Source organism: Mytilus edulis, chromosome 6 (genome assembly GCF_963676685.1).
Source record: "Mytilus edulis chromosome 6, xbMytEdul2.2, whole genome shotgun sequence".
NCBI classification, from domain to species: Eukaryota; Metazoa; Mollusca; class Bivalvia; order Mytilida; family Mytilidae; genus Mytilus; species Mytilus edulis.
The window spans coordinates 69,931,558-70,003,646 of record NC_092349.1 but is presented as its reverse complement, the minus strand read 5'-3'; the positions used below and the strand labels follow the sequence as shown (position 1 = coordinate 70,003,646).

Genomic DNA, 72,089 nt, shown 5'->3' with positions numbered 1-72,089 from the left:
CCTGTTTTTCTTTATTCAAAGAGAAGCTGTATAAGCCGTTTTGGTTTATGGATAACATACTTTATGTCTTATTAAGGAACGAATGAAATCATAAATGAATTTATTTCTGTTATCTTATTCACGTTGCAATGTTGCATATAAATTATTGCATTCACGTGTATTTATTTATTTATCATGTTACACGGATTTCTAAAGCGAAAGTTGTTTTCTTTGCTAATCATACTACAGTATTTATTCATTTGAAGCTCAATTTTCAATGCCGATAACCCACCATCCCACCTTTACTATGTATATATCTTTCATTTATTTGCAAGTCTAAATTGAAAGCAGCTATTTTATGTTTTGTCTTTGTAGATGTTTTGTTATAAAAGCGACCAGTTTAGATGTCATATGTTGCATTGACCTTCTTTATATGTTTCACAAAATTTAATAAATTTAACTACAGAACTGGCAAGCTGATCCCATAACGCTATATAATATTTTTGTTCTTTAAACTAGCATTATTGCCGTAGTTAAAGGATTACATTCTTTACATGTATGTTCGGTCGAGAAACGAGGTTTCTTCCTGGGCAACAAACTAGAGTTGTAGTTTTACTGTCATTGATGCATCAACGAAATAAATATGCTATCATCAAAATATAAAACATGAACTATGCGCAGTACAATAACATTGATGTTATAGTTAATAACTCAAAAAATTTAAATACAAACCAAAACAATGTTCTTGGGCATAAGCATTGACAAGAAAAGAAAAGAGGGGCGAAAGATACCAGAGGGGCATTCAAACTCATAGATCGACAAGTAGACTGACACCGTGATGGCTAAAAAATAAAAAGACAAACAGACAAATAATAGCACACAACAAAGAAATCTCAAGATTAAGTAATACGAACCCAACCGAATCAGATGCTTCGGAAGGGTAAGCAGATCATGCTCCTCGTGTGACACTTAAATATAACATAACAACTCTTTGGCAAACAAGATATTCTAAAACGATCAAACAAAAATCAAAAGTAAAATCACAAAAATTCTGAACTCCGAGGAAAATTCAATCGGAAAGTCCCTAATCACATGGAAAAACATAGATATTTATAGACTTAGCAGCATGAGCAGTGATGGTCTACTGTGCTCCAGAACGGTAAGCAGATGTTGATTCATTATCGATAGCCGTTAATACAATTAAAATGAAATTTAAACATATACTAAATAGACACTTAACAGGGGGACGTTCTTGATAATCATAATTCTGTTCCATGCTTCCCTGATATTTCACCAACGATACTTAAATTACATAAGCGTAGTTTCGCAAGAACTTTAAATCCAGTATTGCTAGCTAATAATATTTATTTTACCTCTTTAGAAATTGGTTTCGTATAACACTTAGTAGACCAAGAAACATAATGTTAGATTTTAATAGAAAAAAAAGAAGAAGTGGAATGATTGCCAATGAAACAACTCATCACAAGAGATCAAATGACAGATAAATTAACATCTATAGTTCACCTTGCGACCAACAGTGATCAAAACCCATACCGTATAGCCACCAATAAAGGCTGCGAAATTCAAACAAAAACACTAACGGCTTAATGTATGTACAAAATAATGTAACACAGCAACAAACGACAACCATGGAATTACAGGCCCCTGACTTGGAACTGACACAGTCATACATACAGAAAGTGGCGGGGTTAAACATGTTAGCGGGATCGAAACTCTTCAATAACCTGGGACATTGCTTTAACAGTACAACATAAGAACGAATCGTAAAAATCAGTTGAAAAGGATACGTATGTTACTTCTATTTCCGATTCCGATACAGTGATGGCAGCCTTCGCACATTCGGAAATAGTACTTACGTCTTCTAGCGTTTATTCAATTGCAGCTTTTATTCCAAAATAAATCCGTCAGTATTTTCAAGTTGTGGTTTCAACAGATGGATATTTTATACCATCTGGATTAAATATGAATGGGTTGATAGCACAGGTACAATCAAGAGGTTTATAATGTATGTCACCAATATCTAGATTGTAACACGTATTAGTATTTATACATTTTATTTGCAATTGGTTTGGTATACGTTTTATAGATGTGAGTTACAGACTGATCTTTAAAGAAGAGAGATATTTGTTGAGTGAACTGGTTTATGATGAAGGATATTGTCCAAGTTGATGGCATCAGAAACTTTGTTGGCAACGGAATGATTTACTTTTATAAGTTTACTGTTTGCAAAAATATGAATCATTCGAAATACTAAGGATTTCCTTATTTTAGGCATAGATTATCTTAGCCGTATTTGGTACAACTTTTTAGAATTTTGGGTCCTCAATGCACTTGAACATTGTACTTGTTTGGCTTTACAACAATTTTGATCTGAGCGTTACTGATGAGTCTTGTGTAGACAAAACGCGCGTCTGTTGTATTAAATTATAAGCCTGGTACCTTTGATAACTATTGTTAATATCCCAGTTGATGCTGTAAGTTGGTATTGATTTAAATGGGAGTAAATGACAGTGGTTTTCAACAAAAGATGTACAGAGAAGGGAGTCTTAAAATGGTGTGGAATAAACCTTAATGCGAATGTTATGAATACCATATGGTTTTGTATAAATGATCCATCACAAAAAGAGACATTATGGAACAAAAAGACATTATTGAAACTAAGTGATGTATAATGACGATGACTACTGTTCATACATTAATATTCGTTGGATACTAATCTTCGTCGATATCATCGGTTTGAGTGAACCACGAATTTTTTTACATCACGAAATTGGAATTTTCTATAAGCTCATACAAAGACGTCATGAAAACAATGAAATCAAAAATCCACGAAAACAAGATTTTTCAACAATCCACGAAAATTGTTACCAACGAAAATAAATCAATCCACGGTATGACTACGTCGTGGTCAGGTAGTAGAGATGAAAGCTATCCTCATAATTATCGAGCGTCAAGAAGAATAAGGTGGAATACCTAACTTAATTCCTGTAGTTAGATAGAAGAAGATGTGATATGATTGCCAATGACACAACTCTCCATTCAAGTCGTAATTTGTAAAAGTAAACCATTGTAGGTCAAAGTCTAGTAAAAGTAAACCATTTAAGATCAAAGTATACTATCAAATGTATCATTGCAACCAGATATGGTGTGGTTATTCCACTTTCCTGAACCAGATGCCGTCCATTTGTTTACAGAGAGGTGTTGTTAAATTATTGTTGGTCCTGTGGTTATCTTATTGATGATGCAGTTTTGTATAGACAAGATTGAAAAATCAGATATAGACTTATTAAGCAATTCCAGATTTTATTTTTAATTTGCTGGTAAATTGAACATTTGTTATATAAAAATTACAAGTTTTATAGTTCTTGTGGTCTATTGAATATGGCTAGTTATAAATTATCCCGAATCTAGACAAGTATGAAATAATTAAACTATCAAAACGCTTCAACTGATTACTGACATGATCCGGAACATAAAATTCAGAGGCAGATGGTACCGAAGATTAAAGCAATTCATTTACGTTAATCGATGATAAGACAGACAAAGTAATTGCAAAAAAACTAACAACGACGAAATGCAACACTTACCCCACCCCAAACCGTCTTCGTCCTGCTTCTAGCTGTCATTCGATGCCAATTATTACGAAAAACCTATTAAAGTTGCAATACTGTTTCACAGTTCTATTTAACATTTACGTGTTTTCTTCTGTTATCCTTGAAATCCTAGACCATAGACCATATAATTATTTCCAGGAATTCAGAAGTCATAGTTTTTATAGTAAAAAAAATACATATTCCCTCGTTTTTTAATTCTTTATTACATTGGTTTTATATTGCCTTTATCAGTTTGATATAAACATGTTCGCAGAGGTTTGTTTTGATTTGAAAGTGATATATCAGAGTTATATATCATTAACGGAAATATGCTTTCCTCGACAAAATAATTGATTTCATAACAAGTTCATAGCGGTCACTTTTATATGTCATACATTTGAAAAACATAGTCAATAGCTATAGTCAGTTGTTGAATTATGTAAATAAAGAAAAAAAATCTGTTCAACCAAATTTGGTGGGTGTAATCAGCTAACTTGGTCGTAAATTTATACATTTTACTTTTGATGTATCCTTAAGATATAATTGATATAACCACTGCTCTTTGCAAATGGCCTTCGATAAAACAAAATTACAAAAACAGAAAGCGTTGCTTCTGTTTAACTTACTGTGGATTTAATATTAGTCGTTGAATACCAATTTTATTTGATTTCGTTGGTACAAGAAAACCACGATGATTTCAAATGATCAACGAATTAGAAATAGTCTATATGCTTTGTTTACAGAGATTGAAAAAAAAACACGAGATCAAATATCCACAAAACGCAAGTTTTTCTCAATCCACGAAATTTTTACTTACAAAAATAAAGAAATTTACAGTACACTCTTTTCTCTATATATCTATGTAAGTCTCTACCGGGGATAATGCAAGCGGTATCAAATAATTATATACAAGACAGATTGTCACTCAGGCAAGTTCCTGAGAGGAATCATTCCGTAGCGATTCCCCAAAGGAACATCGCGAATTAATCAAAAAAATTAAATCGTATACATCGTGTATGATAGATTCCTCTGAGACATCGTCAAATAAAAGTAATATATAAAGGTAATAATTAATATGTCTAAGGTATAACACATTCCACTAAATTATGCAGTTATCAAACAATACGAATTAATATGCAATACTAAGACATCACTGTATAAAATTATCATGAACGAATATATATATATATATATATAGATACAGGAAGATGTGGTGTGAGTGCCAATGAGACAACTCTCCATACAAATAACAATTTAAAAAGTAAACCATTATAGGTTAAAGTACGGCCTTCAACACGGAGCCTTGGCTCACACCGAACAACAAGCTATAAAGGGCCCAAAATTACTAGTGTAAAACCATTTAAACGGGAAAACCAACGGTCTAATCTATATAAACAAAACGAGAAACGAGAAACATGTATATATAACATAAACAAACGATAACTACTGTACATCAGATTCCTGACTTAGGACAGGTGCAAACATTTGCAGCGGGATTAAACGTTTTAATGGATCCAAACCTTCTCCCTTTTTCTGAAACAATAGCATAACATCACAACAAAGAAAAACATACGATAAAATATCAATTGGCAGACTTAACTCAATCAAAAAACGTATGTTTAAACAATGAACGAATAATTTTGATCTGCGATATCTGAATACAAATGCACAGTTAATTAAATATTAGAGACAAACATTCATGACCAAAAAGCTAGCAAACAAATTCAAACACAGGACATGACTGAGAAATATTTAACCAATCAATGTTCACTTTAGAAAAAAACCGTTTTTTTTTATAATCTTGAAGTTTATACAAATGTTGTAAGAATAAGTGAAAAATTGAAGATATTACAAATAATCAAAGCTGGTGTACAGACAAGATCCATATAAATAAAAAATAACAAAAAAGCATTATAAACAGTATCAATAGGTCGAATTAACAAGAAAATACGATTTGAGAGTACTCGCAGTTACTGACAGCTAGTTAAAAGCCAAAACCAATTAATAATAAAAAATCATGCATCAGAGACTAAAATCGACTAAAACACATCACAGGGATTTAGTATTTTAACGTCATTAATAGTCAAAGAAGACATGACTTGTGTAATGCCAAAAATAAATGTATCGACAGGTAGTAGTATAGGGAAGAGCGACTTCTATAGAAATAAAAGTTAACGTGTCTGTGTCTCTATACATCTCGCCTCAAAAGATAATGAAATTTGGTTATGTTTTAATTTGCTAATGACAATATCAATATTAGTGCCAATGTGAACTATATTCAGAGATCTTATTACAATATTGGTACGATAACCCTTACTTATAAGTTTGTTTAGAGGTTCGATGAGTTTACAAGGATCACATAGTGATTTCCTCGCTTTAAGTACAATATTACCATATATATATATATATATATGTTTATGACAGATTGCCTTAGAGGAATCTGTCAGATATGATTCCAGAGTACAACTATCCGTTATAGGAATCTGTTATGATATAGTATGAAACCTTCATAGGTTGCACTTTGTAAGTATAGCTGTTTCTCAAACCTCGCTTCTTTTAGAGGGATATATAATATTCGTAGATAATTAGTTTCGTTTAAGTACGTGTTCCCAGATATATATATATATCTCTAGATTAGCCTTCCGTGACAAGGTAACACTACGACTATTGAAGTTATATTTTAATATAGCGGATGTGGTTGAGTGGTCTAGAGCGCTGGACATGAGGCTAAGCGATTGGTGCTGTAGTGTATCAAAGGTGTGAGTTCGAATCCCGCTGAGGGACGAACAAAAAATTGTCAGTAGAAGTTGAAGAGCATTAAGGACCAAAATTCCTAAAAGTTATGCCAAATACAGCTAAGGTAATCTATGCCTGGGGTAGATTGCATTGTCGATATTTACAGAAATGCATCCTATATATATATATATCCAGAGATGCCTTGAATGAATCTTGATACAATGATGCCTTATAGAATTTGTCATATAGTATATATTGTATACTAAATTTACACAAAGATGCCTTCGTGGAATCTATCAGACACGATTCCTTGATATAATGAAGCTTTTGTGGAACTTGTAAGACATGAAGCCGTTATACAATGGTGCCTTAGAGGAATGTGTCAGACATGATTTTTGAGTACAATGGTCCCTTATAGGAATCTGGTATGTCATATAGTATGATAGTAAGATACCTTTTAAAATGCCATGGGGTGGGGTAGGGGTCTATAATACACTATTCCTTAATATTCGAATATGTCATATATATAGGCTTGTATGATAACTGTATACTGTAATGTCTTAGAGGATTCTGACATGTAGTGTAAGTACAATAAGTGCATTGGTGAAGTATGTCAAACCTTGGGCATGAAACCTTTATGTATTATGATGCCTTAGATGAAAATATCACAAAAGGAGAATGGAAACTATTTTGGTTTCGTATGTCTTTGCCCAAAACAAATTTACAAAATTAATTGCACTAGTATAGATATTTTACGAGACTTATAGTTTTATCTTACGTCTGATATATTTATCGTTACAAGTCCAAGTATACCGTTGAATAATTGCGTCGAATGTAGTTGGTTTCGAGTGTAGGGTAATTATCTTAAGATATAACTACATTGTAATTGAAAAATAGTTTTAGGTTTTAACATTTTAAGCCATGCAACTTTTCTGTAAATCAAGGAACATAACTAGGCTCGAGGGTACAAAATGTTCATTTAAAATTTTATCTATTACACTATCAGTTGCTTCTTTATGATATAATACAACAATCAACCAAAAAAATGTAATTGTTTTTGCCACAGATAACTATTAATTAATGTTTATATCTTTAAAAATGCTCCAGATTATCTCGCTTTGGTGCAAAAATGCCATTTTTTTAGATTAAAATTGAAATGTCTTTTTTAACTCATTGGCGACTTTTTTTCCCCTTTCATATAAGCTGTATCATACTAAACAATTACAAATTTAAGCGATATCTGTAATTTAGTTGGAATTTTTGGTATAACCTCTATTTCTCCTATTAGTTCAACAGAAAAAAAGTACCTAAACAAAAATGCATGCTTCTTTCGAAGGCTGATTGTTAGCTCAAATGAACGACTCCATTATTTTATTTTATTTTTCTATTAAGTATATAATAAAGTTCATTTATAGAAAGAAAAGAAAAACGAAATCCTATATAAAAAAAGAATGTATTTATACCCTCGAGTCCCCTTTATAATGAGAATCATAAATAATAAACACTTATGCTGGTACCAAGGCAACGGAGCTACCTGATACTATAAACACAAATACTAAATAAAAACAAAATAAGACGACTAAAATAATAGAGCCACACAAACCCTACCAAAAACCAGCTATGATGATAATCCTTGAAAGAAAATATACCATAAACATTATATCAAAACAATATGTCTGTTCGTGTTATTTTTACATTTCATATTTACTATTTATCATTTGGATTTTTCTATTTTTGTTAATTTTTTTTACTCGAAAATTAAAAAAAAAAATTGAAAAAAATATCAAAGGTAAAAACAAGGAAAATAAAACATGGGAAGGGTGAAATATGGACACAGAAGACCGAAAAACATTCGGTCTATGCATGCAACTGAAATTAAAGCAAAACACACCTCACTTAAATAAAAGGTTATACATTAAAACATTAGTTTTTTTCATCAAACAGATTTTATTGTATCGTCTGAAGACGACAAATATAACCGTGTGTTAGATTAAAAGACGAACGGATTTAACCAATATAAATAAAAGGCATTTGGCCTTATTGAACGTAATTGAAAAACCCTTGATCTGCATTTTTGGAAACTGACTTGTGTTGTGAAAGCAGGTACATAAAATTATCGAGATATGTAAAGCCAGACATTCATGCATCGGATGGGTATTTGTGGAAGTTGTGTCAATAAATTGTCTGGTCTATTTGCATCAGTCTGACTTGTCTTTGTTGTATGGTGTCAATATTAAGCATGATCCTTAGCCATGTTTACTTTGATAATCCTATTCCTATTACCAAAGGACCAGGTGTTCTCAAGAGAAATTTAGATCAGTGACATGTTTGAAAAAGATGTCTAGTAACTGTCTTTAGTACACACCAACGTAATATACGGCAATTTTTTTAAATGAAAAAAAAACTGTTTTATCTTCGACTTTTACCTGGTCGTGACATAATTGCACGGTGCAGTTTTAGTAAATTGTACATTTATTCCAGAAATAACTTGAAAAGTATAAAATTATGCCATATTTATCTCCACATTCCTTAAAATCCCTTATTTCTATTACTTTGGTAAAATTACCATGATTACTGTTGTTTCTGGTATTCTAAACAAGGCCGATATCCTGCAATCTAAATATTGAATGTCAGAAATATCATACAACGTCTATTCTCAAGGACCCAATGAATCTTGTTTCTGCAGCACACACTCGGTGATGTTACGTGGCTCATATAAAAAAAGAGTTGGTGTTTCTAGAAGGGTACTGATCAAGTCCTTTCTGGTACACTTATGTTTGACTAGCGAGGTAGTCAATTTTTCTTTTAAGTTCTGATGTCTACTATTTATAAAGGCAACAGTAGTATACCGCTGTTCGAAATTCATAAATCGATTACGAAAAAAAACCCACTAAAAGTGAGGGAAACACATCAAATGTAAGAGCAGAACTACGATACACTTGAAACACAATACTAAAATGTAGCACACACAGAAACGAACTATAATATAACAATGTCCATTTTTTTGACAGGACATTTTAAGAAAAAAATGTTTGGTTGAACCTGGTTTTATCAAATCTTTTAATAACCGAACGTGACTTATTCCCGATTGTGACTGTTTTGCTGAGTGTGAATTCGTATTGTTATAAAACGTGTAACGGTACTTTTCTATCCCAAATTCATGTATTTAGTTTTGATGTTATATTTGTAATTTTCATCGGATTTTGCCAAATGTCTTGACGTCTTTTCGATTATTATATGTGTTATGGTAAAGAAATTTAATCACCGCCTTCATTTATTAGATTTGATTTGGTTCAACGAATTTGTACAATGTTTTACGTTTGCAGTTTGATTCAGAATTAATCGGACATAGAATATAGTTTATTGTCTAATTGCTACCTCAGTTTGATATTAATAAGTATTGCAATTTTCATTGTTATTTAATGTAATATCAGTATTTAGTACAAATATAATCTTAAAACAATTCTTATTCTATCTTATTTTTGATAGATAGTTTTATTCATTCAAATGCGACGTCATTTTTCGTGTGCTGTTTTAGAAATTCAAATGTGACGTCATTTCTTTTTTTCTTTTTTACAATTTCAAATGTGACGTCACTTTTTGCGTTGAGGCCTTGACTAACTAGGGTTTGTCTTTTTTTGTGTTGGATTATATCGGTTTATGTAATGTATCCGGTTGTTTTCTGTAATTAGTTAATACTTCAGTTTTATCATGTATATCTTTTATATACTCATTTTATAAAATTTACTGTTTGCAAAAGTATAAATTATTCTAAATAATAAGAATGTTCTTATCCCAAACAGAAAACCCTAGGCGTTTTTGGCACAACTTTGTGCACTTGGTCCTCAGTGCTGTTCAACTTTGTACTTGTTTTGGCTTTCGAACTTTTGTATCTTGACGTCACTAATAAGTCTTGTGTGGACGAACAGCACTTCTGGCGTATTAAATTTTAAACCTGTTGCCTTTTGTTAGCTATTACTCGTGTGTTTTTTTGTCTGATATGTTCTCCTATTTGTTTGTTTTGTGGTCCTGTAATGTTGTATTGTCATTTTAATGTTATATTTAACATGGTCATTAAAGCCGGAGGTTTGGCATGCCACAAAACCAGGTTCAACCCACAATTTTTTCCTTTAAAAAATGTCCTGTACCAAGTCAGGAATATGGTCATTGTTAGATTATAGTTCGTTTCTATGTGTGTTATATTCTAACGTTGTGTTTCTATTGTGTCGTTTGTTTCCTCTTATATTTGAGTGTGAATTCACATTATTATAAGACGTGTCACGGTACTTTTCCATCCCAAAATCATGTATTTAGTTTTGATGTTATATTTGTTATTCTTATCGGATTTTGTCTAATGCTTAGTTCGTTTCTGTGTGTATTACATTTTAATGTTGTGTCGTTATTCTGCTCTTATATTTAATGCGTTTCCCTCGGTTTTGTGATCGATTTATTATAAAAAATTTGTAAAAGTGTAACAATTTGTAAATGGTTCGTTCCATTATGTAGGATATATAATGACATATCTAGCTTTCATATTTGATTCATATGTAGAATTATTTTGCTTTTCAAGTTGTTATATCTCAATTTCAGAGAGCCTCTCACATCTACAATTTAACAAATGTTTGTTCATGCAGTAATCGGCTCTAGTTCTACAACTCTATCTACACATCTCGCATTTCTCTATCTCATTTGTGTTGTTATGCTCTGTATCACAGTTTGAAATTTTGGAGAATACTATCCACTTTTTTATTGTTATTTTCTCGTATATTTATATTTTCACCATTTACCGTGTTTCATTGATGTATCTTTATAACTGTGCTAGGTATATGTTTATCAAAAGTACCAGGGTTATAATCCAATACGCCAGACGCGCGTTTCGTCTACATAAGACTCGACAGTGACGCTCATACATAAAATTAGGGTTGAATACATGACAATTTTTAATATAGAATATATTTTCAGATAAAGGTCAATTGTATAACTGTCAGTTTATCTATAATTTTATATGTTTTTAAATGGTATTACCAGATTTATCAAGAGATATTTCTTTTTCTAATGTCGTAAACGCTGTTTGAAGATTGAATATAAAATATTTCACATGCGTTGGGAAGAAGTTTACATTTACAGCATTTAACTCAGCAGTAAATCAAACACCTGTGCAGTTGAATTAAAAAGGATTCCATTTTGTAGTGTTTCTTTTTTCAATAAATATTTCTCAATATTCAAACTAACGGTTTGTATTGTTTTTTTTATATATTTTTTACTGACTGACCGTTTCTAGATTCTACACGATTAAGAGCCATTGCAAGTGGTTTTATTCCCACCATTGAAGTTTAAAGAGTAGTTTATAAAGATTAACAATGATTAAAGACAGATTTTAAGTATAAAACGATGCAGGTGTCGGATACAGTAACTAGTACGTAGTGAATGTTCCCACAGTTCGTTATATACCTTACCCCAACAATCATGCTGAATATGCACGACTATCTTCTACAACTAGACTTTTTAATGATAGGTGTTAGGGTGAATCCTGTTCTAGTATAAATGAAATGAATAACTATCTCGGTATGTTATTTTATTTGATTTAGAAGCATTGTCGTTGAGCAGATGACTGATATCTACTGCGAAATTCAAGAAGAAAGTATCAATTGATTTGATGATTTGACTGAGTTGACTGTTGATATCATACGTTTCGGCTAATAATCAATAATCAATTATGTTTTTTTTTAAAGATTACAATTTTTCAAGCCACCACACTTGAAAACTTTATTAATAAATTTGAATTATCTCTCTTCAACCAATATTTCAAAGAAATTGCAGCCAGTATTTAAGAACCTGCTAATTTATTTTGTGATTATGTTTTAAAAGATTCAATCATAGAAGACTAACCTCTCCACTGCCAATGACAACCCTCCTTTCCTGCTTGACTTTTCGCAACACGTAAGTTTTAAAACATGGCCTTACTGTAGTATTTAAAATATTTTGGTACTTAAAGGTTTCTTTTCTGTTGCATTCTAACTTATAATAAAAGGTTTGACGTCTATGCTATCAGACATATAATACACATTGTACTATGTACCTCTGTTGGTATTTGTTTTAAAGTATTATTATTAGGAATGTCAACTCGCTAAAGATTTAATAATCGAGTACTCGTTGGATTTATCGAGCGATACTGGAGTAATCGCTCAGTAAAACATTTGCAAAATGGAAACACAAATGTATACCCATTGTATGTATGGTTGATCGTTGTCTTCGACCCTCAATGATGACCTAGGACTAGATCATAGGAAATTTTATACCATAGTTAATATCTCAATTACTTCATACTAATTATGTATACTGGCAATAATCTAATCAAGTAATGAATTTATATCTTTAGAAAATTGATTACTCAAACAATAGTATTTAGGATCTGTAAAAAGAAACACATTTAATTATCAACAAAGGGGTGATGATTATAATTTACTTATGCCTTTAATCATTTCCTGATGGTTGATATAGGGTTCAACGAATTTTTTCATTTCTAGGACGAGGCGATTTCTCTACTTTGTTAGGTAACTAAGTGTATTTGCTAACAGTCCTGATGATGAAAATATATGCTCTAACAGTACAGAAGTGGGGTATGACTAAGATTTGCCCAAAGTGTAAGACTATGAAAAGTGCTCTTGTTTATAATTTAGGAAAAGAGCTTTTGTTCATAATTTATCCTTCCTCTGTTTGGAGGTTTTTTAAATGACAGTTTAACGCTAACATTCGAATCGTACTTTAACTTTTGTCAATTTTTGATAATTGTGTGGTTTCCCGGAAGGTGCTCTCAATAAAAATATTATTTCTTTAAACTTAAAAAAGCAAAATCATTCTAAATATAACACGACACCAATAAGTCGAGTATCATTTTTGTAATCGATAATCGGTGCTACCGAGCGATACTCGAGTACTCGTTGACATCCCTTATTATTTTTGATTACCATTGTCAGCTTTTGATGCCAAAATTAGCTAAAAAAAATAATGAATAAATAAAAGGCATTTGGCTTTATTGAATGTTGTTGAAAAAGCCTTGATCTCCATATTTGGAAAGTGAATTGTGTTGTTAATGCAAATACATAAAATTTTGGAGTAATGTACATGTAGAGACATAAATTCGTGCATAGACTGGGTATTTGTGTAAGTTATGTCCATAAATTTTCTTGTCTATTTGAATCAGTCTGACTTCCCTTTGTTGACTGTTGAAAATATTCAGCACGATTCTTTACTTCGACAATCCTACTTCTATTTCCATTAGAAGAGGTGTTGTCTATAGAAATGTAGGCGAGTGACATATTTGAATAAGATGTCTGGTTATTGGCTATTTCCATAAGATCAGATGTTTTCAATAGAAATTAATTTATAAAGCGAGTGACATATTTGAAAAAGACGTCTAGGTATTATATTGAGTACACCAACCCGACATACAGCTATTATTTTAAGTGATAGAATACTGATTTAGCTTTGACTTTTACGTGGTCGCGACAATATTTTGTTTTATTTAAATACCGTACAACCTCGGACGTCTAGTCTGAAGGACACAATGAATTATGTATCTGCAGTACAGTCTAGGACAAACTAAGGGTGGGTGATTCTTCAAGGGTCCTGATCAAGTACTTTGTGGTACACGTAGGTTTGACTAGCGACGTAGTCAATATTTCTTGAAAGTTCCGATGTCTACTTTTTTGGGAAATAGTCACCTACATTTCGCATTGCAAAATAAAGTTTAATAATGTACATGATGTAAACGCAAAACTTTGTTTACATTTCCAAATTAAAATGATATTTTTTTACACATACTAGTGGTGCTTGCTAGTCAGAAATAAGTTTTAAACAGAATAGCTCCGATCGTACGATATTGAGAGCAGATGCACAGTAAAGATATATTTTTTGCTTTGTATATCCCTTTTGCTTTTGCTTTGATTTACAAATTGTATCTTGTTAAAATTATTCTTTGTGTAACTGTCACTTATAGAGGGGGCAAGTAGCCTCCTTTTTTATAAATCCCGAGAAAACAGTCGAACTATTCACAGTCGTCCTATCTAAATACTGAAATGTATAAGAAGGTTTTTGTATCTCTTTATATCAAGAACACCGGTGTTTCTAAACATCTCTCCTTTTTGTAAGACTGTATCTAGAAAAAAAAAATCTTTTTTTTGAAATTTTCTAATTTAACTTTAATAAAGGTGTATGATCATTGGCTATGTTAAAAAAAAACTCCTTGACGTCTTCTAGTGACGAACGAGCTAGTATATAAGCATCATCTTTATATCTTAAAAAGAAGAAATCTCATATTTATACCTGTATATTTCATCAATTTCATTACACTTTCGGGATATTTTTATGTTTCTTTTTTTGATTTTGTTTTTTGTCCATCGATTTACGAGTTTTGAACAGTGGTATACTACTGTTGCCTTTATTTAATATACATACTGGCGCAGTCAAAAGAGACAAAAAAGTAATCCGGATTTTCCTTCTTATTTATAACTGGCTGTGACATTCAAAAAGATAATACTAAACAGATAGACGGTGCAAATTTAAAAAAAACTAACCACTGCAATAATTGATGCATTAGCAGTGGTTGCTCCACTTCATAAATCAGAAAGTGAAATCTACGAAAACCATAATTAACATTTATGATTCATTAAAAATGTCAAGCAATCGAGGCAAAGAAAATGTCCATTTTGAATGAAAAGTCATAGGAAGACCGAGAGACCGAATAAACGCTTCACTACTATACAAAAAGATTACAACTAAGAACAATGAAAGATAGCTTGTGCTAAACATGCATAATTAAGATAAAGTAATAGACAAAAACTGATTGAGGCGAGAACTATGGATAGCAAACTTTACAATCAACTTATTAAAAATCGAATAGAAAAAAGTAAACATCATAAAAATAACGAATTCCCAGGAAAATTCAGAACGGAAAGTCCCTAATCAAATGACAAAATCAAATGATAAAACACATCAAACGAATGGACAACAACTGTCATATTCCTGAGTTGTTAAGTTGGTACAGGCATTTTCAAATGTAGAAAATGGTGGATTGAACCTGGCTTTATATCGGTAAACCTCTCACTTGTATAACAGTCGCATCAAACAGACTCATCGACAAGCTTCAAGAAGACAATACCTGTATTGAAGGTGAAAGAATCATTTTAGAAGGCTGGATGTCACATTTCGCTAACCAAGCTAAACAATCAGAACCCATAAACTTTGATCTAAGTCAATAATAGAAGTCTTTTTTTTCAAAAATGTCTCTCGTCGAATTTCTATTGAAAACACATAGGTTTGTGTGGTGTTTTAACTTTCTGAGGTAGAGCAACATCTGCTAATGCACCAATTACTGCTGTAATGAGTTGCCTTTCTGCATCGTCTATCTATTTCAGGTTATCTGTTTGAATGTTAATGTCAGTCAGTCGATCAGATATAGCTTGTTTGTATTTTGGTGCAATTCATCTTATGACGAGAATGTTCATTGCTGGAAGATATTTTTGTCTGTATTTTGAGTTGAAATGAAAACCTTCATATTTGTGCCAACGGGATAGTGATCCGAGATGGTTTTTTTTTAATGTTTAGCCTTCTCATGTTTGGTTCTAACATATCTACTTTTTCGCAATTAATTGTGGTTTGACTGATAATTTCATGTTGCTTTGTTATGATTCCTTAAACAAAATGATTGAATGATTGTGAATTACTAAGTTAAACACGGAATATTATGTAAATAACAGTCAATTGAAGGGGGTACCTAAATCCTCAGGGAGATAAAAACCAGCTAAACCTTTTAATCACGTTGTATTGTTAAGGAAATATTAAGCTTCTCAATGATCAAAATTAGTGTTTGTCAAACTGCTATATCACCAATGATTTTTTTTCTGAAAAAGTGGTTGGTTTAAATTTTTTGTCAAAGGTTCAAAGTAAACATTTTGTCAAAATTTTATAAACATATCAACGAGACAAATAAATATTAGTCACGGTGTTGAGTACCACCTTAAATAGCTGTTAGTTCATTCTCTCTAATTCTATATTTTCTTTGAACGGTATTACAAGATTTATCTACAAGAACCTCATGTTAGAAGATTGAATATAAAATATTTCATATGCATTGGAGAAAAAGCTTAACTGTTATAGTATCTAACTCGGTGGTAATTCCCTCCACATGTGCAGTAGAATTAAATTGGTTTCTTTTTTTCCAGAGTTTAATTTTTCAATAGAGATATCTCAATATTCAGACTATTTGGTTTGTACATGTGATTTAAATTTTCAATACTGACTGACTGTTTCTGTGGATTCTACACGATTAAGAGCCATTTCAAAAGCTTTTGAATTAAGCAATAGATCAAACACGTGCACGTCGTAAATATTCCAACCGTTGAAAGATTATTTTATAAAGATTAACAGTGATTAAATACAGGTAGCTTGTAAGTAGAAAATGATGCAGGTGTGGTGTCGGATATAGTGAGTACGTGTGAATATTCCCATTGTTGACTATGTACCTCGCCCGAACAGTCAGTCTGAATATTCACATCCATCTTCTGCAACAATACTCCTCCAAGCTCTGTGTAAGAATGAGGTCAAGCTGTGTTGTACAAGAATCTATAAAATATTTTGGGATGCTATGAAGAACAAAGACGCTAAATTCATTCAAGTGTGGACATCACAATATAGCAACTAATTACATAATAATTAATTATGTAATAATTATGTCATAATGAAATTATCACAATTTGAAAGATTAATATTTATTCTTTCTTTTGGTACCTCATTTATAAAATATAAAGGAGGATGTAATGAATTACATCAGTTTAAAATTGTCTGATTGGGAGTGAAAAAATCTTTGTATTGTGCTACCTTAAAACCAACTACCTACTGCTAATACTGTATGTACCGATTGGTATTTAACTATAGATACAACAACTAGTAGTTTATGAGTTGTAAAAATACTGTTAAAAATAATAAATCTTAAACGGAAGGATTACAATAGTAAAGATGAAAATAAAATAAAACGGACTTAAATATGACGGTTTGCACGGGGTTCATCCTTTTGGTATTCTTTCATTGTTTAAATTCTTTTTCTCTATTATTCATAGCTAAGCATCAATGTCATTATTTTTTCATTTTTCATTTTATTTCATATTCTTTATCCCCCCTTTATTCCGTTATTTTTGGCCAGTAATTCTCTATTACTATCCATACCCCAATACATATGTATTCCAAGTATTTTATCTTTAAATCATGTATTACAGCTTTATAAATTGATCTCATCCTGAATTCCACGGAAAGTTTGCTATGCCGTTGAAGTCAGTTCAGTTTGAACATTCAAACTGTTAACTGTTTTGCATGCAAGACACTGTCTACAAGTTGTATATAAAACATTTATTCGTTTCCGTATTCTCTTAGTTCTAAATACATGCATTACAGGATTCATGGTCGAATTTAATCCAGAAAACAACATTGAGATAGTGCGAGTATCTCGGGAACTCCACACTGTTGAGTCCACACCTTCACAAATGAGTACTATTGTAAATGGCCAATCACAAACAAGAACGATTCCGGCAGTCTTTAGCGCTGGCACGTCTTATACCTGCTCTTACCGAATATTTTTTTTATATCATGTATATTTATAAACAAAAATAAACATTATAAGCATGCACAGTAGTACTCCTAACTGAATTATAAACCAGATCAAGCTGATTATAAATAATATTTTATCTATATTACTTCAAAATAAATTGTCAATCGAACATTTCGTTAAATCACGGTTAGGCGACCAAAGTGTGAATTCAATAACAGTAATTAATATTTCGACACACCAAATTGATAAAATAATAGTCAAATATTTTCTATACGAATTTGTCCTCTACATTTTTTCATATAGAACTAGTACATGTTGGAAACAAATTCCGAAGATATGAAGAATCGACACAGTAAAGGATATGCTGTATGCAACAAATCTGAACCAGCATTCATAATATGAGAAATGTTGGTTGCAGTTCCAATAAGTTTCAACAAGAGGAACCATCGTTATTCCTACCATCATATCTGTTACGGATAAACTCATAAAATTGATAATGGAAATGGGGAATGTGCCAAAGAGACAACAACCCGACCATAGAAAAAAACAACAGCAGAAGGTCACCAACAGGTCTTCAATGTAGCGAGAAATTCCCGCACCCGGAGGCGTCCTTCAGCTGGCCCCTAAACAAATATATACTAGTTCAGTGATAATGAACGCCATACTAATTTCCAAATTGTACACAAGAAACTAAAATTAAAATGATACAAGACTAACAAAGGCCAGAGGCTCCTGACTTGGGACAGGCGCAAAAATGCGGCGGGGTTAAACATGTTTGTGAGATCTCAACCCGCCCCCTATACCTCTAGCCAATGTATAAAAGTAAACGCATAACACTACACACATTAAAATTCAGTTCGAGAGAAGTCCGAGTCTGATGTCAGAAGATGTAACCACAGAAAATAAACAAAATGACAATAATACATAAATAACAACAGACTGCTAGCAGTTAACTGACATGCCAGCGCCAGACTTCAATTAAACTGACTGAAAGATTATGATTTCATCATAACATCAAGCACAATCCCTCCCGTTAGGGTTTAGTATAATACCATCATAACATATATGAGAAGAACATAACCCGTGTCATGCCAACAACTGGTTTTTTAATAAATGTGTTTAGTTCCGATGCAAAGATCCTATAAGTGAATCAATATCAACGCCAAAATATGCAATCTTTAATGACCTGACAACAGTATTGTAACTATTTCCCTTCTTAATAGTATGTTCATATATTTTTTCTTTTGCCCTTCTCTACACATTTTAAAATGTAACAATAAAAATTGAGAATAAATTGAAGTTGATTATAATAGTACAAAGACTTACTGCAGCAATAATCACCGGAAGTCTAAAATATTCCTTAACAATTCAACTAATATTTTTATCTTAAGATTAATTTTACACTTAATTTTTTTGGTGAAAAGGGATACAGTATTTTTGTGATTTTACTTTTTGATATTCTTCAAATCCTCACAAATATCAGAAATTCAATGAGAGAGGACTTATACAAAATCTACGAAAATAATTCGATTTATACTATTTGTTAGGTGTTTATGGACTTCCCCATGTTTGAATTTTACTTGCAGATCGGTATTTTTGTTAACACTTTTTTACGACGAATTGAACTACACTATTCAACAACCTATAAACTAAATAATTTTATAAAAGAAAATTATTTAGATTTAGATGATTGAAACACAGCCAGTCTAAGAAGTAAAATCACAAAAATACTGAATTCCGAGGAAAATTCAAAACGAAAAGTCCCTAATCAAATGGCAAAACAAATCAAACGAATGGACAACAACTGTCATATTCCTGACTTGGAACAGACATTTTCTAAACTATCTGTATTTGTTTACCTTTCTTTATTCCATAAATCTTTAAAAAAAAACCAACATTAACATCAAACAATGTTTCTTTGTTACCCTTAATTGAAAACTTTAATTTTGGGTTCTTAAATCGTTCATTTAACTGATTTTGAAACTAGTTCTTGCTCGTCTTTTGATATATCATTTTTTTTTTCGATCATTCTTTTTTTTTAATTGTTGACTTCCAAAACAACAGTTCGCCGACATGTTTTCCGTATGCAGAAAATGCCGCGTGACCTTTCTGGTAAAAATCCCGAGATCGCAATATGCAAAAGCGAAACGGAAACCCAACCTGGCAGTGAGAGTCAACAAACGTAAACTTCGCTCTGTCATCGAAATAGACTATATCTTATTGTAAATATTATACAGGTGCTTACCTCAATATTCATGTCTTTTGTTGATTGTTTACAAAGGTGAAAAGCGGGCTACTTCGGCTTCAAAACACGACATTTAACTAGCTGCCATATTTTGACATCGACATTGACCGAGTTTACAAAGAAATTGACGATTATTCGTATGACGATTTATAACTATCCCTATCGCCACGAAAAATGTTCAAGTAAATTAATAAGTATTTTATTGCATATAGATTCAAGGCTGGTATCTTATATTATCGCTATTTTGTGCATTTTTCCTTTTTTTGTGATAATTTTCATATCATGCTTCTCGCTTGAGATGGAAAAATTATCGCTAGAAACTAGAGGCCATGTGGCGTTGCTAACGAAATTGACATGAAATTGACAACGTCGTCATAGGTAAAATAGCGATAAACAGATTATCATTGGTCATCTCAACTCGATTTTTTTTCTCACTTTCGCTGTACCAGCTCAAGCGAGAAAATCAATCTCGTTGAGATTACCAACGATAATCTATAAGTATACATTACGGCTTCTTTAAAAGGCTGTTTTCAGAACATTGTTCATCAATTGAAGTTTTATATGAGGGTTTTTTTAAATCAAAATTGAATATGAGTATTTTTTTTTAAATCAAAGTTTTATATGAGTATTTTTTTTTTAAATCAAAGTTCCGCAATAAATGTTATTGTTTTACAGTAAACTTATCACTCTTTGGTAATTTTATAAGAATTGCGAATTTGTAGATATTGCATGAAAGGTCCCTTTATTTGTATTTGATTATGAATAAGTGTCGTCACTTTTTATATGTTTTCTATACATTTTGAAATATATTGAAATTACAAGAACCAGAAATAGGCATTTTATGTAAATTTTACAAAATATTTGAACGTTCATTCCGCACCTTTGTTCACTTGAAATCACACCCGATAAATGATTTAAGTTGACTCGGCAAAACAGAAAAGACAGATGAAAACCTTTAAATGGTATGTTATAAATCTTATGAGTTTAGACTGCCCCTTTAATATATTTTTGTCTCTTTTATATAGCCATGTACATGTGTTAAAGGGGTTCATTTAAGTAAAGAATATGCTACTAGCCTCATTTTGTTTCAAATTTTAATAAACATAATTTCAACACTAAAACGTTTTTAGAATTGGAATCTATAAGATATGAAATGGAATTACAAAAAAAATAATTAGAAAAAAAATATGGTAGAAATCTAACTAGCAATTGAGAAATTTGATATTTTAATTTCTATTATTATTTTGGTCCTGTAAATTGAAAAGCTCTTGCCATTATTCTTTAGATATCTGCTTACTTATATCAACGTTATTTTGTTTATTTTATAGTACACGCATTTTGATTCGTTTACAAATGAAATTAGTTTCAGATTCAATAAACAAAACAAACCAGATTGAAGTATAAATACCGACTCATTAAGTATTGGGGTTTCAGCTCTATCAATTATCCATAATAAGAAGCTGATTGGAGCACAACGTATAGACATTTGGTAAACAGAAATGTCAAGAATAGAAAAGCGATTGAGGCTATATCAAACGGAATATAATTAGTGGTTATCCATGACATAGAAACTTTTATCCTTAGTTTAAACAGCTTGAAATGTCATTTTTTGTGGAGGTGGTAGTTGCACACTTGTCTTTTTAAGGTTGCACTTTGAAAATACAGCTGTTCCTGAAACCACGCCTTTTTCGGGGAGATTGATAATATTCATAGATAAGTTAATTTGTTAACGTACTGATTCCCATATATGATCTCTGTGTTTCATTTCATAGAGACATCACTTGGTAATTTTACCTTTATAGAAAAATATAGTAGCGCCTAAATTTGAATTCTTAGGAAGTACAAAAATGGAGGTAAGGGTAGTATAGAATTTTAGTATTAAGTTTAAACTCTTAGAAGTTCAGGGCACATAAATGTTGAAAATATGCCGCACAGCCCTATATTTTGACCTTTGAATAAAATAGCAGTGCATATAAACTTTCCGTTGTGGGATATTTTTTTCACGAAACTTCATAGTAAAAGTGTAATAGTTTTAGCCGCACAGAGAGTTCCTATGGGAAATTGTATAGACTATATTCACAGAATTGTAACCGATATAAGGTATAAAAAAAGAACATACAGAATTTCACAAAATCTAGTTTATCTCAGAGATTTTAAAGAATTTAACTCAAATATGAAGTTTTATAGATATTGTATATATAAGATTGAGAACATCCTGAGCCTTAACTATAATGACTCAGCATAAATTCACAGTTTACAGGTGTGCATGATTTACTTAAAGCCCTGAATTCAAAATAAATTCATGATAAATGTATATATGAATTAAAATTGTTACGAAGTGCTTATATTTACTCTTCGCAGTCATTACAACTCATAGGTCCTTCCTAAATATTTTAGGTGGGGTGGTTTTGTCATGTCCATAACTCAAAAATAAGCCGTAACACCTAAATGTGTTTTTTGTGACCGCACCATAAACAAATACAAGCTATAATTTAAAAAAGACTTCAATAAAACTTACAAAAGTGTGTTCTATCGTAATTATGTACCTAATATTCCACATTGCTAGAAACAGGGGGAAATTTTAGTAAATATGAGGCCCCAGGGGCAAAAAAACAGAAAAAATGCCTTCTCCTAAGTAATTAAACAGATGATTTAACTTGTTATTGCTATGATTTTATTATTTTTAAGTTCTTTTGTAAAGAAACAATAATTGTGTTAGGAAGGTATGCAAAAATCAGATGAAAGCATTCTTTCAGTGAATTTATGCACAAGATTGATATCTTCATTAATACAACTTTTGCAAATATGGCTTTGTTTAAACACTTCTAGTTCACATATTAACTAACTTATGTTAGATATATGGTTAAGGGTGATACTGTTGTGACAAAAATTCTAAACTGACCATTTGAGACAGAAATTGTGAACTTTTATTGACAAATTGGCATACAGTAAGATGTGAACAGGAGACACAGGCAGGATTATATACTTTTTATAATCTTGAATGTTGAAATGATTAACTACTAAACATTACATTTATAGTATTCAAAAATGCTTTCAATGTACTATCTGAACAGTTTCAAACAGGATTTAGACAGTTCATGTCAGAAAACATGAATATAGGGTAAGCTGGCAATAGTTAAAGTCTTGTTTTTAAATTCTTTAAAAAATTGAAACGAAAACTTAGAGCATATGCAGTCATTCCTTTCAGGCTATAATTTGGATAAATAAGTATTGTTGTGAAAAAAATTGTTTTTAGAGAGTTTTCTATTTGAATAAATGTTTGTTTAATTGTTCTTTAATATCACATATTATAGTAAAAAGAAAATTGGTCAGAATTCTGCTATTGAGGTTTGCTTAATCATTTGACAGTTTAATACAATTCAGAAACTAAACCCAAATGGTGTTGATATTATTTTGTCATGCATAACATCACACCAGTACTTGTGCAATTTCAACATTGGTTAAAGGGGCACTAGCTACGAGATCTATAAAAAGTCTAAAGTATGATTTTTGTTTTCAATCATTATCAATAATGAAAGTGAAATAATGAAATAACAATTCGCTTTTAGAAACTAGTATGGTTCTATTTTGTAAAAGTTAGTAAACATTATTAATGAATTAATTTACTTGCAGGTGAATGATGCGACCTTATTTTATCCGTATTCATGTGAGCTTCCATGTAACCCCTCATATAGAGATGGATAACGCATGCATTGTCCGAATTCGGTTATTTAAAGGACAAGAATTTCAAAAATTAAAGTGAAATAAAGGTATATCATTTGATTGACTGATTTGATCCACAAAAAGAAATCATTTGTATACAAGTAAAAACGATTAATAACATTTATTTTTAATTTATAATTATTATATGAAATTAAACAGACCTAGAAACATCAAATTGCACGAGTTTCGCTTTCTTTTTATATCTATATTTATGTATACATTGTATGACCATCGTCAGTATTCGGAGGTAGCTAATCAGATGGTGTCAAGACAAAAACGAAACTACATATTAAAGAGCTCATGCACTGTAAGTTGGTTATTTTAAACTTTTTATTATTTGGATAAATGATTTACATTGTTAAAAATCAAATATGAGACTAGGAGTCAAATAGCTGAACATGAATTTGACAGCTAGTGTCCCTTTCATAGCAAATAAATTAAATTTGTTAATACAAATATTTTAATGCAGATACTATTTTCATTGCGCACCAAAAGCTTTGTATAATACGTATTCCATTAATGCAGATTTCAAATTAGTTCGAAATAATTTTTTAAATATGTGATTTAAAATTGTTTTGGAATTGAAATTAAAAAAAAACCCGTAGTTGATTTGAAAAGAAATGTTTATTCGAACACTTCTTATCTTTCTGTATTGTATACATTTGTATAACAAAAATTGCAGCGTTCGTAAATTCGTAAATTCGTGTTCTTGTTCTTATGTCCTCCTGTCTATAATAAATAGCTTTTTTTCAGGTTCGAAAACTAAACTCATCCTGAATTCCACGAAAAGTTTGCAATGCAGCTGAAGTCACTTCCTTTTGAGTATTTAACCCGTTATTCTTTGTGCATTTTATATATACACTGCTTACAGGTTGAATATAAAGTTTGAAGTCGTTTGCGTACTCTTTTAGTTCCAAACACATATATTACCGGGTTAACAGTCAAATTTAATCCTAATAACAACATTGAGATAGTGCGAATATTTCTGGTAGATTTCACATTAGAATCAAAACCTTCACAAATGAGTACTATTGTAACTGGTCAATCAAAAACGAGAACAATACCGGCAATAAGAAGACAAAACTATTAAATCAAAGACGGTAAGTATTGTCCCCAAACTCCAAATTGATAAAATGGTTTTTATATTTCTTCTATCAGTATTTGCTCTCGAAATTTTCCCGTACTGTATACAAGAACATAATCGATGCATATTACGAAAATATGTAGAATCGACACAAAAATAGATATGCTGTATCCAATATATCTGAGCCAGCAGTCATAATATGTAAAATATATGTTACTGTTCCAATACGAGCCAACGACAGGAATCATTGTTATTCCTACCATCATATCTGTGACAGATACTTCCCTAATCATTAAAAAAATAATGAAATTGGAGAATGCATTAAAGATAATTGTAAAAGCACAAATAATTACTGCAGCAATACATAACAGAAGTGGTGCTGTTGGGTTTTCACTCCGACTTACAACTGAATCATTGTTGTGTGCTGTTTAGTTCAATATCATTGTATCTTTAAACAAGCACAGTTTACGAAGTATTTGGGTTGCTTACTATTGATATATAGTTATCAAAGGTACCAGGATTATAATTTAGTACGCCAGATGCGCGTTTCGTCTACATAAGACTCATCAGTGACGCTCATATCAAAATATTTATAAAGCCAAACAAATAAAAAGTTGAAGAGAATTGTTAAGCCAAAATTCCAAAAGGTTGTGCAAAATACGGCAAAGGTAATCTATGCATGGGATTTTTCGAAAAATTCAAAGTTGTTGAGTAAAATTTAATGTCATTTATCTCTGTTTTCATAACATTTCCATTTGCTTCCATATCCAAGACATGAGAACCAATACAAGGGATGATATCTGTATATAGTACTGCTTTTGTTTTATAAGTTTTATAATAACAGAGTTAATTATCTGCAATGTTTTGACATTTTATTTCCCTTGTGGTACTAGTGACATGCAAAAGTTTTCATTTCGTAAATCAATGTATTCTAAAATAACATTAACGATACTAATTGACCTGCACCAGATGCGTATTTCGACAAAAAATGTTTCTTCAGTGATGCTCGAGGCCAGCATATTTGAAAGTCAAAAGCTTCTTAAAGGGAGAGATATGGTGTATAAAGTCAAGACACCAAGTCTAAACACCATCCAAGGTTAAAACATTTATTCCAGGATTTACAAAAATATAAAATACCAAGAGACAATACTATGTTAATAAACTCATCATAGATACCAGGATTAAAATTTTATATTTACGCCAGACACGCGTTTCGTCTACAAATAAAGGAAACAGTAGTATACCGATGTTCAAAACTCATAAATCGATAGAAAAATAAACAAATCCGGGTCCCAGACCAAAACTGAGGGAAACGCATTAAATATAAGAGGAGAATGACGACACAACATTAAAATGTAACACACACAGAAACGAACTAATCATTCGACAAAATCCGATAACAATAAAAAAAAAATTACATCACAAAAGACTCATCAGTGACGCTCGAATAAAAAAAATGTTTAAAGGCCAAATGAAGTACGAAGTTGAAGAGCATTGGATACCAAAAATTCCTAAAAGTTTTTGAAAATACAACTAAGGTAATCTATTCCTGAGGTAGAAAAGCCTTAGTATTTAAAAGAATTCAAAGTTTTCTTAACAATTAATTTATTATTATGAACATATCAATGATAACTCAAGTCAGCGCAGAAGTGTGACTACTGGTCTAAATCATTGCAATACGAACAAAAGTTCGTGACAAATATAGAATATACAAAGTAATATATCAAGAAACACTATTGGGAACCTTTAGAAAATTAAATTGTAACCAACAATTCGTAATGAATTATTGATAGGCAACGCAAACGTTGGAATATTATATTAACTGCCTTGACATGGCCGATTAGTTCTTCATTAACATTTAACGGGTTGAATGCTGTAACAAAAAAAAAACAATAGTTTACAATTGTTTCTGTGTTTTTCTTTATTTCAACCTTAATTTATAAAACGATATCAAGATAAATTACATATGGTGAAGCATTGTACTTTTTTCATTGGATATTACAATCACGTGTGTTTTACTCAAGAAATACACGCCAGGTTGTTTAACATTTATTGTTTTATTATGATGTACGTTTCAACCTGAAATAAAGAACAAATCCCATTTACTACATTGTAAGATATAAACATAACAGAATGATAAGTCTATAGTATGCCATGTATTGTCCGATGTATATTGTCACTTTTATTCAAACAAACTTACGCATTGACGAGCTCCAATATGTACATAGCTTGAGCAAATTAATGTCAACATTTCTCTGTTCCAGGGGAAATTTAGTATCGGGGAAAGGAACGTAAATTACTATATCGCCTTGCGATACACTCCCGTCACGAAGACTTCAGATTAAACAGTTACATTTGTTTATTTTTCAACGGGAAGTAGTAAGACTAGTCTGTGCACTGAACGACGAATTTTTGTATCTGTGACATTTTGATAATCGGTTCCACTACCTCCTATGTTTTTGTAACGCACGGTCACATCACGAACATTTCCATCAAGACTCGGAATCGCCTCGTCAACCTGCCCCAGTTTCCATTTTCTAGCAAAGCATGGTTGTCTTGTACTAAAACCAAGTCACCTTTCTTGAGATTTCTATATGATGTATGCCACTTCTGTCTTATAATCAACGTATGAAAATAATCACGAATCCACTTTCGCCAAAATGAATTCACTACGTTCTGGATAAATGTATGACGGTTTCTTGGATTACAATCCTGATTGTAATGTCCGTTTGGAACTCGAATACTAGCTCTCCCGAGCAATAAATCATTCGGACATAGGTATGTCCCTTCATTCGGATCACAGTTATTGGTACCTATCGGTCTTTCATTTAACACATTAGCAGTCTCAAATAATACAGTTTGCAATTCTGAAAATGTCATTACTGAATCCCCTATGGCAACATCAAGACATTTCTTAACAGATTTGATAAGAGCTTCGCTACAACCATTTCCCCATGGTGCATGAGCTGATTTTATTATATTCCATTGCATTCCTTTACTAGTTCCAAATGTTTTAATATCGTCCCAATCCCATGTGTGCACAACTTGCTTAAGTTCTTTTCCTGCAGCAACTAACTGCGTTCCGGTATCAGAAATCATCATTCTTGGATATCCACGAATCGAGACAAACCTTCTTAGCGCAATCAAAAAACTGTTCTTATCATATTCTTCAACAAGGTCAACATATACCATGTATACGCCTCTGCTGTCAGACAGTGGAAAATCACTCCATACGCTTTCCCAAATGTCCTTCTTTTGACTGTATCACGGATGGTATACGGTCCGAATAAATCTACTGCACAGTAGTAAAAAGGTGGCGATGGATTCAATCTATATGACGGAATCTGTTCTGACAACGTTTAGTCCTTCCATATTATCATTAGAATCTCCTGATACAATCCAATGTTTTATAGCAAATCCTCCTTTGCGGAGAATGTTGTCACAGTTTTGAATCACGTTTTTGGCCTCCTTCATTGTTTCTTTTGACACCAAAAATGTCGTCAACGTAGCTATTTTTGTTGATCATTTTAGCTGTATCTGGATATGTATGTGAACACATGTCAGCAGTCATTTGAAGTGCAATGGTTGCACTAGCACCGCTTGGTTTATCTCCAAATGTAACAGTTTGTAAGACATAATGGTCTGTCAGCTTACTTGAATCCATATCTCTCCACACGAACCTGTGAGTATGTTGGTCTAGTAGAGACAGGTTTACAGAATTGTACATTTTCGATATATCTCCTGATGTGGCTTCTTTCTCCTGACGAAATCTCAAAAGTACTCCTAATAGATCATTTATTACATTAGGTCCCTTTGCCCAGTATTTGTTGAGTACGTGTCCCATGTACGAAGCTGACGAATTGAAGACTATTCTGATTGGTGTAGATTTCGATTCTGGTTTTAATACTTCATGATGATGAATGTAATGTACTGGGCCTTCATATTGTTGAATTTCCGTTTCTGTCAATTTCCTGGCCACATTCCGTTTAACCATGTCTTCAATTTGATTTTGATACGACTCACTATATTCTTGTCCCATCTTATGCAAGCGTTTCTCCGTTGATAAGAGTTTAGCCTTAGCTGAGTTAACATTATTAGGCAATTCACTTGGACTCCTTTTCCATGGATGCGATGCTTCCCACTTTTGACTTTCAGAATCATAATTGAGCCCGTTTCGTATCATTATTAACTCCCTCTCGTCCTGAATAGTATAGTTGTTGTTCCCGATTGGACATTTTCCGCATTTACAGTTCCCACATTTAGGTGTGCAACTAATTCCAAGACTTTCTATTTCATAGAATTTGTCAATGCTTTCTTTAAGGGGTAAATTTTCAATTTGCATGTCATTTATATTATGTATTATTCTTGATGCATGATTGATTCTAACAGCATTGTTATTGACGTTTTCATAGGATTGTAACATAGTATGACTTCCTCGTAAGCAGTATCCGAATTGATTCTTCATCAGTTGCAAGTTCCCAATCTGATCAAACTTGGAAGGTAATAAGGCGCAAAAATCAGTGCCAATCAAAAGTTCAATTTCACCTGTCGGTCTAACAATATCGCTTATCTTGATGCCTCTGAACAAATTGACAACATTTTGAACATTTACTTTAGATACATCTGCCATTATCTCGTCCATACCAAATACCTTGATTTGCCAGGTTTCGCCATGCGCGTTGGTTAATGGTAGAATAAACTCCGTACTTTGAATACTATCAGTGCTGTTTCCAACCTTTGTTACTGACAGTGTTACATTACGTCCCTTTAGATTCAATTTTCCTGCCAATTCAGGAGTAATCAAAGAAATGTTCGAACCTGGATCCCATAAGGTGGCCACCTGAATTCCGTTACATGTAACGTTGCTCACCATTAAAATAACGTCTTCCCGACCACGATCATCATTAACAATGTCCATTGAATTGTGAAATGTCAAAGCAGATACTGGAATGCCATGAAGAGCAGGGTGGTGATATTTTCCGCATTTTGTATGATCTTCATTGATTATGTCACAAGGATTTCGTCTGCTGCAATCACGAGATAAATGTCCAGTCTTGAGACAACTAAAGCAACACCCATTTTTCCGTAACAGTTGAACTTTGCTTTGTTCATCCAAATTAAAAAACGCATAGCACTGTCCAATATCATGCCTATCAGTTTCGTGATACCAACATTGTCTCTGATTCAAGGTCTTATTCTGATTTTGCCGATCGAATTTTCCATCTGTGTCCTGATTTGGTCTACGACGTTGAACAGCTTCAGTAACTTGAGCTAAACCATTAACCATCTGTTTCATGATAACCTGAATTTCCTTTAGAAGTACCTGAATTGATGACTGATCTTCTCCTACCTGCACAACATGAGCAGCACTGTCCATGGATTTATGAGTTTGAACAGCGGTATACTACTGTTGTCTTTATTTAATGTTTGTGGCACCTTCCCGTAAATCTGATTCAATGTACTCCATTGCATTTGTTTCTTCGAGTAGGAAATTCATAAAGTCCTTAAATTTGAGCGATCGGTCCCTTTGTTTTCGAATAGCCCATTCCCTTTTCTGAATTGTCGGTAAAAGTACCTCTATTTGACTAGTCATAGTTGCAGTGTCCCATTCCCTTTCCATCTTCATTTTACACAAATCCAACCAGCATAGCTCAATTATATCTACTGTATGTATGAACCCTTTATTGTCACCATCAGATACCTTTTTGAGCGATTTAAGTTCATATAAAACTGATTCAGCAATGCGTTCTTCTCTTCCATATTTCATGTCTAACCTTTTGAACATTGCAGTGAAGTTATCATCAACTCCTTGAACCGTTTTCAAAGCTTCTCCGGACAAACACTGTTTTAATGCAAAGGGATCCGGAGTCATTAATTTTGAGTAATCATTTCTAAAGCTGGGATACTCTCTTAAATTTCCACTAAATGTTGGTGCCTCTAAACGTTTGACTTTAACGGTATTTGGATGTTCCTTTGTTGTGTTTACCTTTGATTTATCTTCTTTGTTTTTCCTATTTGTCATGACTAAATCGGCTCTTGCGTCGCATAATTGACTATAGTTCTTGTCCATATCGGAGTTAGCAGTGTTAATTATGTCACCCTCTGTTTCATCATCAGAGTCAAGGATATTTAAGTAAGCAGAATGTTCCCCTTCTAATTTTTCATATGCATGTTCCATGTCTTTGAGTATTTTCTGGAGAACCTCCCCATTTTCTGTTTTAGTTTGTTCTTTGAATCTATTGAATACTCTGTGAAACTGACCTTTTGATGTGCTTCGTTTCTTCTTCCGTAATTTTATATTATTCAATTTATCTCCATCTTCAGGCTTGTCTTGGGAATCCATACTTTCTCATGCGTTGAAATGTTTTACTCAAGAAATACACGCCAGGTTGTTTAACATTTATTGTTTTATTATGATGTACGTTTCAACCTGAAAAAAAGAACAAACCACATTTACTACATTGTAAGATATAAACATAACAGAATGATGAGTCTATAATATGCCATGTATTGTCCGATGTATATTGTCACTTTTTAAACAAACTTACGCATTGACGAGCTCCAATAAGTAAATAGATTGAGCAAATTAATGTCAACATTTCTCTGTTCCAGGGGAAATTTAGTATAAGGGAAAGGAACGTAAATTACTATATCGCCTTGCTTTCAAAGGTTATTTTATGTATCCGTAGCCTTGTTTCTATTTTTACGTTTATTGACGCGATGTTTCTATCTATATGTATATTGGAGGTCGATATAAAAAAAATCTTGCTAAATGTAGATTTATAACGTCATGACGTCACACATAACAACCACAGAGCGCCACATCAGACAAAAAGATAATTTTCAAGTTTATAAATTTACAAATACACAGAGAGAACATTGAACGCCGTTTCCCTCATACATTATTTACATATGTAATATAGAGATTAAGCACTTTCACTCTGTCAATACATTGTACATTATATATGAACCTGATAGATTATATTGACACTCGGACTTTGTCCTCGATCAATATAATCTGAACGGATTCATATATAATGTATTGACTACGTCAAAAGTCCATAATTGATAAATAAGTAACAATGTTTCATTTGAAGACATCTCTAAATTGCACAACTTCAAATTTATCAACACGTAAAATTTCATTTGAATATTTTTTCATATATAAATCCTGGTATTAAGTTTGGAATCATGCAAAAGAAAAGTCGACGAGAATCGGTTCAGAAGTGGTTCCCATACTAATGCCACATGGCTTACGCATAATCAACCAAATATTTCAGTTACGTAAAACTCTAAATTTCGTTCAGTTTTTAGTGACGGTAGTTTAGAAACAGTCTCATTCACATATCACCCGGTCAAATCTTTATTTTATCGTATTATAGAAACTATCCTAGCATTATATCATCCAAAACCCTGCAGCAATGGGATACAACAAATAGATCAAAATGTAGAATCTAGTAATATGTTCTATATGAAAAATAAGTAAAATTTCAAAAATACTGAACTTCGAGGAAAATTAAAAAAAGGAAAGTCCATAATCAAATGGAAAAATCAAAATCTCAAACACATCAGGCATTTGCTTATGTAGAAACTGGTGGATTAAATATGATTTTATCGTCTCTTTAATAATCCACCAAATCAATATTACCTTTCATAAAATATGATGTGTGTTCTTTTCACAGCGGAAACTGACACAGATGTTATAGGAATTCCTCGTTTATTCCTGTCTATAACATATTTGTATTTTTTAAAGGAACATTTAAAATAAAATCATGATAACTCTATTTCCAAGTGTGTTTTTTTTTTAAGTTTAATATAAAAATAAGAAAGAACTAGCCTAGTAAGACCACATTTTGCCCCCAAAATATAGCAGTTTTACCAAAATGTTAAAAACGTAAACTGTTAGCTATTTATTAGAAATTAGTATTCTTCTGGTACATATAAACAAATGGGTTGTTTTTGACAATTCAATGCCCATCTATTGGGATCTAGCATCATTAAGTAATGCTAAATTACTGAAATCGTCAAAATTTTAGCATTTTAGTAAATTTTCAGACGGTTGTCTTAAATTGAAGTGGCCGCATTAGTGTTATATTTTTTTTATATTTAATGTAAGTTGTATTTGGTGATAATAAATAACACATATAAAGGTTGATGCTGAACACGGATGCGACCACTTTCAATTTTGACAAAAACCATCTGAAAAGTGACATATTATGGCATATTTGATAGATTTGTCATATTTAAGCTGAATTTGAGCGTCTTTATTGACTAAATCAGTTCAAATCTTTCACATAAACTAATTGAATCGACTGAAGTAGACACTTAAGTGTTTACAAAGTTAGTATCCAGAATCTTTCATCAGCTGAATCTGAAGTTTGAGGCCAAAATCGGCCCTTACCGAACCTACTTCTTTATCATTTCAACTTTAATTTTAAAAACGATATCACTATATTGGCAATATTTGAGGACATCTCTAAATTGCACAAGTTCAAATCTAAGATCAAGTATGACTACATTTTATTATTGTTTTCGTATATAAATTCTCTCTGAAGTTTGGATTTATAAAAAAAATAATGGTTAATATATGAAGATCGACGTTTACAGTAAGAGGTGAAAAAGGACTTCTATTTCGTTTTCAATCATCATTCTGTTAATGTAGGCAAAATGAAAACAAATAATGTGACCAATATTTAATCAATTTTACTCTATTCGACGTCATCGGTACACGGGGTCAAACTAATTAAAATTGATTGGTATGGCAGCAGTAGTTTGTCTCTTCTTCATTCAATCTATTTGTTCCTAATCTGTGACCTTTTATCAATCTTTTGTTTGAATTTAATTTTTTTAGAACTTTATTCCCAACTAACCATCATGTATTAATACAATGAACTTTATTCAGATGCAAAGTCCTTTAAAAAAATTTATCCAACTAATCCGCCGAAAGCGCTGAATTTCTTCTTTTCATCTGTATTCTCGATGGGTACTAACTGTGCACCACTTATTGCGGACCTGTTTTTGTATTGTGATGAGTTACAATTTATGACTAAAATTAGCAAAGACCCATCAAAACAACATTTGATACAAAAAATTAACAATACTTTTATATATTTGGATGATATATTGGCTCTCAATAATGACGACTTCAGTATGTATACTAAAGAAATTTATCCTGTTGAACTTACTTTAAAAAAGCTAATACTAACAATGACCACTGCCCTTTCCTCGATCTTGATATCTTTATCATAAACGGGAAGCTTAATACAAAAATTTATGATAAAAGAGACGATTTTTCATTTCCTATCGTTAATTATCCATTTTTAGATGGTCATGTTCCCTTGTCACCATCTTATGGTGTTTATATTTCTCGACTTGTACGATTCGCTCGTGTATGTAACAACGTATTAGATTTTAGCGAGAGAAATTTATGTATTACTGAAAAATTATTGCACCAGGGTTTTCGATATCACAAACTAGTCAAAACATTTACTAAATTTTATCATCGGTATAAGGAAATAATTCGTAAATATAACTCAACATGCAGACATCTTATACGTTCAGGTATTTCACATCCAATCTTTTATGGTAATATTCTTTACAAAACACAAAAATGTCAGTATTCACCTCAAAAGCTTACAAAACCTTTAAACAGACTTATTAAGAAGGGATATAGTTACGATACTGTTGTCAGGTCATTAAAGATTGCATATTTTGGTTTTAATATTGATTCACTTATAGGGTCTTTCCATCGGAACTAAACACATTTATTTAAAAAACAGTTTTTGGCATGACACGGGTTATGTTCTGCTCATATATTTTATGAAAGTATTAACCCCTAACGGGAGGGATTGTGCCTGATATTCATATGATGACGACATAATCTTTCGATCAGTTTCATTGAGGTCTGGAGCTGGCATGTCAGTTAACTGCTAGTAGTCTGTTGTTATTTTTGTATTATTGTCATTTTTTTTAATTTTTGTTACATCTTCTGACATCGGACCTGGACTTCTCTTGAACTGAATTTTAATGTGCGTATTGTTATGCGTTCACTTTTCTACATTGACTAGAGGTATAGTGGGAGGGTTGAAATCTCATAAACATGTTTAACCCCGCCGCAATTTTGCGCCTGTCCTAAGTCAGGAGCCTCTGGCCTTTGTTAGTCTTGTATGATTTTTAATTTTAGTTTCTTGTGTATAATTCGGAGTTTAGTATGACGTCCATTATCACTGTACTAGTATACATATTGTTTAAGGGTCCAGCTGAAGGACACCTACGGGTGCGGGAGTTTCTCGCTACTTTGAAGACCCATTGGTGGCCTTCGGCTGTTATCTGCTCTATGGTCGGGTTGTTGTCGCTTTGACACATTCCCCATTTCCTTTCTCAATTTTATCTTTGTTCGTGGGGCGCTACAAGGACTTATCTATCTACTTAGGAATATTTGAATAGCAATGCTTTTTAACTTCTTAATTACATTTGGACTTCCAAGTGTTTTTCCACGTGCTACAAACCAGTCTTATTTAGATGAAATGGTCATCTTACTAAGTGATCATTGTGTTAATATGTTGATATTTCGAATTATGAGGTATACATACGCTTCAATTGACACGTACTTCACAGTTCCTATCAATAATTACTTTTAATGAGGCAATTTCTTTGAATATTTTAAATAATTTACAAACACGAATGGTAATTATGCACATGTATCTCTCATACAAAAACAAAAACAATAGATAATTAATTTGACGAATATAATTTTCTCCAGTATAGAAATATCTTATGTTATACTCGGCATAAGTTCCTTAAGTTGTTACAGTTTTGAATGAATGCATTATAGAAAAAACTAAACAATTTCCTGTTGCGCTGAATGTTTGAAAGTAACTATTGATAATTCTGCTCGACTGATGCTTAATTAACATTCGCTTCCGTAAATTATTCTACATATTCAACGAAAATGTCTCATTGAAAGTGATTTATTTCACTATTCCCAATAGCAAATAGGAATGCATAGGTTTTTTTTTTATAAATGATGCATTGCGTCTATACATGTTCCTCAATTACATAGATGTTATATGAAAGTAATATGCAAGATTTTTGTATATTTATATCACATTTATAGAAAGAGTTTTGTACTTTTCAACAGGCGTTTGCAGGATTTCTCCTTTAATTAAATCATACAAAAGAATTTCTTTTATACGAAGTTTTCTATAGAGCGAACAGAAATAAACTAAGACCTGTTGGTGACCTTCTCCTGTTGTCTGTTCTATGGTCGGGTTGTTGTCTCTTTGACACATTACCCATTTCCATTTTCAATTTTATCATTTGTGAAGACAATTTTGCAAAAGCAAGAGATGTTTCTAAAATAAAATGATGATCGAAAACGTTGGTGTAAACAGGAAAGTTTTTGATAAAATGGGTGATAGTAACTGATGCAAGACTATCTTCTCTACGCAAATGTTCGAATAAGTGTTTATTGTTAATAGATATTTTCTAATTACCTTGCTTCAACTGTTTCAAAGACCAAAAAACCGCAGTTATTTGCAGACATAATATTTATCCTCATAAACTTCCCTAATAACGAGTATATTAGAAGATTGTTGAAGATGGTAGGATAAAGGGGAACCGAGAGAACGAAGGCACAAGGAAGACAAAAGGAGATGTATAAGGAGTGAAGAGAGAAAGGAGATACAAGAATGAGAACGGCTGAGAGGACACTAGAAAGTATAAAAAAATGAATCATTAGGAACAACACAGGAACCAAATAAGGTCAATATACAAACTGAAGGAAAACACAGTTATATGAAATACAATTCTACATGTTACTGTGTCCAGATATTGTTCAAAAGCTCCAAAAAGCATATATCAGAAATAATCTTTCCTCAACAACTTTATCGTCAATATAGTTGCATAAAATTCCAGTTATGTTTTTAATGTCTTGTTATTTCATCAATCATTAGTCCTCTGAAAATGTGTCATATTAAGCGGATCATTAGCGTTTTTTGTTTTTAATACTAGCTTGAACTTGTACATGTACAATGTTGTATTAAAGTTGATTTGATTTTTTTGTTTACAGTTTGCAATCATATATTAAATACCAGCTGGTTTTGATTATTTCTGCTTTATCTACTTCTCACCATAACTCTGTATATGAGGTGATAATAAAATTGAGAAAGGAAATGGGGAATGAGTCAAAGCGACAAAACCCGAGCATAGAGCAGACAACAGTCGAAGGCCACCAATGGGTCTTCAAAGTAGCGAGAAACTCCCGCACCCGTAGGTGTCCTTCAGCTGGCCCCTTAACAAATATGTATACTAGAACAGTGATAATGGAAGTCATACTAAACTCCGAATTATACACAAGAAACTTAAATTAAAAATCATACAAGACCAACAAAGGCCCGAGGCTCCTGACTTGGGACAGGCGCAAAATTGCGGCAGAGTTAAACATGTTTATGAGATCTCAACCCTCCCCCTATACCTCTAGCCAATGTAGAAAAGTAAACGCATAACAAAACGCACATTACAATTCAGTTCAAGAGAAGTCCGAGTCCGATGTCAGAAGATGTAACAAAAGAAAATAAATAAAATGACAATAATACACAAATAACAACAGACTACTAGCAGTTAACTGACATGCCAGCTCCAGACCTCAAATAAACTGATTGAAAGATTATGTCTTCATCATATGAATATCAGGTACAATCCTCTCGTTAGGGGTTAAGTATCATACTATCATAAAATATATGAATGAAAAGAACATAACCCGAGTCATGCCAACAACTGTTTTTCAAATAAATGTGTTTAGTTCCGATGCAAAGACCCTATAAGTGAATCAATATTAAAGCAAAAATATGCAATCTTTAATGACCTGACAACAGTGTCGTAACTATATCCCTTCTTAATAAGTCTGTTTAAAGGTTTTGTAAGCTTTTGAGGTGTATACTGACATTTTTGTGCTTTGTAAAGAATATTACCATAAAAGATTGGATGTGAAATACCTGAACGTATAAGATGTCTGCATGTTGAGTTATATTTACGAATTATTTCCTTATACCGATGATAAAATTTAGTAAATGTTTTGACTAGTTTGTGATATCGAAAACCCTGGTGTAATAATTTTTCAGTAATACATAAATTTCTCTCGTTTAAATCTAATACGTTGTTACATACACGAGCGAATCGTACAAGTCGAGATATATAAACACCATAAGATGATGACAACGGAACGTCACCATCTAAAAATGGATAATTAACGATAGGAAATGAAAAATCATCTATTCTATCAGAAATTTTTATATTATGCTTCCCGTTAATGATATAGATATCAAGATCGAGGAACGGGCAGTGGTCATTGTTAGTATTAGCTTTATTTAAAGTAAGTTCAACAGGATAAATTTCTTTAGTATACATACTGAAGTCGTTATTATTGAGAGCCAATATATCATCCAAATATCTAAAAGTATTGTTAAATTTTTGCATCAAATGTTGTTTCGATGGGTCTCTGCTAATTTTAGTCATAAATTGTGCTCATAACAATACAAAAACAGGTCTGCAATAAGTGGTGCACAGTTAGTCCCCATTGGAATTCCAATAGCTTGACGATAAACGGAATCTCCAAAGCGAACAAAGATGTTATCAAGTAAAAATTCAAGCGCATATATAGTATCGAAGCATGTCCAATTGACATAGTTCTTTTGTTTATTGCTACTAAAAAATGACCTAAAAGAGTTTGAACATATGTACTCGCATTCTGACTTTTTAAATGCCCATTTAATTAGGGATGTGATTTTTTTCTTAATAAGAATATGAGGCAAAGTGTATATACGGTAGAAAAATCAAAACTTTGAACGGATTCAAATTCACCAATATATGCATGCAATTTATCAAGTACTTCCAACGAGTTTTTGACACTCCAAAAGTAATTAATTCCACTATTTTCAAAGGCCTTATTTGAACAACTTATTATCAGGTTTTTTATTGTACCAAATGTACTAGTAAGTAGAACAGACAATTTAGTAGTGGAACAAGTACATATCCTCCCCTTGTTACCTTAGGAAAGGTAGATCAGTTGTATTCATATACTACAAAAAAATTGATTTAGAAATAACTAGTGGTCAAATGTGTCCTCATTTTATATTACAACAAATACTAAGAGGTTTATGACCAAAAAGCATAACAAATAGTCAAATTTGTCGCATGTCAACTATCCCTGTAGAAGTTGGAACCTTGTTCATAAGGACGCCTAAATGTATTTATTATGAGGTCGGGGACACGGACACGTCACAGAGATAAACTGAACAAATATACCGTACTCTGTGGTAAATTATAAACGGCAAGTCCCTAAGCAAATGGCAAAACAAACCTCAAACACATCAAACAAATGGACAACAACTGCCATATTTCTGACTTGGTACATACATTTTTGATGTAGAAAATTGTGGATTAAACCTGGATTCATAGCTAGCTGAACCCCTCATTTTTATAACAGTCACATAAGATTTCGTTACAAAGGTGTTTGTGTTTGATTCTAGTAGTAGTCTATGTGTGTCAATATTCAGGAAAATAATAAGATATGATAATAACTTCTGGGTTCGATAGTTTTCTTTATTTCGAGCTATATATATGAGATGCAAGCGAACTTATTGAAATGTGGGTTATACGGTGGACATGATAATTATATCTGCAAGTGCATTTACAGACCCTGCAAGAGAATTATCGTATTTTTGTCTTTGAGAAGAAAAAAAGGTGAAATTTCGATTTTTAAACTTAAATCAATGCGGTGAAATACATTGTCTTTATATTAACATTTAGTGTCGGAATGTTTATATAATTTACCGATATACAAATCTCATAATTCAACTAATAAGACAAACAAAACCTGATACAATGTGTAATAGGGAAAAAAATAAACCACTCCAGCACCAAGAATCTACGTCTCAAGTATCTACGTCTCGAGGGTATCACCAGCCCAGTAGTCAACACTTCTGTGTTGACATGAATATCAATAATGTGGTCATTTTTTAAAAATTTCCTGTTTACAAAACTTTGAATTTTCGAAAAACTAAGGATTTTATTATCCCAGGTATGGATTACCGTAGCCGTATTTGGCACAACTTTTTGGAATTTTGGATCCTCAATGCTCTTCAACTTTGTACTTGTTTGGCTTTATAAATATATTGATTTGAGCGTCACTGATGAGTCTTATGTAGACGAAACGCGCGTCTGGCGTACTAAATTGTAATCCTGGTACCTTTGATAACTATCAAGATCATATTTTAGTTTGTGAAGTAGACACTTAGATATATATCTATAAGGTCATGGTGGTACTTTCTTAGAAAAAGGACCAGACGTTCTTTGATAGAAACTTAATTAACCGATTCCGATAACGTCTTGTGAAGTATGAGTAGCAGAGGCAAGCTGAACTGTGTGACACATTTTTCTCCCAATCTTATCTTATGATATGATACTCTATTTTTTAAGAGGAAATAAAGTCAATAATCTGATTACTTTACCTGTCAATTGTCCATTTGTTCTAGCTAACCACATACTGATGTTCATTAATATGCATCAGGTACATCAAACATCAGAAAAATTACACCAAACTCAAACGTATCATCCCAACGCTATCAGATTTTAATTTATTCTTCAACTTTAGTATATGAAATCAAAGGTGTATTAATAAATCAACTGTTAAAATATGGCATCTAATTTCTTCTTTTCACCAAGTTCTCTTTAAATTTCGAAGAAGCCTTCTTTTTTTCACAAATTTCAAAGATGTCTTTCAATTTCAAATTTCTGGAGCTTAAAGAATTACAAAAGTCACTGTGCTTTTCTTTACCGTATTTCCTTACAATTTTTCAAATAGAGCTATAGTATATTTTTGATATAATTATGGTCACTTTATTATGTTGAAAGCAATCCAATTTGCAATATAATCTAAAAGTCAGAGAAAAATTCGTGCTTATCAATATAAAAAAGAAGATGTGGTATGAATGTCAATGAGACAACTCTCCAACTTAGTCACAATGAAAAAAAAAACACTTTATAAAGATCTAATCAAATTCTAATTTAGAAATTTTTGTATGTTGGAATATTTTTGTTTAACTGGCATACATTCTTATTTATTGAAGCAAATTACTCCTGTTGTTTCGTTTGAAATGTCCTCTACGGTTAATGAACATGTATTGAGAGAAATGTGAGAAATATATAGTTTCGTGTATATTCAATGTTAGGTTAGTAGAGAGGCGGGAATTATTTCAATACACGGTTAGTAGTGGGACGACTTTGGTACTATTTGATTATTTAAATGTATTGAAAGTTCTGTTTAATATTGTTATATCAAGGTTGTTGATATCAAATTGTTATTGTTGATATCAATTTTTTTGTTGTGCAAACCAATGGAGGTAGGTTCTTAAAATTAAACACTTGAACACTTTAATTTAAAAATAAGAAGATTGTAAATAAGACAACTCTATTTTGAATTCAACAAATAAAGATATTCGGTAAGATATCGTATTAGGTCACTAACACACTATGTATAGCTTGTTTCCGAACCCTATTATTATTGTGTATTTTGTATGATGATATATTTGTATTGATGATAAATAAATATGTTTAAACTAACACACTATGTAACTAATATAATTCAATCCCAGTACAGATAGAATAGTATTGTTTTGAAAATAACCGACGTTACCAGCTGCCTGTAGCATAAACTTCATGATGCAAATGATGCATGTTGTATCTATAGTACTGTTATGACCTTGGTAATTTTACTTAAACTACTTCTAGAACCTTTTAATTTTCAAACGGTTTAATTAGTTGCCTCGTATATTTTGGTTTAGAGAGTACACGATAAAGCGAATGCCGGAAACAGATACGTGTGTGTTGACAGCTAATGTAAGTTTAGTCTAGAGAATTTCTGTTGAAGGTTATCTTCAAATGTCACGCGCACTTAATAACCTCTATTCTACTTTATATTCACAGTGATGAACGTTTTATATCATATATGCTTTACTGTTGGTTATTACTAAGGTTAAGGGGTGATGGACTTATAACGGCCGTATCAGAAAGAATAAAATTTCGAAAATACACCAAAAAATAAACATTGTACATGTAAATTGTTAGTTATTTACTCTTTCTTACGAAGATACATAATTGCTTTCAAGACGAAATAAACTACTTCATTGTATCAGTCTGAAGTGATTTCTATTTGTTTTTTCATTCAGTGTTATGTTGATTCGAACGAGTCTTGTTTCATTTCTTTTCGGATTCATGCGATTTCATCAGTGTTTGGATTTTATATACCTTAAATGATATCTTTTTTAATTGTGAATGCAATTTGAACATCAATAATTACTGTTGAGTCTATTACACACGTTCTGCAATACATGTGTCCCAGTGCAATGGGATGCTTCATATATAAACATTGGTGTTTTAGATTTAAAAAAATTAAGAAATTAGGATTTAACAAAAACATGTATGAAAGACCAGAAAACCATGGAGAATTATGTTCTAACTACCATCAAAAGTGAGGATCTAAAACATATAAAGAATATATGCTAAGGTTCCACTAAAGTAAAATATAGGACACAACAGAAACATCTAGACTTTGCCTGTATTTATCAACTTAAAATTAATAAAGTCCGAAACTGTGGAAACATATGTTCATTTAAACATACTTAACATATACATACTGTGTAAATTGTAAATAAACTTGAAATTTTTGTGTTATGGTCAAACCGGTTTTGGGGATGAACATTAAACTTTTCAAAAAATCTGGAGGCCTGTGAGATGACTTAATTTCTTTAAATTGGTTTGAACGAATACTGTTACATGTAATGCAGTACAAGCTAATGTTTATTTGTCACAGACATGTTTCAATAACATTTATGCTCAATTTCTGTATTGTACCTTCGATATTCGTTCACTTAGATCCATGAAATTAACTGAAACTCGTGAATGAATACATTTTCTTAACAATCAACATTAGCGTGTACTGCAATACATGTAACAGTATTCGTTCATACCAATTTTAAACAAATTAAGTTGTCTAGGAGGCCTCCAGATTTTTTTTGGAAAATTAAGTGTCCACCCCCAAAACCTGTTTGACCATAACACAAAAATTTCAAGTTTATTTAGGCTACAGAACTTTATTCATTTCATGTTGAAAAATACAGGCAGAGTTTTAATGTTTATGCAGTGTCCTATATTTTGACTTTAGTGGAACCTTAATTGATGAATGTTGAATCTTGCCGATGTATGAACATGTTTCTCATACGCTCCATCTGAATCACGTTTTTGTAATTGAAAGTGATAGATGAATTTGGTTTTGTAAAGGTATAAGATATGTTGCGACCATACTTTTTCAGACAAGAGAAATATTTTCGAGTGAACTTATGTATGCTAAAAGATGTTACTCAAGTAGATAGCAAGACCTTTGTTGGAGAGGGAAAGTTTCAGAAGAGATCTATTTTCCTTTTCGTTTTTCCTATGCGAACCGATCGTAAATGATTTGTGACTAGCAGTATATAAGATGATGCCTGTAACATGTGTAAGTTTGTATTAGTTGAATAAGGGTGTGCAACATAAGTTCCGACTTTTTTTTCCGATGATCCGATTTTGCATGAAAAGGATTGAATGATTAAATTCTGGTGCATAATGTCAATAACATTATTGTTCATGTCTGCTTTATGGCCGTACATACGTTTATTTAGCTTTATTAATCTTTTATTTGTTTGCTTTATAATTCAGATAGTAAATTCTGGTATTGTAGGATTTTGTAGTTTAATTGCTAGTAAATAAACCAATGATAGATACAAGAATTAAAAAAACTTAGCAGTTATCAAAATAGTTATTAGAAATAATAAGAAATCAAAAATATTACTAAATATCAAGACATGAGGCAATGAAAGCAACCAAAAAGCACGCAAAAATACAATTATAAGTCAAAACACGATCTTCACGTTAATTCTATGTCTATTTAGTATGTCCAGCTATAAGTTATTATCCTGTTCTAGGCAGGTTTAAAAAAATTAAACAATCAATACATGTCAGTCAATTCTTTGAATATATCTGTATTTAAAAAAAATGAACGAAGTAGCATATACAGCGGGAAAATATTCTTTGTGGGACAAAACTAATGTGTAAGCATTTGAATTAAATTCAGAGGCGGAATATACAAAAGTCTGAATCGAAACCTTATAAGCATATGCCAACTTGAGACCGTAATAATCCATGCAAAAACTAAAAACGACGGAATACAAACAACAGTCTACAAAAAACTGCAAGTTAAACTGAAGAATGAGCAACACTTACCCCACTTCAAACAGTATTCGTCCTGGTTCCGGATATCCTTCGATACTAATTATTACAAAAATATTATTTGCCGTTGTTAAAAGTTGTAATAATGTTTCAAAGTCGAATCGGACATATACAAAACGTATTTTCTTTTATACATTTTCAGATCATAGACCACAGGCCATGCAATTATTGTCAGTAATTATAAATTATGTGTAATTCTAGTAAAATAATACATCTTTTCTTCTTTCTTGTTTTTTTTTTTTTTGTTTTTTTTTGTTTGATATACGCAGAGGCGTTTTATAAGTAATAATCTGAGAGTAATATATCAATCACTAAAAGGATTTCCTCAGTAAGAAAATAGATTTCATAAAAAAATCAAATCGTTCACTTATATAATTCAAACATTACTAGAAGGGAGGGTTTCACGACCTTCACTACGCATGATGGTCTTGCACCATCAATATACATAATATTTGCAGAATTACTGCTACGTGATAGACAATGTTCATTATCTTACCTCCTATACATTTCTAGGAATATGATTGATTAATGCGTCCGCGTGCAAACCATGTATATTTGATATTAGGTTAGTAGGGAGGCGGGGCTTATCTCATACACGGTTAGTAGTGGAGTTACGTCCCTTTATATTCCGTATTAGGTAAGAAGAGGGCGGGGCCTATTTCATACACGGTTAGTTATGGTGTTATGTCCCTTTATAAAAAACAAAACGGTACTGAGAAAAAATCTTAAAAGTTCCAACAGACGAAGAAATTGATGATTAAGATTGAAATAAATTCATAAAACACATTTAAACCTTACAAGTCGTTATTTTTGGCATCTGTTTTTTTTAGGATCAATGGAAGTATTTTTTTAGTGCTAACAGTATTGAAGACTTGCTCATTTTGAGAATCACTAGTCTTAATTTCACACGTTAAGATAGTCGGTAAAACAAATTCGTTACATAGTGTGCTAGTGACGTAATACGGTATATATGGGGTCAGTAAATTCCATATGGGGATTCGAGCTTCGCTCTCACCCCATATGGAAATTACTGACCCCATATATACCGTATTAGGTCACTAGCACACTAAGTAACTAATAATATACTATTCCTTCTAGAGCTACTAAGGTAATTGTAAAGTGATATTGATAATATTTTTTTTTTTAATTTTAAAACACAATTCAGAATTTAATTTGAGTGAGAAATAAGATTTTATCAAACAAAAAGTCCAAAGAGTGATACAGTGTACTGTTTTTTTTTGTTTTTTTTTTCTGTACAGCCTTACCAAAAAATGTACAAAGCCCATAGCGTATGATAAGTGCATGGAAAATGTGAAACAAGTCTAAAGAGAAATATATTTAAGCCTTTGTTTTTATGTTAGTATTATTATATTAAGAATAGAAACAAGAAGAAAGTAAAATCACAAAAAAATACTAAACTCCGAGGAAAAATCAAAGCGGAAAGTCCTTAATCAAATGGCAAAATGGCAGATGATGTGGTATGAATGCCAACGAGGCAACTCTCCATCCAAGTCACAATTTTTCAAAGGTAAACCGTTAAAGGTCAACTATATTTTCGTTTTTAAATGCTTAACTATATAAGATAAAGTTATAAAAATGTGTATTCCATATTGTAGAAATACATATGATATGGTTAAAACTGGCATCTATAACATCTGATGTTTTGACTTAAACAAACAACTCAGTGCACATTATAAGAATTTATTCTAAAACGTGTGTTTGTTTTGTATTTGCGACTTTTTGTATTTCTTTTGTTCTTATAACGTGACTCTGTACTTTAAAAGATCCCGTCAATATGATATTGTTCTATTATATGTCATTATGATATATTTCTATTATGAATTACAATATACGTTGAACCACAAACGTCAAAATCATTCAATCGCGTAGTGGAATTAACTATTTTTGGATTCTTATAAATTCTATATATAACTTTTGGACTAGTTTAAATCTCGGTCTATTTTTTAAATTTATTCTTACATACTTTTGATTTTTTAACCCTGTATGCTAATATTCCCATGAAAATTTTAAAATTGTTTGTACGCACATTGAACGACAAATTTATGTGACGTATAAAATTTTCTGACGTCAGACACTCAAATCAATAAATGTGTTCGTAGATAGTAGATGTTTTTGTGTTGTGTTAAATTGTTCCTTTTAAAATTGTTAAACGATGATGACTGATGTACCCATATTTTGACTATTTTATTTATTGTGTCTGTTTATTTAACGCATCAATGTAAAAATATCGGAAATTGATGAGACTGTCATTAAAGTGAGAGGGTCAGCGCTATAGTACCAGGTTTAATCCACCATTTTCTACATTTGAAAATGCCTGTACCAAGTCAGGAATATGACAGTTCTTGTCCATTCGTTTTTGATGCGTTTTGTTATTTGATTTTGCCATGTGATTATGGACTTTCCCAATTGATCTTCCTCTAAGTTCAGTATTTTTGTGATTTTACTTTTTGAGACTTAACCATTGCCAGCATTTATAGGGAAGTAATGTATGTGATCTAGGTTGATCGTATCAACAATACATGTCTAAGCAATTATGCATTGGACAAAATATTTGTAAGTGCAAAATGTAATTTCATAAGAAATGTATACTTATTACAAATTTGATTGCACTGGTATGATTATTTTACGAGGTTGTTTTGTCCAAAAGACATTTAACTTATCACAAAAGTAAAATAAAACACTGATATAAATATTTTATCTAATGTATGATTTATTCTAATAAGTTTTAGTTTTTTTTTAATAAGTGCATTGAATGCATGTGGATTCATACTTAACAAAAACATACAAGGAAATGTGTTACAAAATGTACTTTTCGTGTATAATACAAAGGTCCAAAGGGTTAAACTGTTGACTAAGATATAACTAGATCTTAATTGATAAAATAAGCTATGTTATAACATCTGAAAATATGATACGTATCTATAAACCTTAGAACATAATGATGAGGATCATACATTTTGTACAAGGTTAGCTGATACTAAGGAAACAGGGAAACCAATAACCATAAAAATATGAGTTGGATACGAAAAAAAAAACGGTCCAGAAAATATTTACTAAAAAAGGACAATACGAACCACACCAAAAAAGCCAACTATGGTTATGGTCAATAGAAAGAACACACACCATTACATTGATATCCAAACACATATCAGAAAATTTAAGTAAAGTACTGCAACACGTACGTAAAAAGTAAAAATCACAAAAAAAAGACTCCAAGGAAAATTAGAAACGGAAAGTCCCTAATCAAATGGCAATATCAAAAGCTCAAACACATCAAACCAAACGTAATGTGCTTTTCAAACAAGTTTAAATTTGATGCATCTTGAGATGAGACAAATAAGTGTTTGACAGATTCAAGGATGAATGGATTGTTCTTATAACTGCACCAGTAACAGGGGTTAAAATTTTATTCAGTTGAGAATAAAAAACCCACGTGCTGGCTAAGTAAAAGAGGCAAATAATTTTGATTAACATAATGTTGATGAAAATCCTTGATCTTTAATTTGGACAATTCACGTTTGTTTGCAGTCAAGACCTAAAATTACAGAGTTATTTTGAGCATTCAACCAATGACTTAGCAATTGTGAAAGTTGTTAAAAAGGGCTATTCCCTTAAAATGTATGTGGGAGGGTAGGAACGGACTTTCAAAATATCCTTACAACCAAGAACAATTTGTTTTAGATAAATTTGCACAATGGTAATAGACGCATACTAAAAAAAAGACCAATGACCCACATTCAATAACTTAACTTCCGTTCCTTCCCTTTCACATTTTTTTAAAATGGATTAGCCCTAAAGTGCTCCTCCTCTATTTGAATCAGAATCAATTGCAATTGTTGTTTGTTGTCAATATTTAACATGATCGAGATTTCTTTTGAAATCAAGAATCAAGGCCTAACAAACCTGGAAATGAGCGGAATTTTAGGCGAATTGTGTCATTCGGCAATCCTCGGTAAAATCCGCTACTTGAGGGTACGGAATCGGCCGAGTTGAAACGAATGCGAATTGTGTGTTAAAGAATTTGAATGTTTGATCTGTTACGTAAAAGATTATTGAAAAGTTTCTTCTTAAGAGCGATATAAGGACATGGTGTGATTGCTAAACAGACGAGAATCCACCAGAGACCCATTGACGGTAGATGTTAGCAACTATATATCACAGTGTATTCAATATAAAAAGAATTGGCTTAACGTTATTTCAAACCACAAGATAGATACTTTTGCTGACGGCTGTATAATATAATTTTCATCCCAAGGGGTTGTTTTGCGTATGATTTGAATGTAACCTGTCTATAGAGGGTTAATAAAAAAAGATATAAGGTACAAAAACGTGCATTTCATATTGTAGCAATTCAGTAAGATATGATTTTATGTGGGTCATGGGTCAAATTAGAATATCCTCGATATCCTATCTTGGAAGTGACGACAATTAACAGAAAAAGATACAGATGAAATAATTGTACTAGTATAGATGATTTATATAACGTATGATTTCTTTTCTATAAGTCCTAGTGTTTTTTTTTAATAAATGCATTGAATGTATATGGGCTCATGTGTTAAAAAAACATACAAGGAAATGTGATTCAAAATGTACTTTTCATTTATATTACAGAGGTCCATTGGGTAAATGTGTTTACTAAGATATTACTACATCTTGATTGATGAAATGATTTATATTTTAACATTTGTTGAAGTTACGATACTAATCTGTAAATATTTAAACGTAATGATAATACATTTCGTACAAGGTTAGCTGATAATAAGGGAACGGGGAAAACAAGTACCATAAAAATAATGAATGTTGTATAAGACAAACAACGATTCTAAAAACATGAATGTTGTATAAGACAAACAACGATCCTGAAAACACATACTTAAAAAGGACAACACTAGCCACGCCAAAGTCCAATGATGTGTATGGTCAGTATAAAGAACACATACTATAACAATAATATCCCAACCAACCACCAAAGTCCAATGATGTTTATGGTCAATGTAAAGAACACATACTTAAAAAGGACAACACTAGCCACGCCAAAGTCCAATGATGTGTATGGTCAATATAAAGAACACATACTTAAAAAAAGGACAACACTAGCCAAATCAAAGTCCAATGATGTTTATGGTAAATATAAAGAACACATACTTGAAAAGGATAACACTAGCCACGTCAAAGTCCAGTGATGTGTATGGTCAATATAAAGAACACATACTTAAAAAAAGGACAACACTAGCCAAATCAAAGTCCAATGATGTTTATGGTCAATATAAAGAACTCATACTTGAAAAGGACAACATTAGCCACGTCAAAGTCCAGTGATGTTTATGGTCAATATAAAGAACACGTACTTAAACAGGACACCAATAGCTAAGTCAAAGTCCAATGATGTTTATGGTCAATATAAAGAACACATACTTAAAAAAAGGACAACACTAGCCAAATCAAAGTCCAATGATGTTTATGGTCAATATAAAGAACACATACTTGAAAAGGACAACATTAGCCACGTCAAAGTCCAGTGATGTTTATGGTCAATATAAAGAACACGTACTTAAAAAGGACACCAATAGCCACGCCAAAGTCCAATGATGTTTATGGTCAATGTAAAGAACACATACTATAACAATGATATCCCAACCAACCACCAAAGTCCAATGATGTTTATGGTCAATATAAAGAACACATACTTGAAAAGGACAACATTAGCCACGTCAAAGTCCAGTGATGTTTATGGTCAATATAAAGAACACGTACTTAAAAAGGACACCAATAGCTAAGTCAAAGTCCAATGATGTTTATGGTCAATATAAAGAACACATACTTAAAAAAAGGACAGCACTAGCCAAATCAAAGTCCAATGATGTTTATGGTCAATATAAAGAACACATGCTTAAAAAGGACACCACTAGCCACGCCAAAGTCCAATGATGTTTATGGTCAATATAAAGAACACATACTTAAAAAGGACACCACTAGCCACGCCAAAGTCCAATGATGTTTATGGTCAATATAAAGAACACATACTTAAAAAGGACAACATTAGCCACGTCAAAGTCCAATGATGTTTATGGTCAATATAAAGAACACATACTTAAAAAGGACACCACTAGCCACGCCAAAGTCCAATGATGTTTATGGTCAATATAAAGAACACATACTTAAAAAAGGACAATACTAGCCTCGCCAAAGTCCAATGATGTTTATGGTCAATATAAAGAACACATACTATAACAATGATATCCCAACCAACATTACAGAAAATTGAAGTAGAAAACTAAACGAACATAATGTGTTTTTCAAACAAGGGGTAATTTGAATGTAACTTGTCTATTATAATAGAGGGTTAATATAAAGACAAAAGGTACACAAACGTGCATTACATATTGTAGCAATTCAGTAAAATATGATTTTATGTGGGTCATGGGTCAAATTAAAATATCCTCAATCTCCTATATTGAAAGTGACGATACAGATACCAAATGTTTAGGTAAGGATTAAACTGTTACATACCTTTTCAAATGTCAACAACATCGAACCTAACACGTTTTGTTTAGGTTCTTCTTTCGACGCACTCGATCCACTATGTAAGATATACAAGTAAGAAACAAAGTTCAACAGCTACCTTTAGTTCCACTTTGTAAGGATAATGATGACAAATTATTTTCTGATCATAAAAATCAAATATGGTCTATGGAATAAAAAATAACAACTCTAGATTTTTAAATTCAATTAACGGTACAAATTTCTTTTCGCAAGATGCAAATGTGTTTTCAGAAATACTCGAGGCTTAAGAGATTATCTCATATGTATCTTTATCTTCGAATATATAGTCATCTGACATACAATGTAGAAAAAGGTCCGTGACTTGCTTACATTTTGTTATAAATCATATAAAAAAAGCATTCAACTTGTTTGTTCATGGAGAAAAAAAGACTTGATAATGTAGATCGCCCGTCCAAACAATTGAATGTTTGCAACCCCTTTATAACATGGGTATATCTATATAGTTATGACAACAGCTCATACATGTATAGAAGTAATACTATCAACGGAATTTATTTCACATGTTTCAACGTGCTTTTTTATTTATTTTTTCTTTCTCAGAAGCTTCAAATATTTTACGATGCATGCTTCAATTATAAGTTAATTTATATATGCATTGATATAGAACTGGCCCAACGAACATTTGATATCAAATGATAAAATTCACGAATATTCAATGGTTAGTTTAAAGATCCAGAAAATTTTGAATTATATTTGACCACACACATATTTGCATACTGAATAGATATATGGCGTTCATTATCACTGAACTAGTATATATTTGTTTAGGGGCCAGCTGAAGGACGCCTCCGAGTGCGGGAATTTCTCGCTACATTGAAGACCTGTTGGTGACCTTCTGCTGTTGTTTTTTCTATGGTCGTGTTGTTGTCTCTTTGACACATTCCCCATTTCCATTATAGACATAATGCAACGTTAATTTACAGGTGGATTGAACATAAATTATACGAAATAAACTGCAATCGTTTATTAATAGATTAATAGATAAGTAAAATTACTTTGTTTAAGAGTTGGGTGCAGTAATTTAAAGAGAACACTATTTATAGATAAGAATGACACAACCGTATAGCAGTGGGAACATGCGCTTCGCGTTGATATAAATAGACAAGAATAAAATTAAGTTCGGGATACGGTCTAAAGGTTACACCCTGATAAGCATGACACTACTGTATGACTATATAGTATTAAAGGTTGGACTTTGCGTTGGTACAGCAAAGCATGACACTACTGTGGGAAAGCACGGTCTTACAGGCTACACTTTGCGTTGACACAGATAAGAACTATCGTACTTTAGAAATGCGGCTCTTTGAGGTAAATCCTTAACCTATCACTGCTGCTGATACCTTGCGCATGAAATTTCGTACTTGGCATGATTTAAATTGTACATTAAACATGACGGTTGTTGTCTATTCGTTTGATGTGCTTTTTTCATTTGATTTTGCCATTTGATTTAGGAACTTTCCGTTTTGAATTTTCGATGGATGGATTTTGAATAATGTACTAATATATTTATTTCTCGATGAAAACAATAATCATATATAACCTGTAAACCTATCTAAAAAGATATGCTGTTTTTCATTTGGAAAAAACTATTTTTCTTATATCTTTGGAATTTCATACTAATACTAATACGGTTGTAAAAGTCCTGTGCACGTATACATCCATTAAATGACTGAAATAGCACCTAAAAATAGTTCCTTACGCGATCAAAATCTATATATTATATATATTTATTTATTTATAACACATGATTGCAACTGGTTTTTAAACAACAGCACTGAAAATTTTCAGTTTCTTATTCCGTTGTAATGTTTTTGTATATTCAATCAATAGCATGACTTTGTGTAATCAATCGAAAAAAAATTTCTGTATAATTCCATTTCATTAAAAGACGTGAAAAATAATATTTTGAATCTTATAAACGGAGTTAATTCAAATGTTAATTTTTGTAAGTAATTAATTACTTAATACAATATAAAGCAAACCAAATATTCAGAATTATCTTCTCGACATGAATAAAGGTTATTGCGTGTTTTGAAGCACATCCATTATTCTACATCTCTAATCTACAAAATAATTACAAGATTACATGTCATCGACTACCTACAGTGCATGTACAAATACAATTGCAAATGGAAATGGGGATGGTGTCAAAGAGACAATAACCCAACCAAAACAGAAATCAGCCAAAGGCCACCAAAATATATTTCTCTTACTTTTTTAATAAAGATTCTGAGGTATCCTCTAAATAATGGACTGTACCATTATAAATTGAAAGTTCCAAGGGTGTTGAATCGGTTGCTTAACAATCACCAAATGAAATGTTTACTATAAAGAAAAAGGGCGCATTTATTTGGTTCAATAACAGGGTCAAGATATAGATTTGTCAAATCCTGCGGGAGATTGAATATTATTGATTAATTTGTTGTTTGATTAACGCCCAGTGGCAAATATTTCATGCATAATTGAATATCATAGAGTATTTACCAAATTCTTAAAACATAAACCAGCAACGTTTCAATATTATAAAAATCATATATGTTTTTGTAGTTCGATGCCAACCAAATTTCCTAGATTTATATCAGAATACAATTAAAAAGAGGTTTACTTCCATAGTACGTTAGTGATCATAATTAAGAACTTCTTTTTTTTTAAATAGCCTAAATGCGAAATAAATCTAGAGACAAAATGCAGTACATCTTTCCTCGAAATCATTTACTAGTCGATTCTTTGATTAACTGATGCAAGATGGCAACACACAGGCTTTCTACACAGTAAGTTTACAACAGGTTCTGTCCAAGGTGAACTTTGCTTGAGGAATCAAGTTTCAACTTGTTTGCCTTTTTCTATTATTTACATTTTTGCCGATTATTTTCCCCTCTACAAACCCCATTGAGGTCTTTCTAGAATTTTAAAACTTCGGTGTGTTGACAAAAGTTGAATACAGTTATTATCCTCATAACAGCTTTGAATAACAAGAACACTTGAATTTCAACATCTTCGTTAGCAAAGAGTTACGATTCACTCCCCTCCTCTTGAGACAACCCTTGACTAGCGAAGATGGAATTTGAAAAGAAACTCTATAATTAGAACATGTTACTATCCAAGACTTTGAAGTGTTGACGACAAAAAAATGGAATCGTCGCGTTGGTCACTTTGTCTGGGCCATCCATCTGTGTCAATAACTTGGATAAGATCAATATGTATTACAAAAAGTTATGAAAAATACTGTAACACAAATGCAAGTGACAACAATGATAGACTTAAAGTCATTAAAATATATAGACAGTTGAGCAAATTGATTTATAAAGTGCAACACTTTCAAGTCATTGAAATGTCTGTGTGTGGTTACGGGTTTCTTAAATTACAGGATCAATCGGTTTATGATCTATATAAAAGTCTTGTACTTGAACCTATATTATCTAAGTGTGTCTGTAAGACTATATGACTTTGTTATGACTCAGAGAATCACTGTCCGTTATCTGTTTTAGAATTCTCTATCATAACTTAAGACCAATTATTGGAGAATTGATAGATTTTCTTGTAATTTCAATGGGTGTAAAAGCGTTAACCGAAGCCCATGTTGTATAAAACAAAAATCGTTTATATTACTGCTAACTTAAAATCGACGATTTTTAATAGTTTTCAATCGAAATATATTCCTTCTACAGAAAATGAAAAAGTTCGAAAAATTCCAAGAAATGAAAAGAAATTAATAGCTTGTACCTGAACCGTTAGTAATCATTGGTTATTCCTTTTGAAAAGTTTGTATTCTTGGTTTCGAGTTTCCACGATACATTTGTATTTGAGTGTTTGTACATACTTTCAAAAACATATAAAATTGAGAAAAGAAATGGAGAATGTGCCAAAGCGACAACAACCCGACCATAGAGCAGACAACAGCCGAAAGCCACCAATGGGTCTTCAATGTAGCGAGAAATTCCCGCACCCGGAGGTGTCCTCCAGCTGGCCCCTAAACAAATATGCATACTAGATCAGTGATAACGGACGTCATACAAAACTCCAAATTATACACAAGAAACTAAAATGAAAAATCATACCAGACTAACAGATAGAGGCCAGAGACTTCTGACTTGGGACAGGCGCAAAATTGCGGCGGAGTTAAACATTTTTTTTTAGATCTTAACCCTCCCCCTATACCTCTAGCCAATGTAGAAAAACAAACGCACAACAACACGCACAGTAAAACTCAGTTTAAAAGGTGTCCGAATCCGATGCATACCAAACATTGTACACATTTAGGGGTAAGTATGCTGTTGATTGATATCCACACCATTTTTGTCTTGTCTTATTTTCATCATACTAAAGAGTTACCGTCTATGGTTTCGATTATTTTTAACAAAGGTACAAATTAATGCCATTTTGTTTGTAATGTCATGCCTTTAAGATTTTGGATTCCATAGTAAAATAAGAACACTTTCAACTCGCATCTAACTCAAGCAACATGAATTTGATCTTTTACATCGAGATATGTACATGAGGTCTCATTTGATATCATTGTCCAAATTTTATGCAACGTCAGTGTACATAAGACGGTTACAACAATGTCAGCGTTACCACTTTGAAGTTAGTATTTTTTTTTTAAAGCTAAGTCTTTCGTACTTAAAGACGTACAATTTGGCGAACATAATGATGGTTATTTTCGGTACAAGAGCGGATTTATTTACGTTGAGTATGTATCTTCCTCCTTGTTTTAATTAGAGAAACGAGTTACTCATGCTTCATCCTAAGTGGCACTATTTTGCTTTACAACAGCGAAAGGAGACGGCTACTTAAGAAGACAAGTTGTTCACATATTTTAACAAGAGTCACTTACATATATATAGTATAAACTTGAAACGACTTGCCAAACACAAATCTCCATCGGAAACACTTGTATATGTTCACTTTAAAGGATTCCTAATACTGCATTTTATTTCTGTATTTGGCCACGTACTTACTAGTACCTATCTTTATCATGATGTTTGTGGTTTTTTTCATCATTTTTAGACATTATCGGCATATAGTGATCGATACAACTGGAATTGTCATATCAAAAGCTTATTATAATAAAATAGAGAACGGATATTGGGAATATGTCAAATAGTGAAAAACCCGACCAAAGAACAGATGATAGCCGAAGGCCACCAATGGGTATTCAACGCAGCGAAAAAGCGCCCGGTTGTAGGCCCAGGTGGATAAAAAAAATAATAAATGCAGTGCAGCCTAGTTAAACTTGCAATGTGTTAGAATTTATAACTTAAGACAGGCATATAAAGTATGTACCAACTGACTGTCAATAATTCAATACGCGTCACTAATAAGGAGTATTTATCGTTGTGGGTTATGTTTGTTGTGTTCTAGTGTTTGTAACGATATATATCGTTTGCTTATCATTATTTGTATACATTTACCTTCGATATCTGTGATTATATAGATGTGAGGAATTCATATAGAGATATAAGAAGATGTGGTATGAGTGCCAATAAGATAGCTCTCCATCCAAGTCACAATTTGTAAATGTAAATCAATATAGGTCAATTACGGTCTTCAACACGGAACATTGGCGCACACCAAACAGCAAGCTACAAATGACCTCAAAAATAACTAGTGTAAAACCATTCAAACGGGATAACAAACGGTCTAATCTATATAAAAAACGAGAAACACATCAACAAACAATTGCAACGGGTTTAAACGTTTTAGTGGTACCAAACCTTCACTCTTAACTGAAACAATAGTTTAACATCACAACATAGAAAGACACACTATAAAGTATCAATTGAAATGGCTTAACTCCCTATGTTTATCTGTCCTTTGACTTTTTTGTTCACTTTATTTTGTCGAATTTTGTCAATTGTGAACCCTGGTTCTTAACCAATCAAAATATTGTATTCCTACTCGAAAGATTTTTTGGTGAATGATCAGATAAAAAAATGATTACTTTAACTATCAATTGTACAATTGATTGATGTTGGGATCTTAACGTCCAGTGGCAAATATTCCATGCATAATCAGGAGTACAAATTGGACAATATAATGATATTATTATCAAGAAATGTGGTCCGAAATGCTCCCTCTTTTATATTTATGTATTTATTGTTGTTTGCTGAACGTGCAGTAGCAAGTATTTAAAGTATACTCAGAACAATAGCCACCTGTCAAAGTAAATATAAATATATCGCTATTGAATAAGTCACTAAATATTTTCGGGATATAAATATAACGGGAGTGTAACAAGTAAATTAATCAAAGGACATGAAGGATATACGTCATGAAACTAACAAAACAAGTACCAGAATAGACATCAAGAGATCAACGCAATTCATTCTAGATGCCTTTTCTGCAGATTCATCGACCTTTGATCAGTACCTTTGACCCATGCGCACAAGATCCGTGAAGATCGTATAAATTAAACAATAAATTGTTTTAATTGTTTTAATAATTTTACAAAAGTCATTCTCTCACTTCTATAAATATCTGATTTGCAACAAAAATTAAAATAAAAAAATTAAATAACGCATAAATAATTCAAAAAAACATTGGCACCATATTCAACGCATGACAAGAAAAATGTGTCGAGTTCCGACCCGTAATTCTACTAAATACAACATCATTTAGGAACCGTCTCAAAATATGATCTTTTCGAACAGACGACATAATGAAAATGTCAGAAAATTTGAAAAAAGTGACGATTAAAGGGCGATAACTTGGATTTGAATTCTATTACCGCCAAGCTAAAATAAAAGTATGAAAACATTTGATATCAAGACTATTCTCTTAATATTTTATGATATCAATGAAAACGGAATATTTTGAAACAGTTCCCGTGGGTCTCACTCTTCGCTCAATCACAAGGCTTGACAAATCCGCCCCAAAATATAGTTCAAAACAATGCTTAATACTGATACTAGTACTCAAAATCAATAGCACTTAAAAATAAAACCGAATGCTTGATTGCACCAAATGATTTGCTATCGGGATTTGCCATGCCTAAATTTTAGTACATTTATAACAATTTTAATGTCTTCATGGACATAAACAATGCTGGCATCTGTCCAGTTATTATGCTTTGAATTTGCATAAAGTTAATTAGAGATCTCTAAGTGAAAAATTCGTCAAACACTTGAAATTTCTATCGCAAAAAAGTATAAAACATAATCAAAATAATTTAAACGGTGGAATAAAATGTTAATCTGTTGATTTAATTATTATCAAGTTGGTGTTTAAGTTTCATGCTTTTTCTCAATTTTTGATATTAGAAACCTGAATATCTTCAAAGATTCTTTCCCCTTTGAGCATTTTAAAGTTCAAGTATTTCACGAATCTTTCATAACAATTTATTATACACCCAATTTTTCGGTGTTTTTCTTCTATGCTACTTTGTGAATCGGGGTTTATGATGTTGCATTCTTTACATTAATACTTGCATATGATTGAACTCGACTAAAAAGCTAATTTCATGAAAAATATAATGTTAAGGCCGAAATAAAATAAAAATATTTGCGTTTAGTTACCATACTTCCCCTAGTTTGACACCTAACAATTCTTACCCTAAAATTTGTATTGTCTCTTCTTATAGTAAAGTTTGACAAAATTGCAAGTCTCCCTATGTATAAAAAAAAAGCAAAATAGAGGAAATTCCAACAATTTATATACATTTAACATTTTCTTGAGGAGGGAACCCTAAACGCACATATTTTTATTATTTTTAAATTAGGGCCTATCATACATATCAACTACATGACAAGTTTATCTCTAACTAAAGATACATGATTGCTTTCTATAATTTTGGAAAACACATGTATTCCATATCAAATTATCATTATATATTCGAAATTGAAATATAATTTCTCTAAACTAAATTATCAAGCATTTCCAAAAATTCATTTTTCATAAATGTTTTAACTACAGCAAGTTTTAATTTTTGAATTCATAATGCACTAGATATACCTTTAATACCCTGAATAATCGTATAATAAACATTATATTCTACCGCACCTTACCATGCATATAATGTTAAATTCTAAACACATGTGTATCACTGATTCCTGAAATATTGCTTGCTTATATTAAAACAGAAAATGATTAAAAATAAATAAATTGGTCGTTTCAGAATTAAAAGTAGTATGGGTAAAAAATTTCAAAATCGTAAATGAAAACGTTGTGATAAGTAAAAGGCGTCCGAAACAATGGAAATTCAGTCAACGACGAGACGTTATTTCAATTTTGGAGTACGTAGAAAGAAATTGCCCATGTTCCTATTTAGATTATGAAACGACCAATCAAAATATTATTTTCTCTTTAAAGAAATGTTTCTTGTCCATCCCAAGTCAAAACATGAACCTGAAATTTGTACAAGCCTAACAAAAACTTGAAACTTTAAAAAATCAACCAGGTTAACAAGCAACACTTCAACAGTGAAGTCAAGCTATTTTACAAAACATTCAAAGAAAGATAACTCTATTTAGCAAAACAACTCGAAAGTTTGAAGGAAACACTTGTCGGTCGAGTTTATTCTTTAAAACTCGAATAACTAGTACTGTAACAACTCAATATCATCACAAATTAAAACAATCATTTTGACAGGCTGATTTGTTCATTAACACCTATTTATTTATTCATCTTTTTTTACAAGTTAATTTATATGATTAACCTCAATGTACGTAAAATCTGTGCACGCTGCCTTTATTTTGAGAAATGTTAACCTATAGTTTTAATGGTTTCCTTCAATGTTACCAGTAACCTGCTATTTATTTCTCTACGTTCTTTAAAATATTTACACTTCTCTTTACTATTGTTTAAATTTACTTAAATTAAGTTATTTCCGAAATACTAATCTACTCAGAGACTATTTGAAAACGAGCTAGTCTCAAATAAAATCTGGAGACAATTCAGGACTTAACAAAAGTTCTCTGAGCCTTCCGTTTTCAATTCATTTACCTTTGAATAACTGGCATGTTTTAAATGAAAAGTTATGCTTGTTTTGTTTTTCCCCCTTATACAAGAAAAAGCGGATATTTAGTGAATGTGTCACATTCGGAATTACTAATTCTACAAGCATACCATTATCACTTACACTGACGATGAAGCAGCCAATTTGGCTTTGTAATGATGAAATACAACATCGAGGTGGGCTTATTTATAGATTAAAATCTCGTATTTAACGCATTTTCTATTTTTAAAAATCAATAACAAAGGTGTATATATTTACGAAATACATTTTTACAAAAATAGCTTGGATCGTATCCAAAATCACAAAATATCAAAGTCATAAAGGCATGCCATTAGGTGCATTTACAGGATGAAAATGTCATTGAAATAATGAATAATACAAAGAAGTAAATTAAAAAAGTACGATTTGCATAAAATTAATTACATATAATAAATTGAAATGAGCAATTTCATTTTTGTTGAGATCAGCTGACTTAATTATGTATAAATGATATTTGGAAATGTTGATGTTTATGAAAAGTGTCGCAGATCAATAAATCAATAATGTTGTACAAAATCTAGTTCAAGTTTTTTTTCTAAACATAGATGTATAAATCCAAATATAGTATAGGCTTATGTACGCTTCATTTAGATAAACAGTATTATCTCTTTAATAGCGGTTTCGGCAATAGTAAATTGTGTATTAAAAAAATCAAATTCATGTTACAATAAGACAAATTTAAAGAAATGTTATTAAATCAAAGTTTCTATTGTTTCATAAATATGAACCAATAAATAGGCACTTAAAAGACAGACAGTTTCATATTAATAAATAAAGATTTGTTCTCAAAAAAGAAATAACAACTCTTATATTGCTGATGATAATTAATATTGCATAAATCGACTGCTCACCGAACAGACGCATTCCTTTGGAAAAATGAATTAATGTTCATGACATTCTAATTAAAACTATTTTATCGCACTTTTCCAACACAGCTTGCGGTATCTCTCTTGTGTATGAGATGAATAAGACGATATTGAACTAAGGAATGCATCCAGTGATTGTAGATCGTCTAACAAAGAAAAAATCAATTGGTCGATAACGATGTCAATACTCTGTTAGGGAAAACCCCTTTCCAGGTCCATGTACACTGGAAAATCCTACAAACAGTAGACTTGGAAAAACCTTTTACCTGCACCATTTCCATTGATGATATATATCTGATTGTCATGGAATCCACTACTTCCGGTCTTTCCAAAATCACAATATAGTACCAAAGCGCGTTGGAATTTCCGGTACAAATTACTCATGTCAGGTGATACTCTGAATCAGTCATTTTCCCCATGTTGTATATAAAGTTTTACTTATATAACTTCAATGTTTAACGATTATTGAACTTCGGGTAACAGATGTATAAATCTAAAATGAAAAGAAATACATTTGATATTTTTAATTTCCATACAACATAAGTGTGATTTTAATTATAAAAGTGCATTCCATACTTCAGGGTCAATAAACAAAGTGTCCTAAAGTATTTGAGTGTAACCTATTTGTTCTATTTAAGGCATTACAAAATATCGTGTTCATTAATATATGCATGTAATTTGTCAATAACTTTAAGTCTATGTCTAGAATGTCTTCAAGAGATGAAAAATAACAAAGGCGAACACAAAACTTAAAAAAAGAAGGACTTGCAAATTTGAATGGATAAAATCATGAAAAAAGAGTGTTAAACAACATTTTTAAAATTCAGTGCTTGCTTATGGGTGGATTTTGTTTTTATATGTTGATCAACTTTCTGCTGCTCTTTTTCTCTCTCTCTGCTTTCAGTGGCGACAAGGGGAGAAGGGGTGCAAAGATATATTTGTTTAGATTGCGAAAAATAAACCTCGACAAGTGTTACCCTTTTGACATTTTATACCCTAGAATAAGAAGTAGAAAACGATGAAGCAGAGACTTGGCATTATTCTCCTGATGTAAATCGCAATTGTTTTCTCAAGAAATTACATTACCAAATTTTTTAGTATTGTGGTAACTCCAAATATTACAAATTCGCTATCAGTAAAACAATCACTTATTATATATCATAATCTTTACGCTTTCTACGACAATTATATATACAACGATTATTCATATGTATTTGCAATAATTTACAAGCTAAATATTGAGACATGTTCAATGCTAGTTTTCACTGGGTTTGTTTCTTTTCAATTTAGCAAAACAGGTCTCTGAATACAACACACGTTTTAAGGTAAAAGGGTATTTTTTTCCCAGAAACGAGTGTTGGTAACATTTAAGATATGTTACTGCATTAATTAATACAGTTCAGATTATATATCGTTTTTGAACCGTGTTTCAAAAAAACAACTTTTGATCATAAATATTCTTAAAAGAATACTGTCCGCATAACCGATCAAAATAGAACTGTATATACATATTTAGAGTTAAGTATTTGAATAACACATGCGCTTATTAGCGTCTTAATTCCTTTAGCGTCGATATAAACCACATATGCGCAAAAGTGTAAGAAAAAAAAGTTTTTGATCAAAATAGGTAGCGTTTTTTGTTTTACAAAGAGTTATCACTCAGAGGCGTAGATTTGTGTGCTTTTAACAAAATTTAGGCATAGTAGATATGCACCAGTTGATCCGGTCCTGTAACGCGTTCAAACAGAACGCAGATACTAGTAACAGTTTGCAAATGCATTTCCTCCATCAAAAGTTTCATTGTTATGACATGAAGGTATATTAAAGGTACATTTGTCTGATAACAAGACATTTAATATTACCAACACCTGTTTGCAATACACATTTATAGCATCTATATCGTTCAGGTAATTTTAAGTTCAATATAATTATCTATACTGGTGTCTAGACAAACACTCATTGACACAATGGCACAAATAACTAAGAAATTGTTGTATATATACAAAAGATTTTATGTAAAGGAGTTAGAAATGATACATGTAGCTTGAGTTTATAGATGTAAAGGGTAAACAAACATCGACAAAACACAGTTGAAAGTCTATATCACAAACAAAAGTGGATCACAGGTAGATACAGTAATATGTTGTAACGAGTACAATATCATTAAAGTTAGAGTGTTCACGTTGTCCCATTACGTGTAGGTTTTTCGCGGCGTAAACTTCAATAAAATTTTATACAGCAGTGTATAGCTAAAATGATTTTAAGTCACTAACAGCTCGTAAAATTTAAATGTTGTGCAACGTCTTTTCACGTATTGCTAGCCTAAAATCATCTCATCAAGACACCACGTACAAGGAGAACAAAATACATGATGAATAAAAACTCTTTTCACCGTGTAAAGCAGGATTTGCAGATATTAGTTCCTTATAGTTTGTAGATTCAATGGAAAAATTAGTATGACACACTGTTAAAGTCTTATTCTGACGAAATCTAATTATAAAACATTTTATACATATCTATAAATCATATCAATATTTTAAGGAAAGTGTGAAATATCCAAACGGTAGGACCCTCAAAACTAAAATCTACCAGATATCTGATTGAAAATCATTGGCATGGGTTTTCACAAGGTATTCAAACACAAAACTTCCTTAAATAGTGGCGGATCCACAGGGGAGTCCGGGGGGGGGGGGGGGGGGGGGGGGGGGTAAAACCCGCTTTTTTTTTTGGACGATTAATGCATTTGAATGGGAGCATTTAGTTCGACCCCCCTTTATCCTGGGTTGGGAATCCCCTTTTTAAAATGGTTGGATCCGCCCCTGATAAAGGACTAGAAATACCAGAGAGTTTTCGAATAATATCCAAAACCTTTTAAACTGGTTTCTTTTTAATTCCTTGCATCCTGCGAACAGTAAAAGGCACATAAAATCTATTGAATTACAGAGGAAGGTTTATCTAAATATAAAATAAAAGAAAAAGAAAAACAATCCTCGAAATCGGATTGAAATGAAAGGCTTAATATTAAAAATATAAAACCTCTGTTCAGATGCTTAACATTCCTCAATCCAGTTTTCAACGTCCATTATTTCGTGGTCGTTCTAAATTGCCGAAATGACAAAACAAATCAGATCGCTTAAACTTCATCATATTGTATATATATATATATGCATTATTGCCATAGTATAGTACCATTTACTAATGACACAACTATACATCTACAGTATATAAATGACAGACAGGCGAGGCTTATCCCTGATAGAGATATGTCTCGTCTGTATATAAATCTAAGAGCATAGATACACCCATCCCCACCCCTGACCCCCTTAATTTGCCTCTGCATAAGAAAAATAGTTAGCAGAAGCCTTTACCTTAGAATTATTCTGATAAATGGTTTAGGCAGTTCAGCAATTGATTATGCCTTGGCATCATTAAATGAAAAAAAGTCTGTACAAATAAAAATTAAAAGTTCAAAAAGTATACAACTTGCGTATATCTTTAGTTTTAGTGATGACGTATCGTGGGAAAGAATTGGATTGATAGCAGATCAAGGTCATAGATATGTATTCTTATTCACGTGTCTTCAAAACACGCACGTGCATTAGTAAACAACAAAGAAGCAATATTTAGAACCGCTGTAACATTGCCTCTATGTCAAGTGATTCACCATACCTGAGAAAATGACCTATCATAAGGCTTATGTAAATAGTACAGACATATACAGATGACGATCTCCAGGGGGTCCTTTGTTTCTGTATTCTTTAATTTTGTAGGGCATTTTTCTTTATTCTTAATTTTTTTTATCCTTCTATTATTCACTTTTCTTAATTTTATGGGACTGTATTTCTCTTTTATATTTATTTGACCCATTTTTCTGCAGAATTGGCCTACTGAAAACCCCATCTAGACCCTCACAGATTGTAATGTGTAAATGTAATAGGTGCAAAAAGGTATACACCAGGTATCGTGAACTTTGATCTTATGTCTTTTAGAACATGAATTGGCTTGTAAACACCTGGACCAGATTTCATCCATTTGTTATATATAATACAACATATTAGTTGTCATGCTTATCTCGAAATTTCGCACATGATCTTTTTTATTATAGCACATTAAATTCATATTGATAGATGCATTAATTTGATGCCAATTGCTTTATCTATGCGGAGTTTTCAACACAAAAGTCATTATTCTTAATCATTACCAATTATATATGTTATATAATTTGTCAAATTACATTTATCAAATTTCAACAATCAATTTCTCTCGTTTATTGTCATGTAATGGACACAAATGTTTGAACAACAAATAACTACTTGATGCAGAAATAATGTGCATAAAAGATCATCAAACTCAACCGTGATGCACTTCATAAATAGACTTTGAACCATCAATTTTATATTTACGACAACAAAGAAATCATGTTATTGACATTTAGTCAAGAGTTTGACACTAAAACTGTTATACTTAAGTACTTTATCTGAAGTGATTATTATGAGTACAGAAGAACGTGACAAAGATATTTTAAAATTGACGGACACTGTCATACAATAGTAACATTTATCTAAAGCCTTTTAAAAATCATTTACGTAAAAAAAAGCAAATTCATTTGCATTTGCATTCAGGATTTATCTGTATTGTTAAAATGTAAATATAATTCTACAATGCTTATGTTTTCAATGTCTACCCCGGCTTATATCCAGCTTAATTTTAAGCACTGCAACTTATTAAGATCGTTGCCCCGTACCACCCCCCCCCCTTTTTTTCGCTTTTCCCTCACCCCCACACTTTCATGTATGTGAGATACGTGTATACACACAGAACAAAGTAAGGGCATATATGCTTTTTTCAGTTGTTTTTTTATTGTTGTTAAATAGTTGAGAGATAAAATTTACCTGGAATGTTTCTTCAAATTTCCAACCAAACAATATGTATAATATGTATACAAAAATACAGTATATTCACAATTTTTTCCCGCACATTTTCATTGACTATCCATGGCGAATGACCCTCATTTTGCGCAGTTGAGTAATAATCGTTCATTTCATCGCCTATGACTCGTAAAGATCTTCCAACAAATTCAGGATATATTTGTTGTGAACTATCTTCCATTGTTTTTAGCCATTACATTCGTCAACATTTGTTTCTATGTCTGCTTCTGTCACATTTCCAACTTCCCGCGTGTCAAAACCAAAACATCATTTGCATATAAAAACAAACAAAGCCACGTGCATGGGAGAGAAATTTAACAATATGCGTCATTTCTTTTTCTATATATACTGATTCGTCATTATCGTAACCATAGAGATAAGCCGTAACAAGCTTCTAACAAGAAAGTGTGTCGCATGTCGAGACTATTTTTACAACATTAGACCATGATGCAATGTTAAATTTTTAATAGATGTTGGTTTAAGTTTTCCAAAGTGACCTAGTTCTATATTTTCATCGTTGCAGTTAATTGATATGCAGTTAGATCAATAAGTTTTAATATTACATGAGATGACTCACAAAAGGCATTAAGAAATTTACTTTGTTCGTTTAAAAAAAATTATAAATAGAAATCATAGGTCAAAATGTTTACACCTATTCGCTACATGTTTACGATTTGTTTGGAAGTGAGCCAACTTGTCATCAGACTCAATATGTCAAATAAATGACAGGGCTTCTGTCAAAACCGCAAAGTACTTCACAATTTTACTTATCGTGTTTGTCATAATAGATAGGTGGAGACTGGTGATATATTAGATTAATTCTTAAGATATGATAATGAGGCCTAACTAAGGGTAGATTGATCGTTTTCCATTTATTTTTCCGTTATTAATAATACCGAGGATTTTTTTTATCAACACTTTATATTATATTTCCTCATGGAAAATCAAGCTGAAAATTCCCGGTTATGTATTTTAATTTGTTTTAACTAAACTAATTTGTATAACAACTTTACATTAGAATAGTTAATACACCATATCAACATATGGCTCATTTTAAAAGAATAAATCAATTTAAAATTAAATACCATAGAAAAAGAAAAATGATACATTGGACCAAATACCTGTAATTATCTTTGCAGGAGGGAGAAGGGTTTTCTTCTCGGGATGAACATTTTTATCCGACTTTAATAAAATTTAACATGTTTTTAAATAGTAAGAAGAAAGATATTTTGGTAATCAGTGTAGAAGTAATTTATGTCCTCACTTCTGACGATTTTTTTGTATATAATATTTCCCATCTGAATCAAATTATCATTGAAAAAGATATGAGCAAATAATTGTTTTCTTCTTCTTCCAGCTTACGAGTCGAACTCTGCAGTAAAGTGTAATTGACTCGGGCAATTTTAAAACATGTACGTATGCATTGTAACTATTTTGATATTTTGATATATCTGAACGTCCATCCCTTCAATAGGTACATTTATAGTATTAATGTGTTCAGACAGCATGATGACATCATAATAAGTAATAAGTAATAAAAAACCTGTATACATTGGGTAAAAATGAAATAAAGTGTATGAGGAAAAATGATTTTCAAGTATAAGCAAATTTATTTGTGTGTCGTTCATAATTCATCAAAATTGCAGTTTGAGTGTTGAGTTTTGTTATATTACATCGAAATGTGAGTGAAGGGAATTCTAAGACCATTTAGTAATTCTAAACAAGAAAAGTTGTTTTCTACACTCGTTTATCAAACTAAAAGTATCACAGCTTTATTCATATGTACTTTGAAATTAATGAAACATAATAACGTTTTTGAACATCTAGCTAGTTAACGAGATGTAAATATTTAAAATACTTGAAAACCGCATGTTTATACATCTTTTTTGTTGTTGAAAATTTAAAAAGAAAAAGAAACTCATTTTAGACAAAACAACAACAACAAATTAAAGAAAGTCTGTCAAATGTGTTTCTTTATTAATTTACAAAACGTATAAAATTATATTTTAAATTGAATTATACTATTAGTTAATCTAGAGATGTATTGCAAAAAAAAACCCGTTTTAGAATACATTCGTATTAATAAGCTTTTCTTTTATTTACATTCCACAATGTTTCATCATCGACTTTTTTTGTTTATCCAATAAGTGAAAACTGCAAATTTAATTACAGCGAAGCAAAACCATGCCTTGAAAAAAGAATAAAGAATAAACGCATAGCTGCATCACGGAAATAGAAATACAATAATGTTACTTTAATAAACGGGTACAGTAGAGGTCGACTTCCTAACCCCGACACCTGAAATTAGATATAACATTTAAACTATGACAGCAGCGCATTCCTTACATACGAACAAAACACTTAATACGTTGCATCTGTCCGAAGCGCTTATACTCTAGATTAACCTTCATTCAAGCGCTCAAACTAAAAATAAATTGAAAGTCATAATTATAAGAGATACAGTAAGACTAAAAAATAACATAAAAAGTCAAATCATATGAGCAACTTTTTGTCGTCATCTTTGACAGAAATATTGCATACCAATTAATTAAATCTTGATGGCTTTCGATCAACTTTCGAAATAATGATCAATAAAGGCAACAGTAGTATTCCGCTGTTCGAAAGTCATAAATCGATTGAGAGAAAACAAAGCCGAGTTACAAACCTAATGTACTAATCTATATGTTGCAGTGATCAACTTAAAAAATATATATTCTCAGGAATACAAAGTAGGTTAGAAATATGCTTTTCTACAAGTAACATTATTGATAGGAGATTAAATCCCAAAAATAGTTTTTGTGTATAATTACTATATCAATTATGGTAGGACTATAGAAAAGTAAGTTATCAATCAAATCATGTCACTGCTCATATTAGCACTGGTCACACTCTGAGATTTTAAGTTTATGACAATGAACTAAAACTGAAGGAGGGGCGAGAAAGATACCAAAGAGACATTCGAACTCGTGAGTTAAAAATAAAAACTGAAACACTATGGCTAAAACAGAAAAGACCAACAGACAAACAGACAAACAGACAAACAATAGTACACAGCGCACACCATAGTAAACTAAAGACTGAGCAATACGAACTCCCCCAAAAAATGGTTATGATCTCAGGTGTTTCGGACGGGTAAGCAGATCCTGCTTTTCACGTAGCACCCGTCGTGTTGATCATGTAAGTACATAAGTCTAAATCGGTAGATTATATTTCTGGAACAGAGGACGGGGTTGTTGTTACGACATTTGAAAGATATCCGCAATCATATGTGAAATGGATATTTCATAACGGTCAACCAACTCGTGATGACGTCTGAAAAAAATTACGAAATGAGGAGAATTTTAATTTCACAATTTCGAACTCTTGGTTTAATAGCTTCCTTGTGAGCAGCAACCCAAAGTAAAGGGATAGGAAACACAATCCCTGGAATATCGTATCAAGTGTAGATATATACACCATATGCAGGAGCTGCAGGAAAGTCCTCCGTAGAAATGGAATGTTCACAATTGGGAAGCTGAAATAATCTCTTTTTTTCGTAAACCGTAAACGTAAATAAGTGGAAAGACTGAACTGTATCTGTTCTGTATTCTTTATCTAGACTTAAAACAAAAGAGTTCAACATTAATACCGAATTTTGATTATTAAGTAAGAGAATGCCATCAATATATCGGAACGTAAAGTTCAAGGATACTTTCCAAAACAGTGATGGAAGATCCAGTTCGTCATCTTTGGAGAACATTCCAAAGGAACATAAGACAGACCTATAATTCAAGGATTTCCTCAATGGTAAGGTCGTGGGGTATATGTTGAGTTTCCAATTGAATTCTCAATACCTAATGCATTTATCAAGCAGTTTATGTAATGCGATTTACACACACAAACGATGTTGTTTAGGTCTTTTTCTCCGGTGACAAACTAATTTTGTCATGGAGTTAGGACAGTGTCTTCAACTTCGAACTTTACTTGGCCTTTTTTTTTTATTCGAGTGTCACTGATTAGTCTTTTGTAGACGAAACGCGCGTCTGACGCAATTACAAAATTTCATTCCTGGTATCTATGATGAGTTTATTTGCAACATATTGGTCTTTAGTGATTGATTTAGCGGGGGTATTCATAGACCCATCCAGTTTCTTAATTTGATTTGTATCAAGGAACTCTCAGCCTTAAATCAAGAGTTTCTACGTCTTCTTTTTCGAGTTTAACCCATAACCTATTACCATGAACTTGCTGAGGTAAATTCTCCTTTCAATTATTTGTTGTTCTCCTATGTCCTTTCGATTTTTATGCTCTCAACGGTTAACGCTGTTGCTTTTGCTCCAGGCAAACGTATTATATCTAAGGGTTTCTAACCTTTTGATCTCGACTGTGCCGAACGAAGGTTATTATATAGAACCAAGTGTCGACACCAGTCACGAAAAAGGGTATTTTCTGTTTTTCTTAAGTTTTATCAGGAATGGAGCCAATGTATCGAAACCGCAGTTGGACAGACCAGTGATTGTTTTTTGTTAATATCACCATCTGTTGTCATCTCCACATTACTTTACTGAGCTGATAGGTAAAATGTGATATTTTGTTTTATGTAGTATGGTAACATTGCTCTGCTTTTGTTGATCCTTCTTCTATATAGATAGAATTGTGTGTAAATGAGTTTGTATTGCTTCGTTGTAAGTTGTCTTTGAGGCTATTACACGAATGGTTTTTTTCATTTGTTCTAGATTGCCGAATGTTATCAAGTCAAGGTAGATACAACAAACACATGTATTCACGGCATGTTATAATTTATCTGTTGCTGTAAGTATGACGATTGAAAGAATATATTCCTGGGAATACTAAGTCGGCTAGAAATTTGCTCACCTTGCAATTAAAACAAAATCAACTACTATGTGTAGCTGAGTCTTCTTATCCTTTCAAAGCACCCGATATTATCCCTAGTTTTGATGGGTTTTCTTTTGCTAAGTCTTTAATTTTCTATGTTGTGTTTTGTGTACTGTTTGTTTGTCTGTTGTTTTCTTTTCGAATTTTAGTCATGGAGTTGTCATTTTATTTTCGATTTATGAGTTTGAATGTTCCTCTGGTATATTTCGTCATTTTTTTTTAAACTAACATTATTTTCAAAATAAACCGAACAATACGCGTCGAAACGGGAAAAATATTGAAGACACTTCTTAAAATAACTACGAAGTTAATTATTTATGTCCTTGGTAGAAGGATGTTATGTTGAAAGACTAATACTAACACAATTTCATATACATGCCTTCTATTTCTGAAACGTTAGTTTTTTTAGAAGTTTCAGTTTATCAAACTATTATTAACCTCCATAAAACTTTATATTTGAATTATTTAAAATTTATAAGTTACTCATAACTAGTCAAAAGACAGATTTATAGTACACTTGTCCTAGTTTTGAAGATACATATATCGTGAATGATACCGTATAATGATATCGACAATAATTTTTGAATACTTTTACGGTTTTTATGGTATCAGTTTTGATACTTGCTATTTCGTTCGTGATTTAACAAGAAATGGCGTCTCAAAAACGAAATACAAATGTATATAAGATATTAATCTTTATTTAACCTGTTATAAAGTCCAGATATTTATAAATTCAATTTTACAAAATTTTGGAAGAACTTTCTACGATTTTCTATCCTTTATTAAAGAAAATGTTAATTGTCAGACATAGAACAAACAAGAATACTATTAGAATAACGTTGAATGTCAAATAACGGAGATCTTCTTTAAAACTGTTTTCTTCTTGAGATTTTTGCACAGGAAATATTAAGAAGCAATAATTGAGAATTAAATCAAACAAACTTTCAATATTATTTACAATAAATTCTATAAAACAGGTATATATACAAGACAAATGTTTGATTAAAATACAGAACAAAAGGTGGATATGTCTTCATTTTTGTAAGTACAATGTATGCTCAATATAAAACAGCTGATGTCGAAGACGTTGAAAAAAAAGGATGCCACTTGACACAAGCATAAAAGAGAAGAAAAAAACTGAAGTCATCTATAACAGTTCCGCAAGTATCACTTTATTTACAATACAGTTTTTGTGTATTGATTAGACACTCTTCGGGATGTCACATAACAGAAACGTAATTATAACTTCTTGATTCAAATGTTGGAACCGACATAATACAGTTAGCAAATGGTCCAAAAGAATATAAAGTCGAAATGTTTTGAACATAATAGAGACTATCAAAATATGTGGCAGTTTTACACATGTTACAGGTGCTCTAGTTGTTGTCAACTACTAGTATATCGATTATAATATTCTATGCCACATTTTCAACACCTTTGTTAAACACGGATTGGGTTCGTCGAAACTAATAATAAGTTCACAATTATTTTTTTAAGGAGTGTCTTATTAAAAAAAATAGCAGTGGTGTAGTTCTCTATC

The 72,089-nt window shown here is 31.8% G+C and overlaps 3 protein-coding genes and 1 long non-coding RNA gene across 4 annotated transcripts; all 4 read right to left on the bottom strand.

Moving 5' to 3' along the window:
- Nucleotides 1-27,455: 27,455 nt before the first annotated feature.
- LOC139526583 (uncharacterized) lies at nucleotides 27,456-28,085 on the bottom strand. The gene has a single exon (XM_071321742.1). It carries the CDS (start codon nucleotides 28,083-28,085, stop codon nucleotides 27,456-27,458), a length of 630 nt encoding a protein of 209 aa, XP_071177843.1.
- A 337-nt stretch (nucleotides 28,086-28,422) lies between these two features.
- On the bottom strand, nucleotides 28,423-30,360 carry LOC139526582 (uncharacterized). The gene has a single exon (XM_071321741.1). The coding sequence runs from the start codon at nucleotides 30,358-30,360 to the stop codon at nucleotides 28,423-28,425; it is 1,938 nt and encodes a 645-aa protein (XP_071177842.1).
- Nucleotides 30,361-30,399: 39 nt separating this feature from the next.
- Nucleotides 30,400-31,326, bottom strand: LOC139526581 (uncharacterized). Its single transcript, XM_071321740.1, has one exon. The coding sequence runs from the start codon at nucleotides 31,324-31,326 to the stop codon at nucleotides 30,400-30,402; it is 927 nt and encodes a 308-aa protein (XP_071177841.1).
- A 25,983-nt stretch (nucleotides 31,327-57,309) lies between these two features.
- LOC139528298 (uncharacterized) lies at nucleotides 57,310-66,113 on the bottom strand. The gene is made up of 2 exons (XR_011665564.1): nucleotides 65,639-66,113; nucleotides 57,310-61,239 (listed from the first exon to the last, which is right to left on the bottom strand). It is a non-coding gene; the product is annotated as an uncharacterized lncRNA (long non-coding RNA).
- Between the last annotated feature and the right edge of the window lie 5,976 nt (nucleotides 66,114-72,089).

Bases quoted from the DNA above. Each gene is read 5' to 3' on its own strand.
- LOC139526582 (XM_071321741.1), bottom strand. From the start codon at position 30,360: ATGGACAGTGCTGCTCATGTTGTGCAGGTAGGAGAAGATCAGTCATCA.
- LOC139526581 (XM_071321740.1), bottom strand. From the start codon at position 31,326: ATGGATTCCCAAGACAAGCCTGAAGATGGAGATAAATTGAATAATATA.
- LOC139526583 (XM_071321742.1), bottom strand. From the start codon at position 28,085: ATGATGATTTCTGATACCGGAACGCAGTTAGTTGCTGCAGGAAAAGAA.